General features: G+C 35.4%; 2 protein-coding genes and 2 pseudogenes across 2 annotated transcripts; 2 read left to right on the forward strand and 2 right to left on the reverse strand.

Annotated features, from left to right (window-relative positions):
• The first annotated feature begins 17,023 nt into the window (after positions 1-17,023).
• LOC131648093 (coumaroyl-CoA:anthocyanidin 3-O-glucoside-6''-O-coumaroyltransferase 1-like) lies at positions 17,024-19,174 on the forward strand (annotated as a pseudogene).
• Positions 18,713-20,691, reverse strand: LOC131648092 (coumaroyl-CoA:anthocyanidin 3-O-glucoside-6''-O-coumaroyltransferase 2-like). Its single transcript, XM_058917883.1, has one exon. It carries the CDS (start codon positions 20,673-20,675, stop codon positions 19,254-19,256), a length of 1,422 nt encoding a protein of 473 aa, XP_058773866.1. The 5' UTR covers positions 20,676-20,691; the 3' UTR covers positions 18,713-19,253.
• Positions 20,692-30,020: 9,329 nt separating this feature from the next.
• Positions 30,021-31,427, forward strand: LOC131651193 (phenolic glucoside malonyltransferase 1-like; annotated as a pseudogene).
• A 1,018-nt stretch (positions 31,428-32,445) lies between these two features.
• On the reverse strand, positions 32,446-39,955 carry LOC131651194 (coumaroyl-CoA:anthocyanidin 3-O-glucoside-6''-O-coumaroyltransferase 1-like). Its single transcript, XM_058920860.1, has 2 exons — positions 39,054-39,955; positions 32,446-33,327 (listed from the first exon to the last, which is right to left on the reverse strand). Exons 1-2 carry the CDS (start codon positions 39,810-39,812, stop codon positions 32,485-32,487), a joined length of 1,602 nt encoding a protein of 533 aa, XP_058776843.1. The 5' UTR covers positions 39,813-39,955; the 3' UTR covers positions 32,446-32,484.
• Between the last annotated feature and the right edge of the window lie 32,134 nt (positions 39,956-72,089).

Below are 72,089 nucleotides of genomic sequence, written 5' to 3' on the forward strand. Positions count from 1 at the left end.
ATGTTCTGAAGATCAAAGAAATTCAAGTTCTGAAGCTGTCCTAAATGGAAGCAGGAATCAGAAGCTGTGAGTGTTCTAGGGATCTAAAGAAATTCAAGTTCTGAAGCTGTCCAATGGAAGCAGAAGTCAGAAGCTATGAATTATCAGAAGACAGAAGCTTATGTGATCGTCTCTACCGAAATAATCAGGGAAGTCTTTTATTATTAAAGTTCTTCGAGTATTTGTTTCAGGGGGAGATTATTCATCTCAGGGGGAGATTGTTAATCTCAGGGGGAGACATATTCACATGCTTATGCTATAGCTGTGTAATTTGTCTTTAGCCGTCTGCTCTTTCTGATCGCAAATTCATATCATTTATATATGTTTTTGTCATCATCAAAAAGGGGGAGATTGTTAGAACAAGATTTGTTCTGATCAATATTCTTAGTTTTGATGATAACAAGGATATGAATTTTGTGTGAGATAATGTGGTACTCTAATACATTGCAATTTCCCTTTCAGGAAATATATAAAGAGTATGCACAAATCAGCGCTCAGAAGCTTTGTCTCAGAAGGTTCAGCATGCAACATCAGAACATGGTCTGGCAAGACATCAGAAGATGGTCAAGGTAGAATCAGAACATGGGTCTATGGAAGCATCAGAAGAACTTGAGGTCAGAAGCAGAAGCACTGAAGTTCTCATGGTATCACGCTCAGAAGCACTTCAAGGTCAGAAGACAAGAAGATGCTATGCACCAAGCTGTTTGACTCTGATGATATTCAAATATTTTATTCACAAACATCAGATCAGAAGAAAGTACAGGTGGCAGGCTACGCTGACTGACAAAAGGAACGTTGGAAGCTATTAAAGGCAACGTCAGTAGACACAGCGTGAACAAGGCTCGAGGTAGTTGACAAAAGCGTGAAACATTAAATGCAAAGCTGTACGGAACACGCAAAGCATTAAATGCTCCCAACGGGCATCTTCTCAAGTGCCTATAAATATGAAGTTCTGATGAGAAGCAAGGTTGACGATTTTGAAAGAACCAATTCTGAACGAAATTATTCTGAAAGACTTGCTGAAACGCTGTTCAAATTCAAAGCTCAGAAACTTCATCTTCATCAAAGCTCACTACATTGCTGTTGTAATATATTAGTGAGATTAAGCTTAAACGTTAAGAGAAATATCACTGTTGTGATTATAGCTCTTCAGAAGCATTGTACTACTCTTAGAATTGATTACATTAATTTGTAAGTAACTAGAGTGATCAAGTGTTGATCAGGATACTCTAGGAAGTCTTAGCTTGTGTCTAAGCAGTTGTAATTAGAGTGATCACGTGGTGGTCAGGATACTCTAAGAAAGTCTTAGCTTGTGTCTAAGCAGTTGTAATTAGAGTGATCACGTGGTGGTCAGGATACTCTAAGAAAGTCTTAGCTTGTGTCTAAGCATTTGTTCCTAGAGTGATCAGGTTGTGATCAGGATACTCTAGAAGACTTAGTCGTGGGCTAAGTGGAAAACCATTGTAATCTGTTGCGATTAGTGGATTAAATCCTCAGGTGAGGTAAATCACTCCGTGGGGGTGGACTGGAGTAGTTTAGTTAACAACGAACCAGGATAAAAATAACTGTGCATATTGTTTTTATCGTTCAAGTTTTTAGACTACACTTATTCAAACCCCCCCTTTCTAAGTGTTTTTCTATCCTTCAATATGAATTGCATTCATAATCGAATTAGAAGAGTCACTGTACCCCCAAAGCTAATATGTATATGCTTCCAAAAGAGAAAGCTCATATAAAGAAGATAAATAAGAGGTTCCCGAATAGCCTCAAGACGATGGTCCGCGCACACCGGATGGCCAATGTACTTGAAAGTGAGGGGTTGGTGATAACAGTTCAGAAAGTCACTAACTAGATCCAAAAAGGAAAGTTCTACATTAATGCTAATAAAACTTCTTTTAACAAAATTTACCCGGAGACCAAAAGCAATCTCAATCCCTTTAAGGATAACTTTAAAATTCTAAAGATTCCCATTTCATATATGATTTAAGTATCATCACCATATTGAAGGTGAGAGATAACTAAGTTTGAAGAATCTATCCTAAAACCAAAAAAAAAAAAATCCAAACTCAACCCATATGAGAAGACCATTTAGCCATTTTATAACCAAAATAAATAGAAAGAGAGCTAATGGGTCTAATCGTCTCAAACATGTTATATCTTAAAAATTCGAGGGTTTTTCAAAAACAATGAAGTTGCCATCAAAGTTTATTAAAATAAAGAAAATATTGATAAAACCTTTTTGAACGAAAAAAATGGTCCTTAAAACCAAATGTTAGGTTCGGGAATCGATTAAGCATAGTGAAAGTATTAGCACCTATGACATCTATTCGAAAATGGTTACCTCTAATTAATTGTGCAAAAGAATTATTCACTTTAAAAGTTTTATTTTTTCCTCATGATTAAATACAAATAAAAATTAAATACAAATAAAAATTAAATACAAAAAATAACTTATTAACAAAATAGAGAAGAATCATTTTTTATTAGTGTACATGACAAGAGTTTCATTTTGCTTCTACATATCTCCTAGTGCGATGACAATTCAAAACTACATATTTCTTGATAGAAAAATATTTGTTTGTTTATCAAATTTAAAAAAATATATATATATGTTTTTGTAAAGTACGAATAAAAAGAACTCTTGGGATTGGGCTAAGAATTCCTACTCTATTAAAGAAGCTTACAAAGTTATAGCAATGGTGTGGCAACACAAATGAAGAAAGTGGTAGGAAATTTGATATGCGATTGTAAGATAATATCTGTCCCTGGGAGACAACATTAGTTGATATAGCAAAGACAAAATAGAATGTCATTTGTTAAAAGTAGATTTTGAAAAAAAAATACCACTGTGCTGTGTGAATTTGAACTATTTAAGGTATATGATGAATAAATGGGGGTTTATGGATGGAGGATTTTATTTTTTCTAGTATTATGTCGGTATTGATCAACGGTAGCTCAGAAGAAGATTTTCTGGTGGGGCGGAGTCTGAGATAAGGAGATCCATTTTCACCGTTCTTATTTTAATTTGCAGCCTAAGGCTTGAATGAACTTGCACGAACGTTGCAGTTTTGAGTGTTTTAAAGAGTTTTTTCGAGTGGATGACTATAAGGCTATGTTTGCGAGTTTGAAGGAGAGGAGAGCGGAAGGCTTCCGAAAACAAAATTTAAAATCCTCCCCTCCCTTTTCCTCCAAACTCGCAAACAGAGCCTAAGAGTTTTTAAGAGTATAGCAGACATGCGGCGTTGGGAAGGCAATAGTTGTAGCTCGAGGTTTGAAATTGCAGAACCCAACTTGATTCCTGAGCTGCAAAACAAAGTATATGCAGAATTGAAGAAATTGTTAAAGGGTGTTATACCGGGCTGAATGGGAAAGGACAGGTATGAGTGAACACTGGACAAAGTTAATTGGTTCACAGTCAGGTCATGTTACACCGTACTGACCATAACAGGTAATCAGAATGAGGTAGAGAATGGTTTGAAGAAAGTAATTTTAAATATGTGGAATACAAATATGTTGTTGAAGTCCGAATTTTTGGTTCGAGATTGCTCTACTAAATCACATGCTAACACGAGACGAATTACATAAAAAAGGAGTTTTTCATTGAAATCATAATCTAGTCTTTGTTCTCTGTTGGAAGAATGTGGAAACAATACCACATTTACAATTTGAATTCCCCTTTGCAGCAATTGTTGCTATCTCGGACCTGAAAGGCTAACTGCTGATAGATCATAATCAGAAGAGGTGCCTCCTTCACTGGAGGAATTTGGTGATTTAGGAATAGTTGATATTAAAAGTTAGTATCATATAGATCATATCATATATACAAATTTTAAGATTTATCTATAACCATTTTCTTTATTATTAAGATGCATCATTCCGTTTGAATTTCAAACATTTGACTTAGAAATAGTGTTTAGTTTATGTTTTTGTGTGCATCATTCTGGTTGAATTTCAAGCATACTGTCAATTAAAGTAATTTTATGAACTTAGAGATGAATACCTCAAATATTCAAAGTGCACATTAAATGAAATGTACGCTTTATATTTTATAGGTTCGAACATGATATCAATTACTCCATTAATCTTGGTATTTGTGTTCATTCTATGATTCTTGATAGTAGTATAAGTCAGGGAGAGTTGGGAAGTTACTCTTAGAGTATTTGAATTATATTATTATTACTCAACTAACAACTTGGTTGAGGGAAACTTTTTTCCTATAACTAGTCAAAATTTGAATGGCTAGAATTATAATCAATGGGCGTGGTCCGTCAAGATCTACCTTCAAGGAAAAGGGAAGGAAAGTCATATCACAGATACTTTAAAGTCCAAAAAAAAGGATCACAAATTCAAGAAAAGATTATAGCAACAGCACGAAGGAATCCTATTTTGATGAAGACAACACATTTGCAATATTTGAAATCAAAAACATACTTTATTAATTGACGAAGAAATGGTGGAGAAAGATAGAGTTTACAAATTTCAATTGAGTTTGAACACATAACCTGATAAAGTTCAAGGGAGAATCCTTGGAACCAAACCTCCTTCGAAAATTCGGGAAACATTCTCGAAGGTAAGGAGGGAGAAGAGCATGAGAAATGCTTCAAAAATCCATTGCAGTCCCGTCTACTGAAAGCTCTACAATGAAAGCAAGGGGAAATGAGTCTCACTCCTTCTAGAAGAAAACTCGCCCCTGGTGTGACCACTGTAAGAAATTGGGTCACACCAAGAACACATGTTGGATCATTCATGGCAGGCCTTCTAAGAAAAAACATAGCAAAAATTGGAACTGTAAAGGACCTACAATATAGGTAAATTCTAACTCAACTCCATTGAGCAAGGATCAAATAGAAGCTTTACAAAAAAAAATCTTCAACAAACCATAGGTAGAGCTTCTGCAACACACAAAGGTAATATTTTGTATGCTCTAAATATTTAAAAAAAAAGGAAAACAAAATTCATGGATTATTAACTTCTAACCACATGATTAGCAAGTTAATTTTGTTTAATATTTATTCTCCGAGTCAAAATACTTTTACAATTCAAATGGCCGATAATACTTTATCTAATGTCATGGATAAAATTATCTCACAAAATATTACCCTAATTATGTGTTCATAAACTTCATTGTAGTTTGTTATCCATTAGCAAACTTACAAAAGATTTGAAGTGTGTTATTAGATTCTTCCCTAACTTGTGTAAATTTCAAATATTAGAGTCGAGGAGAACGAGAGTTGGTAAAATGGACTAATCCATATGGACCGGCCTGCCAGGCTCGAAAAATCATAGGGCTTGAGCCTTAAAATTAGAGCCCATATTTTTCAAGACCTTTTTAGCCCAACCTTGAAAATCCCGCTACCCATTAGGGCTAGCCCATATGGACTGTGGGTAGTCCATCAGGCCCGCATAATTATAAATTTAAAAAAAATATATATATTTATATTTATATTGTCTTACTCCAAAATAACACATTGATTTTTCTCACCTCACTAAATTTTTTCTCTATTTTATTCAATATTTGTCTTCTAAATATTATACATTAATATAATCAACATTCTTTTATCGTATTATATTAGTTTTCCTCTTAAGTTAAATATTCAAATATTATTTTGTACAATTTAGACATATATTGTATTTAGAAACACATTGTAACACGGTGGGAGAACTGACTTTTAAAAATATTGCGGATAGCAAGAGTCGCCACCGACTTTTATTTTATCCAATTGGAAAGGCTAAAAGAACAGAAAAAGACCTTCGGAAAGACTTTGAGTTCGGGGGGTAAGTTATACAAAGGGAAGGTGTAAGCACCCTTTGTATCCATGGTTATCCATGGGCTCTTAATTGCTTAGCTCACTTTTGAATTGTTTGATTTGTTTGAAAAGTGTAGTGTGTGTATAGAAAAGATTTGAACAAGAACCTTAACTTGTAAATAAGCGTAGTCTTTTTGAATTGATTTGAAAGAAGTGGGAAAAGATGTTTTTTGAATTTGAGAAGAGCACGCAATTAAAAGCAATTACCCTAAGTTAAATTTTCGGTTCTTTAAGATTTTAGTTGGAAAGGGCTATCCATACCATAAAGAGGGCAGGCAGTCCTTTCATTGAATTTGAAAAGGGTCATCGAGGCTTATCGTTCGCCATAAAACTGTCCCTACCATAAAGAGGGCAGGTAGTCTTTAGGGAAGGATATAATAGTCATTTTAGGAAACAAGTGAGGATACCTTAGCAATTGGGACAATCATCATTTAACCGAGACAACATTGAGGGACAAGATCATTTTTTTTGTTAAGGCAACATCGAAGGGACTATGATTTTATGATGATTTATGAACTAAGAGCGACATTTGCTTAGGTATCCTCGTATTCGAGGGACTTGACTATTTTTGAATCGAAAGGCAACAAGCAACAAAAAAGGTTACCCTAAAGGTGTGTGTGTGTGTGTGCAATCAATCATGTGGTTAATTCAGATATTTTATCTTGTAAGTTAGTGAAATAAATTCATTTTAACAAGGCTTGCACTCCCTAGGATTACTAACCACAGCAGAAAATAAAACAGAATTAAATATCCTACGTTATTACAATAAACACTTGTAAGGCAGAAAAATAAAGGCAGGAAAGTAAACCTAAATTATTACAAGGCTTTGGGGCATTTACAGAATAAGGATTGCAGAAAAGTAAACCTAAATACGATTGCATTCAAAAATAAAAACTCGAGTCGATACCAAGTCTTGATGAACCTGAAGGGCAACAAGGACAAAAAATAGGATTAGTGCGGGAAAGAACTTATTTATCAAGATTTTAAATAATTATTGGATTAATCCTAATTAATTAGTTGATTAAAATGAATATTGGTAATATTATGAAAAAGTCGAGTTTACGATTAAAAATAAATAATTATAAAAAAATAACATTATTAGTAAATATAAATTTTTAGAGAAAATAATTAATGAGAAAAAAGAAGAGAAAATAAATAAAGAAAAAGAATTATGTAATTAAAACAAAAAAAAATAAAAAAAAACTTAGCTCGGATCCTGTGTGGCGTGGTCCTGGGAGTCTATGGTGCTCTCGCGTCTCCAAGGCAGTTGGATCAACTGCTAGAGCTATCTGACGGTCCAGACATGGGATGCACCGTGCACGTAAATCAAAGAGAACGCACTAATCTTCATTCCTTCAGTATCGGTCAGAGTGGGCCCCAGAAGCATTGCTGGGCCAATGAGAAAAGAGGGACGGCGTAGACGTGCTGACCAGTGAACCAACAGCCAGCACGCGTTGGTCAAACGTTCAACGCTCTATGTCATCATCTTCTTCATTTTTCTTGCGGATTTGGCTGTGGATCTAGCTGCGGATTTTGTCACAAAAATCCTTCGAAGCTTGGAACCTACAAAAACGACATTAAACGAAACAGAGAAAAGCCAAGATCTACTAATTCGACTGCTACGAACTCGTTGATGAGGTCTGTTTGGTCTAAAAACATTCGTAACCATGAACCCGAGCTGCAAGGTATGGCATGCCCTAACAATGGCGTATCATGCTACGTACCTCAAAGCTCGCATGTGATGCGTTAGACCTGTTCTAAATCACATCCTGAACCTGAACAAATGCATCAAATATGTTAAATATGCATAGAATTTGAAATCAATTTCAAGAAATTTTACCAAACCGGTTGGACTTGGATGGCCCGATCTGGGATGCTTTGAGATCGTGCAAGGTCTGGGATTGATAGCTAGGAACCTCAAGAAGGTGATAGAATGCTCAAATCACCTTGAGAATGGCCTGAAAATTGAAACCGATGGTAAAAATTTTGTGAGAAAATTTGAGAGATTAGGGTTCTTTCTTGAGGCAAAGGCTTCGTCCTCCTCTGCATCAGGTTATATTATTCTTATATAGGAGTTGAATTTAGGTCAACAATAATGGATAAAAATCCAAAGATTTGTGTGATTGGAATTTGATTGAATATTGTATTAAATCTTTCTAAATTTGGCTCAATCTTATTCCAATTAAACCTCTTTGATTTGAATCAGCTTTCATGCCCAAGATTTTGTTAAAAAACGATCCCCATCATTCCTTTAGTATTTTCCATCATTTTATTAGATTTAATTTGAATTTTAAATAAATAAAAATCCAAAATAAATGGAATTAAAATGATAAAAATAAAAGACTGGAAACATGGGCCTTGTGCAAGCTTGTGATCACATTCAAAGTCCAAAACATAGGCCCATAAGTCAAAAAAATGCAAATTTATTCACATTGACTTTCATGCAACTTGTGCAAGTCATATCTTCCTCAATTTTGATCATATGAGGATATTCTTGGTCTCCTTGGAAAGATCAAGATTTCCTTTATAAGCCACTTTGGAACCTTTTTTTGCATTTGGAGATTTTATCTTGATGATATCGCTCTTGACAAAAAACTGCTTTTTGCGAGTTTCTAAAAGGACTTGTAATATTTTGGCTCATATCTCCCAAATGAAGCATTTTTGGCCTTGGCATTAGAGAGACAAAGTTGTAGAGAATTAAATTTCCTTCAAAATGATCTTTGGTTGGGAAATTTCTGATGTTCCATGTGAAAGTTATGGCTGTTCAAAGTTTAGTTGACTTTTAGGTCAAAAACCCTAATTTAGAAACTTTGAGTTTTTGTTGATTTCTGAGTTTTCCTTGATGAATCATGATCAACCCTTGATCAAATGATGAATGTTACTTCAAAATATTGATGTTGACAAAAAATCGGGAGTTTTGACTGTGATTTGACTATAGTTGACTTTTAGGTCAAACTAGTCGACTGTTGACTATTTGAGCTTTTGTCTGAATAAAATTGGGAATCAGAGCTTGAAACTTGGAATGAGTATGCTATGAGGCACATGAGAGGCCATGAAGTCCACTTGAAGTATCAGAAGTTGTTTTTACTTGGAGAGAAGTAAAACCCTAGTTTAGGAGCCTTTGATTAGGAGAGCATGTACTCAGTTGAGTCTTGAGCTTTTGGGGTATGGCACACATTATAGTATTTATAAGAGATAATATAGTACTTTAAAATGTATTATGTTTAAAATAATATAATTTTTAATTATAATTATAATAAATATTATGGAGTTTTTATTTTTATTTTTTAAATAAAAAAAATCCGTTTAGGGCGGGTAGTCCGAAGCCCATCTAGGGTCGGGCTCGGGTAGTAATTGTCGAGCCCATATTATACAGGGCCTTTATGGCCCAGCCTTAAAAAGCCCAGGGCCCGCCAGGACCGACCCATTTAGGGTCGGATAGCCCATTTTGACAGCTCTAAGGAGAACGATTGATAATGCTAAAGAATATGCAGGACTGTGAATCTTTCAAGCCAAAGCATCTAAAATAAAATTCATTGTCAACTCTTGCACAACACCTTTTACGGGTGGCAAAAATTGTGCAATGTTGTAGTACTATAGAATAGGCCATCCAAATTTTATGTATTTTGTGTTAACAATATTATTCAATAAATATCAAAGTTATTGCAATGTGAAATTTGCCAATTGCCAAATCATACACTCAACACTCATCCACTGCAACCATGTAAACCTTCCCAACCATTTTCTCTTATTTAAAGTGATGTATGAGGATCATCACATATCAACAATGTTACTGGATCAAGATGGATTGTTATCTTTATTAAAGACCACACGCAACTCAATTGGTTTTACCTTATGAAGGAAAAATCTAAAGTTGAAAGGTTATGTGCCTCTTTGTTTTAGCTTTAAAAAATGGATTTTTTCTTTGTAATTACAAAAAGAGGCTTGCTATATATACACCACTTTTTTCTACACCTACCTTACACGTATAAAGATAACAAAGAAAAATTGTTATGCACAAATCAAAGTAAAATAAATTATTAAAAAATAAAATTAGTATGCATAAGGTATAATGTTAGGGTGTAAGTGTCAAAAATAGTGTAAGAATATCTTTTTCCTTACAAAAAAGGATTTATAAATTTGTTTTTCAAAATATTATAGTTTTTTTTATATTTGATTTTTCTAAATTAAAAGACTAATTTTGACATCTTTTAATATAAACATACATTATTGAAGATCAAAACATAGTCAAAATCTAATTTTTTTTTCAAAAATGATTTTTATGAAAAACTTTTTGAAATAGCTTCAAAATTAAGGGATTTTTTAAAACTTTGATAGCTAATTTTTTTTTAATAAAATGATGAAATAACTAAAACAACATTTTAAGAATAACTATTCAAACCAAATTTTCATTTGAAGCTATTATAAACAGTTTTTTTTATAAATTTTTACAAAAAATTATGTAACACTATAAAAATTATTTAAATAAAAAACAAAACAAACGGGCTTTATATCTTACCAAAAAATAGTTGGAAAATTTCCATACTATGGTGCAAACACAATTTTTCATTCCTTTATCATACGCCATAGTTTATGTGTAGATACACCCGAGCGTCTGTATACTTAAAAAAATGCTTTTGAAAAATATCTGAATGTTTAGCCTTTGTTCACATCCTAGACCCTAACGCACCAAACTTGAGCCTAAATCTACCAAATGCATCTTCCAATTATCCTCCTCACTAAAGGGGATACTAATGCTACTCGCCTAAAAAATTTAAAATTTGACCACATCATATGACCTTTAGTGAGAATCAATCTTGGTACCCTAAAGTTGGCATTCAGGGGGACAAATCTATCCCACCAAAGCGTCAAAATACAAATTTTGGGATTTGAGATATCCGAGTTCACCCTAGCTGCAAAGGCAACAAAGTTTTGATCCAATTTAGAGGAAATGCAGTTAAAAATGAAAAAAAGGGAAATGAGAGATCTATTGTACAAAACACCCCATCAAAATATAGGTAACCTATGGTAAATTATCATAAAGTTAGAAGACATTTGTGGTAACTCTATACATCACAAATATTCCAAGAAGCATTCAGGAGGCATTCCAAAATTGTGAGTGGACAACAGCTGTAGTAGAAGAGGTTCATGCCTTGGTTAAAAATTACACTTGAGAGATTACTAACCAACCACGAGAAAAGAAAACTAGTTGGATGCAAGTGGATATTCTTTATAAAAATACAATGTAAATGGGAGTATAAATTGATACAAAGCTCGACTTGTGGAAAAGGGATTTACATAATCATATGGAGTGGACTATGAAGAGAACTTTGCACCTGTGGCCAAGCTAAATTTAGTTAGAGTTTTGTTCTCTCTAGATATAAATTTATATTGGTCACACCATCAACTTCTCATAAAGAACGCTTCCTGAAAAATGAGCTGGATGAGGAAGTTTATATGCAAATCCCTCTAGGACTTGAATCAACAAGTACCTCAAATATGGTGAAATGGTTCAGAAAATTCCTATATGGTCTCAAGCAATCTCCAAGGGCGTAGTTTGATAGATTAACTCGAGTTGCCAAGGAAGATGGGCTCAACCAATGCCAATCATATGACATTATGTTTCCCAAATGCTCAATAAAGGAAATATAGTTTTTTATTGTTTATGTTGATGATATCATAACCACACGAAATGATTATGATCAAATTAATTATCTAAAAGGAGTCTTGGCCAACGAATTCGAAGTCAAAGACTTTGGACAGCTCATGTACTTTTTAGGGATAAAAGTTAACCAACTAAAGAGTGGTATATATGTATCATAAAGGAAATCCACTATAGATTTAATTCAAACACTAGAATTTTTGGGTGCAAAGCAGCCAATACTCCCATAGAATCGGTGAAAATGAGTGACGATTAAAGTTTACCAAATGATAAAGATAAATGTCAAATCCTAGCTGAAAAACTAATCTTCCTAACTCATAGTAAGCCCGACATTACATTTTTAGTAAGTTTGGTTAGTCATTAACTACTACAAAAAGTGCTTTTAACCTCGGATGCGAAATGGATATAATCTTGGTTACACAGGCGAGGTAACAAAGGGCGACATGAAAAGTTTCCATTTATCACCTCGGTGATTTAAAAACCGAAGGGAAAAGTGGCACTGGTCATGGGTTCGATCCCAAGCAACTGCATTTTTTGAATTTCCAAAACTGCGTTACTTTTTACCTCGGTTTTTAACAATAACCGAGGGGTAAAGTCCTGTTTACAAAGTTTTAATTTTAACTTGTTTTTTTTCAATTTAATCTACAAAACACTAATTTTTTTAATCAATAGAATCCTTAAACATCAAATCTCACAACAAAAACAACAACAACAACAACAACAACAAAATCCATGGAATCTTTAAATGTTAAATCTCAACAACAACAACAACAATAAAAAATGAACAAAATCAATAGAATACTTAAACATTAAATCTCAAAACAGAAGTAACAATAACAACAACAACAACAACAACAAAATCCATGGAATCTTTAAATATTAAATCTCAACAACATTAACAACAATGACAAATAAGAAAAATCAATAGAATCGTTAAATACAAAATTTCTACAACAACAACAACAACAATATTAAACACTTTACTTGATACAACTACAACTAACATTAAACAATGTTAACAAGGAATTACTAGATAAAAGATTACATTAAGAAACTAACCTTGAAATATTTACCCGCTCTTGCTTTCGTTGTCATTGTTTTCAATATGTTAAGTTAAAATTTCAGCACTTTGCATCCAAGATGGATAGTTGTGGCATTTACGTTTTGATTGGCTAGAAAGAGTTTCACACGGATCACTAATGTTTTATGTGGATTGATGAGTTGGCAATGTCTTGACCATTGTTACTTTATAAATGGACGGCAAAGATTCGTTACTTAATTTTTTTTATCAAATTGGTCATAAATTTTTTTTTAAAAAAAATGCTACTTTACCCCTGGTTTTTAGCAAAATTGAGGTAATAGGTCATAAAAAAATTAAAAGATAATATTGGTAATGGATTCGATTCGCAGCAACTGCGTCTTTTTTTTTAAAAAAAAATTGTGCTACTGTTTATCTCGGTTTTTAACAAAAACTAAGGAGTAAAGTCCTGTTAAAAAAATTTAAAAAGTGATAAAGTGTAGTTGCTGGGATTCGAAGACATGTCTTCTAAATACTTTACCCATCGGTTTTCAGCAAAACTGAGGTAATAGGTTATTAAGAAATTTTTAAAATATTAAAAGGTGATAAAATATAGCCGTTGGGATTCAAAGATCCGTCCTCTAAAAACTTTTCCCCTCGGTTTCCAGCAAAACCAAAGGGATATATGGTATTTTTTTAAAAAAAAAATTAAAATGTGACGCGTCTATGGTTTACACTTCGGTTTTTTGGTGGGTGAGGTAAAATGTTCCGTTATGAAATGTATTATTTGTTGTAGTGACCACTTTACTTGAAGCGAATTTGAGGATTTCCTTTCCCACAGTAAAGCATCTAGTCCTCGGTAATACAAATGGGGAAACTACAGTCAAGTCCCATATGAATGTTTCCCTTCTGTCCACGCGCATACCCATATATCTAAGGATATTATGTTACTCTACCAGTGACATATGTTGGCATATCCCATCAATAAAAATAGTAAGAATAAAATCTTGAGCATGTGTTGCTTGCAAACTATCAAAAAAAATTTTTGTCTTGTGCTCATGTCAAATTTAACGTTCATGTCCTAAATAATTTTACTAAAAAGGAAACAGGTCAAAACAAGTTGTGCCTTAGGAGGGACATTGTCCTAGCTAATAAAACAGCAAAGGTCAAAAATCTTGAATCACAACACTAATACCATCCAAAGCTCTATCAAAATCGGAGTCCATACCATTATCTCATTGTTACTCAATATATGATATTCTAATACCAAAGATTGAGCCCTAAAAGCAACAAAAGTGTGTGAGGCAGCCTATACTACCTAGTACAAACCCAAATCCTTCAACTCTAATAGCTAAAGAAGCCACCCTCCAATGAAGGTTACCGAAGAAAGGACCATCACCAACCACAATGTCTTTAATCTCCCTTCACAACTCTTTACCAAACCAAATAGTTTTCTCCTCCATATGGTTAGGTTTCTTAGACCCAAAAAATAGTTTGGTGATACCCATGCATGATCGAAGTAGAATAAGCTCACTTTGAGGACCCCTTAGTTGTGGCATAAGATTCATTAACTCAACAGTCTAGACAACTCTTTTCATGGATAACCCCCTCGATAAAGCCTTCATCTAGACTAACAACCCCTCCAAGAAACTTCATCCCTAACATCATCCTCTCAATGTCTGAAGGGAACAACTTTCCACGAAGTTTACTACCATCACACGAAGGAGAAAATATCACAGTCTTACGAATATCCAATTTGAGACCAAAACATAGACTTGTCTACCAAATGATGTCAAGGGATTTATCCACCTCCATTGAATCCGTTATGATGGTCTCGCCAAAAGGCCAAAAGGTTCACACTGTCGCATTCCAGTAGGTGACATAATATCACTAACAAATAACGCTTTTTATGACGATGCTTGCACCACGTATAATAAAAAATCTTGGGTACATATGACCGTAACGCCTTTTTTTATTAAAAAAAATAATAATAAATCTGCTACCTCAGATTTAAATAAAACCGACATAAATATATGCTCAGGGTTTGAGGTTCGATTCTCAGCTCCTGCTATTTAATGTTTTATATGGAACCAAAAAAGCGCCTTTACTTTTTTTAGATTTTACGACGAATATGTTACCTCGGTTTTCTGTAAAACCGAGATAAAAATTCCCTAATTTTTTATTCTTTTTGAAACCAAAAAGACGCCTTTATTTTTTATAGATTTTACGTCGGCTATGTTACCTCGATTTTTTTAGATTAACTGTGATAAATACTATTTATATTTTTTATTCCCTTAGTGTCTACCTAATTCAATTTTTGAGCCCTAACGATAGAACACTACTTCTCTAGCCAACGAAAGAACAATTCTTCTCCAAGGAGCCATAGCAAACAAAAAAACTCTCTCACCATTAATCTAGAAACTCTTCTCCGATGTATGTTATTATTGTTCTTATTGTTATTTTTGTTCTCCATTACTGTTGTTGTTATTGTTGTTGTTCTCTATTATTGTTGTTCTTGTTCTCCATTACTATTGTTCTTGTTGTTGAAAAGCTTTATTTTTGTACTTTTTGTTACTTTATTTTCGAAAGCTTTATGTGATTATGAATCGTAGTTGGATGAAAGCCAATAGATTAAGTAAATAGTATGAGAATGGAGTGTTACAATTTCTTGATTTCGCAACAAAAAAAAACCTTCTTGACAATAATGAGATTTTTTGGTGTCCTTGTATGAAATGCTATAATACTAAAAAAACATCTAAGGGATGTTATATTCAATCATTGTGGTTGAAATGGAATTATTCAAAATTACACAAAATGGATATGGCATGGTGAAGGGGCAAAAAAGAGACCTCTGTCACATACAATTGAAGATGAAGATGATGAATTTATGACTGATAATCTAGAAGACATCATTCGTAATATTGGAGTAGATGCTTTCAAGAAAGCTAACATGGTAGATACTTTACGAAGAGACATGGAAGATTCGTTGTACCCGAGATGTAAAAGTTTTACAAGATTGTCAGCTGTGTTAAGACTATTTAATCTTAAGGCAAGAGACGAGTAGTTTAGGTTGATTTCAACTGAGTAGTAAGTTTAAGTATTTAACGGGTATGTGAGCTACAAATCTCGAGAGTCTCTATTGTCTAACTAATGAAATTAGTTTCCTGTTTATAATTTACTTTGCCGCACTTTACTTTAAAACTCATTTTAAAACCAAACTCATAAACGCGAGACTTGTCGAACGGCAATTCAATGCACTAATCCTAATGGAGACGATAATTTCCCGGATAGATATTTCCAAAACTTTTGTTGCTTGCTGCTTTACCGCTTCAACAGGATTCACAAGGGTTGATCTTTGAAAGGCAACTTATAAGAACGAACCATTCATCATAGCAAACCAAGAAAAAACAAGTTTTTCGTGTCACTGATCCATCTAACACTAGACGATAAAATCAATTATAAACAAAATTAAAGAAATTTACCGTGATTGAGAAAGCCACCCTAAAACCCAAAGAACTTAACGTATCAAAGAAGAGAAAAAAAAAGTGGCAGCAATTTGTACGACGGCGACAACAACAGCGACCAAAACGGTGGAGGAAAGGACCAGTACCGTTTGGAGAATAGAACCTCTAATAAAATAGGAATAGAACGTGAGATATATAATTTATTTGTTTTTTTAAATAAAAGAGAAAAGTTACTTGGAATTCTTTCAACCCTTTAATTGATCCAATGGCACATGATAGCTTAAATCCAACCATAGCCATCTCTCCCTCTCTTCCAATCATACTGACACCCTTTTTTTTATACTACCATTCACACAATCACATGACCATTCCAGCATCATCTCTCTATCATTCTAAGCCAATCCATCAAGTTTTGTAGCTTTTGGTTTGAGAGTTAATGTTGCTATTCCCAACCATGAATGACATTTGTACATTGTAATCTCTGGTTCACATGTGCAAACTTTTAAAATTGCAGCAGAGCGGAGCGGGTGGAATTTATTTTTACGGTGTGCTTAATTTTGGAAAATTGCAAAATCAGAAATTAAGAAAAATTGGAGTTGTAATTTCATAATTGAAAAAATTGTAAAATCAAAAAGAAAGAGACTATGAATGCCTCGATCAATACTTTGATCTAGAAAATGAAAGCACCTTTATAGAAGTATTCGTTATAAAACCTTCCACGAGATACACGTGACCATATTTAACATAAAAGTGAATTCTTATCTACCCAATTCAAAAAGTTGAATAAAGTTATCTTCAATGTAAAATTTCTTATAAATAACAAAAAATTATACTATTTTATAATTAATTAAATGTGTTAAAATTAAATAGAAGTTTGTGATTGATTGAAGGTACAATACTTAACTTTTTGTGATGGATAGAGAAATTGCTCCGTTAAAGAAAACAAACAAGCTGGACTAGCTGGCAACAAATTTTCAAATTAAATAGTCTTTCTTCATTTCTCCTTCTCTTTCTCATTCCACAACAACACAAACATATCTCAGCAGATCAAATTCAACCGCAATAATAGCAATGATGAAGATGATTGAACAGTGTCAAGTTTCACCACCACCCAATTCACTTCCATCGCCAACCACTCTCCCCCTCACTCTCTTCGACATTTCATGGTTTTACTGTCACCCAGTTCAACGCATCTTCTTCTACCACTTTCCTCATCCAACTCATCACTTCCTTCAAACAACACTTCCCATTCTCAAACATTCTCTTTCTCTCACTCTCCAACACTTCTTCCCCTTCTCCTCCAACCTCATTATCCCTCCTAATTCCGATAACCCTCCTTACATACGCTACCTCGACGGCAACTCTCTCTCCTTCACCGTCTCAGAATCCTCCGCAAACTTCAACCTCCTCATATCTGATTCACAAGATGCTCAAAACTGGCACCCTCTTGTTCCTAACTTACCTCCCCCTCGTACCGAACCTAACGGTACAACTGTCATCCCTTTAATGGCTATTCAACTCACTGTTCTACCAAGCTCCGGCTTCTCTATCTGCCTCACTTTCAAACACGTCGCTGCAGATGGAAAATCACTTCACCATTTCATGAAATATTGGGCCTCTCTTTCAAAAGCGATAGTGCACAACAGCATCAGTTTATCGCTACCTCTTGATCTTCCTTCCCATGAAAGAGAAAAAATACTTACACACCCAAATGCTCCTAAGCTCACATACTTACATGAAGATGCTTATAGTTATAGTTATGCTGACAAGGTACGAACTAGTTTAGTATTGAGACATGAACAAGTTCAGAAACTGAAGAAATGGGTTGCTGATAAATGTAAAGATACAACACAGCACATGTCAACTTTTGTTGTGACATGTTCCTTGATTTGGTTTTGTATGGTAAAATCAGTGAATATCACATGTGATGGTGATGTTGTTGATGATCTATGCAACTTCTAGTTTTATGCAGATTGTCGTGATCGTCCTGAGTATTCATTACCGAAAACTTATTTTGGAAATTGTCTTGCCTCTTATACCGTGGTTGTAAAGAGGGGTGAGTTGGTTGGAAAAGATGGTATTGTTGTGGCCGCAAATGCTATTGAAAGGAAGATACTAGATTTCAAGAGTGGTGATGTTTTGTTAGGAGCCGAAGAGTTGATGCCTGATTATAGGGAATTATCAAAACCAGGTATGTCTTTGCTAGTGGTTGCAGGGTCACCAAAACTTGCTACTTATGAGACTGATTTTGGGTGGGGGAAGCCTGTGAAATCTGATGCAGTGCATATTGATTTGTTTGATTCGATTTCTCTTTCTGATGGTAGAGATGGGGGAGGTGGAATTGAGGTTGGCTTGGCTCTTAAGAGGTCCCGAATGGCTAATTTCATCAACATTTTTCAACAACAACTTGATAATATTTCTAGCATGTGAGTGAAATAAAATGTATTAATTAGTTTTGGGTTTCAGCGACTTCAAATTGAAGACAAAGTGCAGTTCCTTTAAGTGTGTGTTTGGAATAAAGTCATCCACCACCACCTCAAGTTTAAGAGCTTCTCACCGTGATTTTCTGAAGCTACTATTGGTAGCTTCTCCAAACCGTGCGGTGATGCCGTGGTTTTTAAAGATTTCCAAACATAGACTAAGTATATCATTCTAACTCCGTGCATGATTTATTAATGTTGTAACTATAAAGTTTGTACTTTTTACTGATCCATTTTATCTACTTGAAATCAACGATTTTCTAAGTTATTATTGGAAGGAGCGCCCATCATTTGGTACTCATTTTTTATATCACTCGACCGACCTCTATGAAAACGTGGGGGTGATGTATCCTTATTACTTGCGGTGGGCCTGTTTAAAATTGCAAATCTCTTTATGGATATGACTCAACACAAAAATTGTTTCATCTAGTGGAATTCAAACCCGAAACTTTGAGAGCAATATACTCTCAAATACCTAAACTAAGTGGTTGCTTATGATTAAAATGAATAGTTGATGTTTCTACTTTGATGAGTTTGGTAGATTATTGTGTCTATTACATAGAAACCAATTCATTATCGTCAAACTACACGATAGAACTAAATACAGTTTATGACATGGTTCAAGTAGCACTATGCCTTGGAAATCATTGTGTGTGCACAATTTGATTGTCAATATTTCTATCTAAAGTCTCAACTCTCAACCATTAGATTAATTGAAAGACTATGATTTATACTGTTTGGAAATCTTACACAAAAACCAATTAAATGACAATGACAACATACTTAGAACTTAAAAGTTTCAAGTCCTTGTTCAATGACAGAACAAAAATATTCAAATTCTCCACTTTTAAACACCAATCCAACTTCAAGTCCACCTTCTTTATCTCCACTTTCAGCAATAGACATACATTTAAACGAATGCATCATCTCAACTTTAACAGGTTTTCCAAATCCAAAATCAATCTCATAAACATTAAACTTAGGTGATCCAGTTACCAACAACACACTTCCAAACTCATACATCTTCTTAAATGTCTCCCTCCATTCCGTCGCGTCTTTAAAAGGTTCGTTTTTCATCTCATTTACCGCCCTTTCGATTACCTTAACCGCATTCACAAAACCATCTTCTCCTTTTAGATCCTTTCTCTTCGCCGTTGCGTGACATAGTGTTAAACAATTTCCAAAATATCCTTTTGGTATTGTGTATCCAAGTCTATCTCTACAATCACCTGCAAAACGAAAATACTCTTCCTTTTCATCGTCATCGTTATCGTTTCTATACCTTGTTTTAACCAAACTAGACCATATAAATCCACAAGTGACAACGAATTTAGATAAAAATTGCGGCGGTTTAGTCTCATGATCATTTTCCTTCCATTGATTGAGTGCCCATCTTTTCATTCTTTCAATTTCTTCTTTTCCAAAATCAATAGTTGCTTTAAAATAATCTTGGTGTTTTTCTTCGGTAACTTGAGTTTGAGTTTTACCAATAAGTTTATTCTTCCATGTTTTTCTTTCTTCAAAGTAGTCTCTTAAGAAAACATTCTCAAGCCCTTTTGGATCCTTCAAAATATTTCTATCAAAACAAGGTGAGGACTTCAAGTCAACGACTTCACAATTTCCATGTATAAAAGACCATGTTTTCATGAAATGATTACAACAATTATCATCCATTACATGACAATATGTGATCGCGATGCAAAGACCGTGGTTAGGGAAAATCGAGGCTTGTAAAGTCAACAAAGGAAATATAAAGGTGTTATTTTCGATATCATTATGGTCAAGGGTTGTTTTGTGTGTTAATTTTTGAACAAGGTGATTAAAATCCTTGATATTTTTGGAGTGGTTATTGGCCGAAAGATGGTTGAAATTGCCTAAAGATTCGATGATAGTAAAGACGACAGAGTCCTTTTGCGTGCAAATGATATACGGTTTGTTGGGTGGTGGTGGAGAGATGAGGTTTCCCGCGAGGGGGGAGAAATATTGAAGAGTAAGAGAAAGAGAGTGTTTGAGAGATGGAAGTGTTGTTTTGTAAAAATAATCAGTTGTATGAGGAAAACGATAGAAAAATTGACGTTTAACGTAAATTGGACCTGCTAAAGGTAAATCAAGGAATGTGAGAGGAAGAGAAATTGATGTTGTTGATGATGGAATAATTAGAGTTTGCTCAATAAACTTATGATCAAGTTTTGTAGGATATGCCATTTGTGAAAATTGAATGATGATGATTGGTAAGTTATTGGGGTGAAGCAATGTGAGTATAAATATTGGTTCCAAAATGACCAAGTCAAATTTATCAATTTAATCAAATAAAAAAGTGTATAATTGAAATTTGGAAGTAATATTAAGGAAGTTGCTATAACTTAAAATAGGGTCAAAAGAATCATTGATTTGTAAACTTTATTTGTTAAATATTACATTTCCTTTCTTTTTTGTGGAGTACAAGTTCTTGGCAAGGGGGTGGGACCAAACTTGGAAATTTCGTAAAGATAATTGAATTAGTCAAGTCGTGGGATTACTGTACTCTTTCATTTTTTATTGTTGAAAAAGTCATGGGGTTTGTCTATTAGCTTTGTGATCTGACTGAGTTTGATACATTGGTTAAGACATGCAAGGGACATTATTTATATTTTTATTATTTTAGGCAAGGGTGGCAGTTACATGGAAGGGAATATTGTGATGATACTAACTAATTTAAATGAGTTTTTTATTTTGGGATTTTAAGTTGAGTTGTACTCCTTCATAGTTCTCTTTTGTTTACTTTGCAAGCCTCGGTTTATATCTTAAAGAAATATAGCAATACAATGTAGGAACCGAGGTGCTCACCTCAGCTTAACAAGAACATACAAATTGGTAATTTACTCATTCCTAACAACCAAAGTTCTTACTAATCAATGCATACTTTAGTGGAAATAACATGCATATGGTGTCACCTACTTGGAAATAATATGAATATGTTCTGTAGGACATACTAAAAGACTAACCAAACATTATTTAGTCACCACAGTGGTAAGTCAAGCTTCATGTTGGAGAGTTTGAAGAGCGAAACCTCTGAATTGTCAATGGATTAAATGTTTAGGATCCAAGAGATTTTGACATCACATACATACTCAAAATTTTAAGGCATTAAGAGTATGTCTCACTTCTCTTATAAAATCAACATTTTCTTTATTTCACTTCATTGGACGAATCAAACTATTAAAATCAAAATTACTAGAATTACATATGCATACATCCGAATTGTTGAAAAAGTCATTGTTTTCTTATTATTTGGATAATCATTGTTTTCTTATTATTTAGAAGTAAATGGAAGATGTTCCTACTTTATAGGAACCGTATGGGTTACGGATGATGCATCCAATGCATTGGCTATATAAGATGTCAAAGCCAAAACAACATTTCAATAACTAGAGAAATACACCAGTGAGAAAAACTCTGAGTGAGAGAAATTCCTAAATACAATGTGTATTTTATCTTTCTAGTAAATAAAAAGTCTGCAGCAGCCCGCATCAATTTATGTGTGTTATTATTCCACATTTATATCGCTATTCCACAAATCTGGCTATGAGGAAATGTTATGTAGTTTCCTAACAATTGGCATCAAAGTTGGTTGGTTCTTTCCGTTTCAAAAGCGATCTAGAGGAGTTAGACTCAAGTGGGAGCGACGACAACAGACAAAGAAAAGGTGAAAATTGTGAAGTTCGATGGTGCGGACTTCAGCTTTTGGAAGATGCAGATAGATGATTATTTGTATCAGAAAGGTATGCATGAATCTCTCACAGGCACGAAACCAACAACAATGAGGACAGTGCCTGGACCCTTCTCAATAGAAAAACTCTTAGAGTCATTCGATTGACGTTATCCCGTAATGTTGCTTTCAACACTACAAAAGAAAAGACTACAGTTGGTCTTATGAATGCTCTTTCCAGCATGTACAAAAAGTCGTCGGCCTCAAACAAATTTCATTTGATGAGGCAGTTGTTCAACTTACGGATGACAGAAGGTGTGTCAACGGCGCAACATCTAAACGAACTTAACACTATTACAACCCAATTGAGTTCAGTTGGAATCGACTTTGATGATGAAGTGGGGACTTTGGTACTCTTGTCTTCCATGCCAAAAAGTTGTAATGCTACATTCAGAGCCGTGATTTGATGATGTTCGTGATTTGGTTCTCAATGAAGAGATCTGACGAACAGAGTCAAGTGAATCATCAACCTTTTTTGTATTGCATACAGAGTCAAGAGATAGAAGTTCAACAAGAGGAAGTGAACGCATCAAATCAAAGGTGAGATGATCAAAGTCCAGAAATCATCATAGTTCTAACTACTCAAAGACTATCGAGTTGCGGGATGAATGAACACAATAAAAACCAGTGCAGGAATGAACCGAAGAATCAAGAGGCAGAAGATAAGGTAAACACTGCTTCTACCTCAAGAGGAGGTGATACGTTGATATGTTCTCTAGAGAGCAAGGAAGAGTCTTGGGTGTTAGACTCTGGAGCATCCTTTCACGCAACTTCACATAAACAGTTCTTCAAAAATTATGTCCTCGGGAACCTCGTTAAAGTTTACCTTAGTAATGAACAATCTTGTGAGATTGTGAAAAAAGGTGTAGTGAAGATCAAGTTGAACGGGTCTGTTTGGGAGCTGAAGAATGTCAGACACATTCCTGACCTAACGAAGAACTTAATCTCAGTAGGTCAGTTGGCTAGTGATGGCTAGACAACAATCTTCCATGGAATTCATTGGAAGATTTCAAAATGTGCTATGATAATTGCCCGCGGTAAAAAGAGTGGTACTCTTTTTATAAGACAACTGGAGCATGTCATTTAATTGTAGTTATAGCGAATGAAAGTCCCAATATATGGCACCAAAGACTAGGCCATATGAGTCATAAATGGATGAAGCTCATGCACTTAAAATGAAAACTATCGGGTCTTCAGTCAATAGAAATTAACATGTGGGAAGACTGTATACTTGGAAAGCTGAAGCGAGTTAGCTTTCAAACAAGTGGGAGAACCCCAAAGAAGGAAAGACTCGAGCTTGTCCACTAAGATGTTCAGGGTCCAACTACCGTCTCATCTATTGGTGGAAAGAAACACTTTGTGACTTTTATTAATGATCACTCTAGAAAGGTATGGGTATAATTTCTAAAATGTAAGTCTGAAGTATTTGAGGCTTTCAAAATATGGAAACCCATGGTAGAAAATGAGATAGGATTGAAGATAAAAAAACTCTGAACAGACAATAGTGGTGAATATGAAGACACTAGATTTAAGAAGTTATGCTATGAGCATGAAATCAAAATGGAGAGGACCGTTCCAGGTACGCCTCAACATAATGGTGTAGCTAAGCGTATGAAGCGAATATTGACTAAAAGATCCAGAAGCTTATGTGTGTATTCAGGCTTACCGAAGCAGTTCTGGGCAGAGGCACTTAACACACCAACTTAATCAAATCCATCGGTACCATTGGAGCATAGAATTCTCACATCTTAGAGTTTTTGGATATGTAACATATGTACACATTAATGATCATGGTAGGAATAAGCTTGATTCCAAATCAAAGAAGTGAACTTTCCTCGGTTATGGTGAGGATGAGTTTGGCTCTCGCCTATGGGATGATGAAAACAAAAAGATGATTTACAGTACATATGTGATCTTCAATGAAAGAGTGATGTACAAGGACAAACATAATACATGTTCCAACAACTTAGATTCGAGTGTTCCAGTTTATGAAGAGGTGGACGATGTCCTAGAAAGTCTTATAGTTCATGATCCTCGGCTAGAGGAAACAACTGACCAAGGCAATGAGCAGCAGCCTGACATATTAGAGCCTCCGATTCCAACTCCCGTCTTGGGAAGGTCTTCTAGAACTCGTGTTCCTAACAGGAGATACATGGACTACATGTTATTAACAGATGAAGAGGATCTTGAAGATTATGTAGAAGCATGTCAAATCGCAGATGCTAGCAAGTGAGAGCTTGCTATGAAAGAAGAGATGAAGTCTTTGATCTCCAATCAAGCATGGGATCTTGCTAATTTACCTATGGGACAAAGGGCACTTCACAACAAATGGGTGTATCGGGTGAAGGAGGACCATGATGGCTCCATCCCAGAGATACAAGGCTCGACTAGTTGTGAAAGGATTTCAGCAAAAAGAAAGAGTTGACAACACTAAATTCTTTACTCTGGTTGTGAAGCTCAATACTATCATGATTGTTTTAAGTATCGTTGCTAATGAAAAGCTCTACCTAGAGCAATAGGATGTAAAGACTGTGTTTCTTCAGGGAGACTTAGATTAGGAGATCTACATGCATCGAAATGACCACATCTATGACAATTATAACACTTCGCATTACTCTTGTCGATTCTCTTTGTGTTGTTGCCTTGACCACTACCTTTGGAGCTGCTCTCACCTCTTTCTCCCATCGAAACCTTCGAATTTTGTGAATCTTTTCGACATAAATTTTGGAAATTTGACTTCCCTCTCGAAGCCCATCTTCCTTTCGATCGTTTACTCTTCTCATTGAGTCGTGCTTGCAACGCAATCTCCACTTTAGATTTTTCATTTCCCCTTTCATCCATCCTTTGTTCATGAGCCTCAAGAGAGCTTTGAAACTCCTATTTGCTCAATGTTGAAAGGTCCTTCGATTCTTCGAATTCCACTAGAATGTTGTCTAATTTTGACGTTAAATAACGCAAGATTTTCGACACAACATTCTGCTCCAAAACAGTTTATATGCACGACTTGATTTGATTCACCAAACGCGTAATGTGTGTTACATTTTTGTTGATTGTCTCCTTATCTTCCATTTGAACCAACTAGAACTGTTGATTATGAGTTTGTAACCTCGCCACCTTTGCTTTATCATCCCCTTCATAAGCTTTCTTCAAGATCTCCCAAGCTTGCTCCGCCGAATCGCAATCGCCAACTTTTCAAAGTTGTCACCATCAACACAAGAATAAATCAAGAAAAGTGCCTTGTAACCTTTCTTCTTTTTTCCTTGTGTGTAGCATTATGCTTCTGCCCAAAGTGGAGTAATTTCATTGTTAACCACTTCAAGAACATCTTGATAGCCAAATAATACATTCATTTGTTTGAACCATTTATCATAGTTCTTCGAATCAAGGGTTGGAAGATTAGTGGGAACTCAATCGTTAGATATGGAAATCATCTTTGCAGCGAATTATATATCAGAACCAGGACCTTGATGCCAAATGTTGGAACATACACAAAGTATTTTGGTGAATTAGTGAAGAAAAAATGGTAATTAGAGAAGATGATGTGAGAAAATAATAGAGAGAGTAATAAAGATGAGATGTGAATTAGGTATTAACAACAACTGTTATAATTGAGGGATATTTATACAAGCTATCTAAAACAAGTTGAATACAAAATCACTTAAAAAATAAGCTAAACAGCCCAAACCCGAGCTCGTAAGTGGCTATGCCAAATGATGAAAAAGGTTACGCCTACTAAAACAAAAATCGAGAAATTGAAAACACCTGCTGTAACCGGTTATGTTATTTCCTGTAACTAGTTACGGCCTTGATAAACCGATTTCCAGCTTCCTGAAGTGCTTATTTGATAAGCTGTTCACACCAGTTTTCATCCAGAAGCTTATACAATGCATTTAAATTATTATGCACATCCAATATCGCAAAACCTTTTTTTTTCTTCTTATAGTGTATATCCATCTGAATTGTGAGATCTAAGATATGTGTTCGAAATGCAGTTAAAAGCCTCTTCAATCTCGTGTTGGCTTCACAAAGTGATTCATTCCACTTTTTTGTCTAAAAGTAGCAATGTCATACTACTTCGAAACAAAAATAGAAATGTGGAAAGTATTTCCGAATATATACATTCTCCATTTGAACCCAAGTGGTAATCCTATCTAGCGCCAGTTGACCATACCATTCTTTTGCATCATCTATTAGAGTAAAAAGAAACAATCTTTATCATTTACTATCTTCTTTAGTATATCCTTAAAAAAAATTTACCCAAAATTATTCTTGTCATAAACTCTTACATTCACGCATTCACGCGTAGCTGACAATATCTTAGATCATCTCGTATATCTGTACTTGTGAATGGAAGTCCTACAAAAGACTTTAAGGTGGGAAGGGGTTTACGACAAGGCGACCCTTTATCACCAATTTTGTTTCTATTGGCAGCAGAAGAGTTGATGTTATGATGTCAAAAAAGTAGAATTAAACTTATTTGAGGGATACCAAAAGGGAGAAGGTGGAACAAAGATTTCTCACCTACAATATGCTGACGACACGCTAATTGTAGGAAAGAAATGTTGGAAAAATAATTGGACGATCAAAGCAATTATGCAGTTGTTTGAAACTGTATCCGGGTTGAAGGTGAACTTCCACAAAAGTCTCTTGGTCGTAATCAACATACATAATACTTGGTTGATTGAAGTGGAAGGGGTGTTAAACTGTAAGATTGGAGACGTGCCATTCAAGTACCTAAGATTTCCGATTGGATGGAATCATCATAGAGAGGGGTTATAGAAACCTGTATTGGATGCAGTGCATATTAGATTATCAAAGTGGAACAACAGACATATTTATATTGGTGGTAGAATTGTTCTCCTAAAGTCAGTCTTGTATGTTATACCAGTCTCTTTTCTTTCATTCTTCAAGGCACCGTCAAGTATAATTTCTAAACTCAAATCTTTCTTTAAAAAAAATTGTGGGGGTGTGGAATAGAGAATAGGAAAATTAATTGGGTGAAATATGATAAGATTTGCAAAGAAAGGGAGGATGGGGGTTGGAAATCAAGAACTTAAAGGCTTTTAACTTAGCTCTACTGGAAAAATAGAAATGGAGAATTATGATGGAAAAAATAGCTTGTGGGCAAAGGTGTTGGCTAATAAATGTGGCACATCAGTAGGTAGAATAATAGGGGATAGAAGTCACGAATCTGCTTTGTGGAAAGATATCAACAACATTGAAAGAGGGAATTGGGGATTCAATATTAACTGGTTTTCACAAAAATTAACAAGACATATAAGGAATGTAGGGGACATTATATTATGGATGGATAATTGGGAAATGGGGAGTAATCTGAAAGATAAATATCCAGGTTTGTATGTTTTGGCTGAAGATAAGGAAAGTACGGTAAGACATGTGATTCATGGGGTTGGATAAAAGTCATAAACCAACATCGGAAACTTAAATGGAGGAGAACACTAAATGAGGATGAAAAGAGCTTAGGCCTTAGAGGAGGAAATTTTAAGGAAAACACAAAGAATAGAACTTAAAGAAGAGGAGAGAGATTCTTAGTCATGGTTGAGAAACTTATACTCGCCAAAGAAGCGTACAATTTACTGCTAGACGATCAGAGGAATAAGGGCTCAAGACATCTCAAAATTGCATGGAATGATTTAGTATCGTTAAAGGTGTCGACGTTAGTATGGAGAATGCTACAAAACAAAATCTCAACTTTAGACAACCTAATCAAAAGAAACATTATACTGGAATCACATAATTTATGCGCCTTTGGTTGTGGAAAGTTTCCACAGAAAGTATACAACACATTTTTTTCGATTACAAAATAGCAACTGAAGTTTGGCGACCGGTGTTAAAATAGTTGCATATCAGCTCTGCTCTCCATAATTCAGTACTGGACAACTACTTCCAATTCTTGGAACTCATGGCTAATGGAAGGGTGAGAATTGAGCGTTTTAGGGTAATTTGGTTTGCCGGAATATGGGTACTGTGGAAAGCTAGAAACAAAAAAACATTTCGAGATAAAGTTGGTTCGGTCGAAGCCAAAGTAGAGGAAGTAAAATGGTAGTCGTGGAAATGGCTTAAGACCAAGGTGAAAGGATTTAGTTATGCTTTTAACCAATAGAATCTAAATCCTCTCGACTGTTTGGGTATTATGTTGGAAGATTAAATTGCGGCATAATTGCAGGATACCGCCAATGACTTGCAGTGTCAGGCACAATATCAGAGAATAATTGCTTATAATAGGAGATTCTTTTCCTTCTTGTTTCTTCAGGTCAGGTGTGCTTTGCTTTGAGGTGTCGCGATTTGATGATAGTTAAGGCGCATAATGTTGAGGGAGTTAATCTTGGATGCACCAACGATATATCGTCAAGGCAAGTGGATATGTGATTAAATTTTTCTTTAAACATTTTGTGTAACCGGAGTAGGATTGTGTATACTGTGAATTCCATGACCTGTTTCCACTGAGGTGATGTGTTTTCACTGGATGATCGGGCAAGAACTGATATTAGAGTTGCAACAATTATTTTGAACATGCTGTTGTGAGATATATGCATATCCTGAGCATGGTAGTATTATATCATGTAGAAACTGGTGGTTGACAATTTAGATTTATAGAGGTGATCATTTAATTGTATTGCTTTGGTGGTATGGTTAGGCTGTTAGTGTTAAGTTTTAATTTTTTTTGCCCGTTTTTATGGAGTGGAGTTTGTAACGGACAAGATGTACTTTTCGGTGTTACTTATGTCTTGTTTTAATCTATTAATCTACAGAAAATGCTAACTAGTGCCTTAACAAGACCCTTAATCTTTTGTCACTTTAAAAAAAAAACACAATTGTAATTTAAAATTGGCAATTTTAAGAAAATTAAATGGGACATTCAAGATCAATGCGGGATCCTATGTAGCTGAGCAAATATAGGATAGGATCGAGTTTGTATTTTTTTTTTATTACCCAACTCAAAAAGTTGGGTAAAGTTACATTCAATGTAAAATTTTTTGAAAACAACAAAAAATTATACTATTTTATAATTAATTAAATGTGATAGAATTAGATGAAACTTTGTGATTGGTTGAAGGTACATTATCCAACTTTTTGTGATGGGTAGAGAAGTTGTCTCTTTCCTCTATTTGACACTTTACAGCTAGCACATCGTATTATATTTCATTTAGCATTACTATTTGTACACTCAAAATGATACACCTTATGCCTACACCATGATATTAGAAAAAGTAAAATAATAATTATTATATATTAAGAAAACAAAACCGTATCATATACGGTGTAGTTGTCACATTGAATTGTAGAAATATCATTTCTCTATTTCATTTACTTACTCTTAACAGCTAGCACCACATGAATGCAAATTTTTTATATTCTCTCCACGAATCCAACATGTGAATGAATGCTTACTAAGATCATTGCTTAATATCCGCTAGAACTTATAAGTTTTAGAACTTATATTTTTAATTTGAGCTGATACACGTGACGTTTCCGTTGCTTAAATATTTGTGTAAGTTGCTTCATGAAAAAATTTAAAAAGTGTGTTGCTCATTAACAAATAATATTTTTTTGACAAATCATCAAATAATATTAATCTTGATATTTTGTGGGATCAGATATACATTGATTGGATAACATATAGATTGTTTATTGAAATCACCATTTAAGTAAAATTGGTTTAAATTACTTAGATATTACTTAAATGCAATGTGACAATTTAGTCTCACACAAATAACTCAAGCAATCGAAATAATTTGAAATTATAATTTGAAAGTATATAAACTGCTTCAGCTCATTATCTTTCTTTCAAATTTTACAAATGGAACAACTTATAGAGCAAACACTTGTTTTTCCAGCAAAACCAAGAACAACAACTACTTCTCTTCCTCTCACATTCTTAGACTATCCTTTTGCTAATCCAATCAATATTGAACGCTTATTTTTCTATCAATTTCCTTATTCAACAAAAGAGTTTTGCAAAACAACACTGTTATCTCTCAAACACTCTCTTTCTCTCACTCTTCAACATTTCTTTCCTCTTGCTGGAAACTACCACTCTCCTCCACCACCTCACAAACCCTTCATTCTCTCCACTCAAAATGACTCTGTCAATGTCACCGTCATTGAATCCTCCGCAGACTTCAAACATCTCTCAACCTTTAACCACCCTCAAAACAACAAAGACTTTGATCACCTTTTTCCAAAATTAACATACAAAACAGTTTCCTATGATAATGACAGTGAAGATGACACAATTTTCATCTTTCCATTATTGGCTTTGCAAGTCACGGTTTTCCCCGATCATGGTCTTTGCATTGGCATCACATATTATCACTTGATGGATGGTAATAGTTGCACTCATTTTATGAAGTTTTGGTCGCTTATCCATCGAAGAGGCGATGAAGTCGAACTGAAGCCACTACCTTGTTTCGATAGAGATATTTTGAAGGATCCAAAGAGACTTGAGGATGTTTTCTCGAGCGATTATTTCGAATGTAGGAAAACATGGAAAGATAAATCCATTGTTGGAACTAAAGCTTCAGAAGACTATGTAAAGGCAACTGCTGTTTTCGAAAAAGAATATTATATTGAGAAGATGAAAACATGGATATTAAGTCAGTGGACAAAAGACGATGAAGAAATCACAGCACCGCGATTTCTATCGAAATTTGTTGTGACTTGTGGTTTTGTTTGGGCTGCAATGATCAAAACAATGTATAGAAATGATGATAATGATGATGAAACAATTGAGATTTTTTTTTTCACAGGTGACTGTAGAGAGAAACTTGAGTATAAAATACCAGAAGGGTATTTCGGGAACGCTTCATCATGCATCATTGAAGAGAAGGGAAATGAAGGGAGAAGATGGTTTTTTGAATGCTGTTAAAGTAATAGAGAAGGCAGCAAGTGAGATGAAAAATGAACCTTTTAAAGATGCAGTGGAATGGATGGTTAAGTATAGTAAAATGTTTGAGGTTGGAAATATATTCTCAATAAGAGGGTCTCCAAAATTTAATGTTTATGAGATTGATTTTGGATTTGGAAAAGCTGTTAAAGTTGAGATTATGCATTCGGTTAAATGTATGTCTATTGCTGAAAGTGGAGATAAAGAAGGTGGACTTGAAGTTGGATTGGTGTTTAAAAGTGGAGAATTTGAATATTTTTGTTCGGTCGTTGAACAAGGACTAGCAACTTTTACCATCTAAGAAAGGTGCTACCATTGTTATTGTTTAATAGGTTTTTGAATATTTTTTTCCACCTACTCCCTCCATAGGAATTAAGTTGATGTTTTTTTCTTTGTGTTTTATATCTGCCTTTTATCTGTTTATTTTAAAAGCATATAAATATTAAATACATCATAATTTGTGGGAAACTAATTTGCCTATATGATTTCTCAATTCTCATATTTTGAAAATATTTAATAATTTTTTCACATTTTAATTTGTGGGAAACTAACTTCTCTTGATTGAGAAAGACTATTTTATAAATAATATCTCATATCTTTATTATGTATATTACATGGATGATGATATCAAAGTTTGATACTAAACAATGATTCTATGAAGTTTTTCTAATTTTTTTCATGAGTGGAACCAATTTTAAGCTTCTTAGAATCAATGATTTCTTTTGTAATTTTATTTTTAATTTTTTCTCCATAGTTAAGTGTTAAAAATTAAAATAATAAAAAAAATACAATTATAAAAAAGCTCATATTATAAAAATTATATACAAATACAATAATTTCAAACAAATATGGTTTAAAAAAACTACATATTTTAATGATGAAATATTTTTTAACTCAATTAACTAACAAAGTAATAATATAAGACCACAAATTCTAATAAAACTTTTGACTTATAGGGCTTACACTAACATGAAGTTTGTTCAAGTTTTGAAATTCAGATTTTAATAAGATATATCTGAAGATTGAAATCCTGACTAATTTTTTACAAAATAAAAATGTCTCTGATGAAGTGATTTTATTGTATAATACATGCGTATGGATTCCAATTTTCAAATGCTACGAAAGGTATTTTTGGGATTTCAATTCAACCTGCACATGATTCATATGTTCCTAGAGACATCATATTGTATAACCTTTTTACATCATATGATATTATATACCCGTTAAGTAAACAACTTTAATTACTTGAATGATATAATAAACTTAGAAAATTGTTGATTTCAAGTAGACAAACTTTATCAGTAAAAAAAGTACAATAATAATAATAATAAAGCATGCACTAAAGTACATTCATATACTTAAAGGAATTGGATGCTACAAATACTATCAAGTTGTTCTTGGAAGATGCTGACGAAATTAGCCATTCGATTCCTCTCAAGAGCCAAACCAACCTCAATTCCACCTCCACCATCTCTACAATCCGAAAGAGAAATCGAACCAAACAAATCAATATGCACTGCATCAGATTTCACAGGCTTCCCCCACCCAAAATCAGTCTCATAAACACCAAGTTTTGGTGACCCTGCAACCACCACAAAAGACATACCTTGTTTCCATAATTGCCTATAATCAGGCATCAACACTTCAGCTCCCAACAAAGCATCACTCTTGAAATCTCTTATCTTCCTTTCAATACCATTTGCTGCCACAACAATACCATCTTTTCCAACCAACTCTCCTCTCTTCACAACCACACTATAAGAGGCAAGACAGTTTCCAAAATAGGTTTTCGGTAATGAATATTCGGGACGATCGCGACAATCTGCAAGAAACAAGAAGTTGCATAGATCATCAACCACAAAATCATCCCCACCTGTGTTTTTCTCTGATTTCACCATGCAAAACCAAACCAAGGAACATGTTACAACAAAAGTTGATATATGTTTTGTTGTGTCTTTACAATTATCAACAAACCATTTTCTTCCAAGAAACAAGATTCTCAATCTCCATGAGAGAGAAACAGGAGAGAGAAGGTATGAGAGAAGTGGTGAGAGAAAATGAGCCTTGGAAGGTTGTGTCAAACAGAAAAAGGAATATCGGAGGACATCAAGGAGCGGCAAACAATAGCCGCTGGGATCTTCAAAGGGGGAAGGGCAATATGGAAGGGGAGGAGATAACCAGTTTTTTCTTCTCGGAATTCCCTGAGGAGTTTGGAGCAAAAGAAATGTTCAATATCTTTATTGATTTTGGCCTGGTGGCGGAAGTCGTAATACCTCCTAAAAGGGACGTTAGGGGAAGACGCTATGGTTTTGTCAGGTTCAGAAAGGTGAAGGATGTGAGAATGCTGGAGTTGGAACTGGACAACATCTTCATAAGGGGGAGGAAAATCCATGCTAATGTACCGAAATTTCAGAAAACTGTTAGAATGGAAAAACAGACTGTGAGGATGTTTGGTAGGGGCAAGGAGGACGCTGAGGGTGGTAGAAGAAAAGGGATTGAACAGAAATACCAGAATATCACAAAGGGAGACGTTTCTTATGCTCAAGTGGTGAAACATGGGGTGGCAAGCGTGGGACTTCAGGATAGGAGACCTACTGACAGGGAATGGAACAGTCGAAAACCAAAGTTTGCACATTTGCAATTTGATGTGGGAAAAGAAGAGGTTAAAAGATTCGAAGAAGCATATGTTGGTGTTATGGAGGAACCGGGTATGACTTATAATGTGCAGAAGGCCCTGCATGCCGAAGGATTCTTCAGGATAAAAGCAACTCCTATGGGGGCCAACTTATGTCTGCTCGAGGAACTGGAGAAAGGGGAGATCAAGTCGTTGGTGAAAGAGGAAGCAAGGTGGGTGGAAAAGTGGTTTTCAGATATACACCCATGGTCTCCGGCGGATGTGGACAACGAAAGACTTACGTGGATGCGTTGTTTTGGTTTACCATGCCATGTTTGGAAGAAACAGTTCTTTGAGTTTATTTCCAAAACTGTGGGAGAGTTTGTCTGCATGGATAAGGAAACAAGCGAACTTGCTAAGTTGGATGTTGCAAGGTTTTTGATAAGAACCAAGTACTCCATGACCTTAAATGAAAGCATTAATATTGAAGTTAATGAGAACATTTATAGCATCAAGCTGGTAGAGGAGATGCATGGCCCAAAGAGATTGGTGGTCCCTAAAGAAATGAAATCTGATCAAGAAGGAAACTCATCGGAACTTGGTGAAAGGGAATCGGAGGCAAGCGGCGACGAAGTTGGGGAAGAAAGCGGTGATGAGGGTACAGGGAGCAGTTCGGAAAGTGTGTCAGAAGAAGACGTTACTTCAAATCATAGGTTGGCGGCGGAAGAGGTGCAGAGATCCTGTGAAGAGAAAGTGGGGATTCTGGAGAATTTACTGTGTTATTCAGAGGATACATCTGAAAAGGCTTTGGAGGACATTCAGGTGGTAAGGTCAACATTTAATGCTGATGTGGACGTTGCAGTGCACGAGGGTCAAAAGGAAAGGCGTTGGGGGGTTGATGGTAAGAGAGCATTAAATGCTCAACAAGGTGGGGCCTTAGGGAAGTCAAAGGAAAATAATAATCAGTATAGGGATTACGACGCTGTGGGCCAGGGTGTGTGTGGTAATGTGGCGACGTGTTTGGCCCAACAAGAATCTGATCCAATTTCTTCTCAGTCGGGTGGGCCGAAGGAAATTGTCAAGCCCAAAAAGAGGAAACCAATTGTTGAAGTTTATGAGAATACTAAAATACCGTTCGAACCTTCGTATTTTTCAGCTCTCTTGCAATCTCAAGGGAACCCTAATCTACATCTTATACAAAATTCAACAGAAATTCTGAAAGGGGATAATTCTAGGTGCTCAATTGGAACGGTTCCTGGTGGGGATTCTGTAGCAGATTCAGGGATCAATCAAGGAAACAATAGAGTGTGGAAGAGCATAGAAAGATTACCGGCCAAAGTGTGGAGATCAATTAAAGCTCTGGGAATTGAAGGCGAAGAAGATGATGAAGTTTTTGAAAGAATAGTCCGAGATATTGAAGATAGGGAACGTGGTTGTTTTGAAGCAGGGAAGGAAACAAAATTTTGTGCACCATGAATCTAGTTTCCTTTAATATAAGAGGGGGTGGAAACTCTTTGAAGAGAAGAAGAGTTTGCCAGGTTATTTCAAGGGAGAAGCCCGATATCTGCTTTATCCAGGAAACAAAATTGAAAGGGATGGAAGATGGGATAGTGCGAAGTCTGTGGGGACCAGATGAATGTGAGTGGTCTGCGGCTAATTCGGAGGGTCAATCGGGAGGTATGGTTACTATTTGGAGAAAGGGGAGTCTTAGTCCTGTGTTCAGTTTCAGTGCCAAAGGGATCTTGGGTGTCAATGCAGAGTGGGCAGGTGTAAATTGCTATTTCATAAACGTGTATTCTCCGTGCAATATTGTGGAGAAGAGAATTCTGTGGAAACAACTTTTAGACTGGAAACACAGTATGCCAGGAGGGGAGTGGGTTATAGGGGGGGACTTTAATGCCATTAAATTAAGGGAGGAACGAAAGGGGAAGTGTCAGGTAAACAGAATTGAATTGGAGGAGTTTTCAAAGTTTATTGAGCTGATGGAGTTAGTGGATCTACCACTATTGGGGAACAAATTCACTTGGATCAACTCTAGTGGCAAAGCAAGAAGCAGAATCGATAGATTTTTATTGTCAGAGGGGATCATTGAATTGTGGAATGCAGTGGCTCAAGTGGCAGGGAACAGAGATATTTCTGACCATAGACCTATCTCGATTAAAACCAGTAAATTAGACTGGGGCCCCAAACCTTTTAAGGTTTTTCGGTGCTGGTTTGATCATGAAGATTTCCTTAGTTTTGTAAAGAGAGAATGGAACTCTATGGAAGTGAAGGGAACTAGTGCTTTTATCCTAAAAGAAAAGTTCAAAAGATTGAGAGATAGATTGAGGTGGTGGAACCATAATGTATTTGGCGTACTGGATTTGAGGTTGGAAGAAGAAGTGGAGGAGCTTAATAGAATAGAAGATGAGGAGGCAGCAGATGTTTCTCTCCATTCTCAACATAGTGAAGACATTGCTGCTAGCAGAAAACAAATACAAGCCAACATATGGAATAAGCTGTATCAGAAAGAAAGTATGTTAAAACAAAAATCTAGAGCAAAATGGATCAAGGAAGGAGATAGTAATTCTAGATATTTCCACTCAATGATGAAAGAAAGAACTAGAAGAAATTCTGTGGTGGGGATCAGAACTGAGCAAGGTTTTCTGGAAGGAGTTGTAGAGGTAAAAGCGAAGGTCAAGGAATTTTTTGAGAAGAGTTTTCAGGCGAATTCAATTCCGAGGCCGACGCTTGGCGGAATAGAATTCAACAATCTGTCCTATGAAGAATGTAGTGACCTTGAGGAAGTATTTACAGTGGAAGAGATAAAAGAGGTGATTTTTAGTTGCGAAGACGATAGAAGCCCAGGGCCGGATGGTTTTAACTTGGAATTCATAAAACGCTGTTGGGATGTGGTTGGGGAAGACATTATCCAGTGCATACAAGACTTTTACCATAAAGGAACCTTACCGAGAGCAATGACGTCGGCATTTATAGCAATTATACCGAAGGTTCAGAACCCTCAATGCCTGGAGGAATACAGACCTATATGCCTAATAGGTTGCATCTACAAAATAATAGCAAAACTGTTAGCAACAAGATTGGGGAGAGTTATTGGAAAGCTGATTTCTAAATCCCAAACAGCTTTTGTACCTGGAAGGCAGATACTGGATGGCGTTCTAGTTACCAACGAACTTCTCGACCTAGCAAAAAGAACGAATAGGAGTTGTTTAATGTTTAAAGTTGATTTTGCCAAAGCATATGACTGTGTGGATTGGGCTTTTTTGAAAGAGATGATGATAAAAATGGGTTTTGGTAGGAGGTGGATGAAGTGGATGGAGGCTGGGGTTTTCAACAGCAACTTGTCTATCTTGGTAAATGGAAGCCCGACCGAAGAATTCAAAGCTTGTAGAGGATTGAGGCAAGGGGACCCCCTATCCCCTTTCCTATTCTCAATTGTGGCTGAAGGTTTTGCTGGGTTGATGCGTCAAGCTACTTCGAGCGGATTATTCAAAGGATTCAACATTAATGAGGAATTGTCTTACGACCTGTTACAATTTGTCGATGATACAATTCTAGTAGGGGAGGGATCATGGAGTAATCTGTGGGCAATCAAAGTAATGCTACGAGGCTTTGAAATGGTGTCGGGCTTGCGGGTCAATATGTGGAAGAGTAAGCTTTACGGTATAGGCATAGAAGACTATTTTCTCCAAGCAGCCTGTCAATTCTTATGTTGCAAACTGGACAAAATCCCTTTTAAGTTCCTAGGCATTACTGTTGGAGGCAATCATAGAAGGGCTGTTTTCTGGAATCCGATCCTCGTCAAAATGAGAGCGAAACTTTCGCCCTGGATAGGTAGATTATTGTCAATTGGAGGGAGGCTCACCCTTTTAAATTCGGTTATTGTCAATCTCCCTGTCTACTTCTTGTCTTTTTTCAAGCTTCCAAGTAAGGTGAAGGCAGAGATGATTAAAATACAGAGGAGATTCCTATGGCATAACGCGGTTGAGAAGAAAGGGATCGATTGGATAGGGTGGAACCAAATCTGTCTACCAAAGAGAGAGGGAGGGTTAGGGGTAAAGGAGATGGGGGTTTTTAACAGGGCCCTTCTCTCTAAATGGCTTTGGCGTTTTTTAACTGATGAGAATGCTATATGGAAAGGAATTATGGAGGAACGTTATGGTAGATTTTCTGACAGGATTCTTTTCAAAAGAAACAAGAGAAGAAAATCATTAGAATCTCTATGGTGGAGAGATATAATGAAGCTTGGTGATGACAATGAAGATGCAGGTTTTTCCCAGACTTTGGCAATTAAACTGGGAGATGGAGCGCGTGTACCTTTTTGGACGAAAAGATGGTTGGGGAGCAGGCCGTTCTGTTTATTATTTCCTTTTCTTTTTCAGGTTATGGAGGGCAACGAAGTCCCTGTGAAATCAATGGGGAGGTGGGACAACAATAGGTGGGTTTGGAACCTTGTAGATATGGAATTAGAGTTAAGCTTGGAGGCAAGTGTGGAACTGGAAGAATTAAAGGATATACTGTTGGGGACTGAGCCAAGGAAAAATGAGCTTGATAGCTTTGCTTGGCCTTTAAATGTAGATGGTGTGTTCAATGTCTCTTCATGCTATAAGAAGTTGATGCAAGGGCGGGCTGATAGATTTGCGGAAACACGGAGGTTGGAAGCTAGAAGCCTAGAAGCGGTGCAAATCCTTTGGGAATTAAGGATGCCATCAAAAGTTAAAATTTTTGGGTGGAGATTAATTCATGACAGACTGGCCACTAAATCTCAACTGATCAAAAGAGGGATTCTAGAACAAAATGATGCAGCCTGCTGTGTTTTTGGTTGTAGTCAAATTGAAGACATCCAACATCTCTTTTCTAATTGTGCTGTTGTAAGGAAACTGTGGGGAAGCATATATGACTGGTTAGGAGTTGCATACCCAGTTGGATCCGACTGCATCTCTAATTTTCTGCACATGCTGAATTCATTGAGGTCCAAGTGTTCTAGGAAAAGAGTGGGATGCATATGGATGGCTACTTGCTGGATAATCTGGAAGCAGCGAAACGACATAATTTTCAACAATGCGGTGGCGGACATGGCGGAAATTCTGCACAGTGTGAAAATGTTATCGTGGTGGTGGCTGGAGATTGGAGATAATCGGAAGGTTTTGTGTAATTTCTATGAATGGTGTCATAATCCTATAGGTTATATGTAATATAAGTATTTTGGGGGTATAGACCTGTGGAATTGGTGGCTGTAACCTGTGACTGAATTGTTTAGGGGCATGTTTTGTGCTCTGTTAATATACTTTCATTGCTTATCAAAAAAAAAACAAACCATTTCTTCAGTTTCTGAACTTGTTCATGACTCAATACTAAACTAGTTCGTACCTTGTCAACATAACTAGAACGATAAGCATCTTTATATAAGTATGTGAGCTTAGGGGCATTTGGGAATGTAAGTATTTTGTCTCTTTCATGGGAAGGAAGATCAAGAGATAAACTATTGTTGTTGTTGTTTGCTATGGCTTTTGAAAGAGAAGCCCAATATTTCATGAAATGGTGAAGTGATTTTCCGTCTGCAGCGACGTGTTTGAAAGTGAGGCAGATTGAGAAGCCGGAGTTTGGTAGAACGGTGACTTGAATAGCCATTAAAGGGACGACAGTTGTACCGTTAGGTTCGGTGCGAGGTGGAGGTAGGTTAGGAACAAGAGGGTGCCAGTTTTGGGCGTCTTGTGAATCAGATATGAGGAGGTTGAAGTCTGCGGAGGATTCAGAGACAGTGAAGGAGAGAGAGTCGCCGTCGAGGTAGCGTATGTAAGGAGGGTTATCAGAATTAGGAAGGATGATGAGGTTGGAGGAGAAGGGGAAGAAGTGTTGGAGAGTGAGAGAAAGAGAGTGTTTGAGAATGGGAAGTGTTGTTTGAAGGAAGTGATGAGTTGGATGAGGAAAGTGGTAGAAGAAGATGCGTTGAACTGGGGGTATGATGAAGAACCATGAGATATCGAACAAGGTTAGGGGGAGAGTGGTTGGTGATGGAAGTGAATTGGGTGGTGGTGAAACTTGACTCTCTTCTATCACCTTCATCATCATTGATCAGTGATCGATGAGTTTGTGTTGTTTAATGGTGTAATATGTTGTTGAATTAGTAGGAGAAGTGGAGAATCACTCATCAAATTGGAATTGGCTTTCTTTTGGTTGGAATGTGATTCGCCAATGGTTCAAATTTTCAATCCGCCATACAAAGTTCTTTGACAGATTCTTAATAGATAGGTAAGTTGTGTCAATCTAACTTCTAGAAGTCTTTTGTTGTTTCTCATTAGTTCTTACTTGTGCTGATTAGATTCGCTGTCCTTGTGTTTCAAATGATTAGATTCGCTGTCCTTGTGTTTGAAAGCATATTTTGTAAAGAGGTGAATTCTTATTTACCCAACTCAAAAAGTTGGGTAAAGTTACCTCCAATGTAAAATGTCTTGGAAACAACAAATAATTGTATTATTTTATAATTAATTAAATGAGTCAATATTAATTGTAACCTTGTCATTGGTTGAAGGTACACTACCCAACTTTTTATGATAGGTATTGTAAAGAATATATTAGATTTTTCTTTCTTTAGATTTTTGAGGGTTTTGTTCTTGTCAACCTTTTTTTTTTATTCTCTCTTTACTTTATATATATATATATATATATATATATATATATATATATATATATATATATATATATATATATATATATATATATATATATATATATATATATATATATATATATATATATATATATATATATATATATATAAGCGATCAAATTACACCCGAAGAGTTACACCACGGGTTACACTCGTTCAATCACTTCATTTCGAATAAATATTTTTAAAATGAACAGTTGAAGATTATATGATATTATAAGAATGAATTTGAACCATTAGATTTTTTATAGCACGGATTTATATAGCATATTTGATTCGATTCTCATAAATAATGTTAGTATTTTCGTTTAATTAAATTACTTTATTTTAGTATTATGATGATATTTCTATTGTTTCAGGTATTTTGTTCATGCAATAATTGATTTAAAAATGAAGAAATAATTGATTTAAAAAGCAAAAGAGTTCAAGGGGGAGGTGAAATAGCAAGTGGAGGTGCAAGAGTGAAAGAGAGAAAATAGAATGATTCGAAGCCCAATTCCCCTCCTTAGGAATGGAGGCGCCCGCCTCCAAATTGGCAAAGGGCTTGCGGCGCCCGCCCCCAGCCAAAGTGGGCCAGCCCACTACCTCTCAAGACGCCCATCTCCAATCAAGACGCCTCCAAGCTTTTTGGCCCAAGACCCACGTCTCCAACTAACATGCCACGTCTTGGGAGAATTGGAAACGTCCGTCTCAAGACTCCCTCAAGCCACGTCCCCTATTTTCTTGCTTCCACCAAGTCAAATAAATGCACTATATTTGAGGAACGGAACAACTGAAGACGTGGGAGAGATTTTTTTTGGGAAAAGAAGTTATCAACCATTCTCACTATATAAAGAACAAAATATTCATCTAAAAAGGGTTGGACCATGCTTTGTCCCAGCCATAGTTTTTAAGCATTATTTTCTTCATTCCAGCATTTAATTTTTAGCACTTGCTTTCTATTTCCGTTCGTCTTTTCTCAAAACAATTTATACACCGGAAATTGTTGTGAACCCTTAACCGGTCTAACCTTACGTTAGATTCAAGTCTTTTATTCCTTGTTTTTATTTTCTGTTGAATAATTAATCAAAGAGCAATCCAACCGACCTGTGGTGGAAAGTTCCTGTACTCGAAGATTCAAGTTTAAATTCAGTATTTCAGGTTTCTTATTTATAGCTTTTAATTTATATTCTGACTATTGCATGATCTTCATCGTATGCCAATGAATATGCCTGAAATTATAAATCTAAATCGTTTATGCATGTTTAATTTAAAAAGTATGTCTGGCTAAATAACCTAGATATAGGTATGTAAATTAATCTAACCAAAGGGATCCGAAATAAATTGGCCTAAATAATATTTAATTAAAAATCACCTTTTTCTGCTTTTAGTGTCTAATGGAATGTATTAAAGTTTATAAAATCAACAGAGCGGAAGTTTGAGATTTTAAAACCGGACTAAGGTTAGAAATCAACAAAGCGAGAGTTTGAGATATTTAACTGGATAGTAGACATTGGACATTAGTTTTAAGGACAGCGAGAGCGTATTTGAACTAATTAGATATTTATTTATTTTCAAAAAGTGTTTTTAAACTCGGCAGGACAGCGAGAGCGTACGTTAGGGAATATTAGCATAATCTAAGTCAATAGAGCGAGAGTTTGAGACAAGGGTTTTTAAGTAAATAACATTTACATGAAAAGGGCATTTTATTAATTCTGTTGTTTTCAAAAAGCGTTTCGAAATCCGATGGGACAGCGAGAGCGTACATTATGAGCTAGGATCGTAGTCTAAATCAAAAGAGCTAGAGTTTGAGAGGAGGGCTTTTAAACTGACATAGTCAATAAAAGATTTTTTATTTGATTAAAAACCTGGCCAGTGGAACTTCGGATTTTCTAAGTTAGACGAATTACATACTGGTATCTGTTTATTAATATTTTATCTAGATTTAGTATTATTTTCCCCCTAAAAAAAAATTAAAATATCGCTAGCCTTAGCTTTCCAAAGCAACGATAAAATACAGTAGGTTGACATTGGTCCCAGTGGATTCAATATCTTTTAAAACTACATGTCACGAATGTGCACTTGCAGTCTCCCGATTAATAGACACGTAAAATCGCGATCAATTTTTTGGCACCGTTGCCGGGGACCAAAAGTCAATATTGTTATTCTGTTGTTGCACCGTATAGACTAGGGCATTCTATTTTCAACTACTATGTATCACCCAAATTTTATCTACAACCCCCACTCCTAGTACTTGGAAGAATCACCTGGATCCTATAAATCCGACCTCGAAATACTATTGGAGAATTTCAATGCTGCGTTACCAATTCATTCTTACCTAAATTACCTCTGCAACTCCCAATCTCAACATTTTGAGGAACCACAAGGATCCTATAATCCCAACCTCGAAACATTAACTAGGGATTACAATTCGACACTAACTTATCCTCAACCGAATTTCCTCTACAATCACCTCGCCCAATATTCTGAGAAGTCGCAAGAACCCCAAAATTCCACTCTCGAAACATTAATGGAGGATATGAATGCGACACTAAATCGCTTTAGGCTAGAAACGATGATGATGGAGCGCTCTGTGGAAACACAAAATGCGACGCTAACATACTTTGAGGAACCACAAGAATCCTATAATTTCAACTTCGAAGCATCAATGGAGGATTTCGACGAAGCGCTAACTCACTCTAGGTTAGAATCTATGATGGAGCACGTTGTAGAGGCACAAACTGTCCTAAATGAAGAGTTCAGCAAACAAAGTATCCATTTTAATGAAACCCTTAGGCAGATGACTACTATGGTCGAGTCTCTAGCGACTCACAACATGGCATTAGAAACCCAAATCTCCTTGCTTGAACAAAAACCTTTAGGACCTTTCCTTGAGGAGCATATGGATGCAACCAGTAGTGAACAACGAAGTGAAAATCCTAAGGAGAGTGATGATGAGTTTGAGGAGAGTGATAATGAGTTCGAGGAGAGTTCCAGTGAGAAAAGAGTAGAGATTCAGGAATATCCACCGACACCACCCAAAAGAGAGATTGTCGAAGAGGTAGAGAATGAAGCACCTATTGTTGTTCCTCCTCCCTATACCCCCACTGATTCCTTTCCCGCATAGGTTTGTGGAAGCCAAGGTAGAATCCCAATCCAAAACATATGTGGAGGTATTGGAAAATATCCACACCAATGACCCCTTGTCTGAAGTCTTGCATAAAAAGAGAAAGTTAGAGGACCATAAAACTAGGGATATCATTACTGTTAAGAGGGTAAGGTTAACCTTTGAGGTGGCGGATGAAATCACTAAGCCCAAATTTGAAAAGTTGATACTTAGGATAGATCTAGAACCACCACCACAAGTTCAAAAGAATGAACCAGCCCACAGAAGAAAGAAAACAAAAGGTGGGGGAAATGTGAGATGGCTCGATAAGTGGCCATGGAAAACGATGATTACTAAAAGTTCAACCGAGGAGTCATTCTGGAGAGAACCACCTTGAGTGCTTGTACTCTTAAGTCGTCGAGCTATCGACGTTAAACAAAGCGCTGCGTGGGAGGCAACCCACGAGTTTTCAGTTTAATGTTTTCCTTTTATTGTTTGAACTTGCAGAAAATAAAGATATGGATCGCTTGTCACGTCTCGACCATATCTAGGTAAAAAAATCTATAGATGATCATCTCAAAAATGAGCACGTGCCCACGCATATTTCTACAAATGTTGCTGGTGGTGGTGACACTGTTGATGAGCATGATAGGAGAAGGTATTTCCTCCAGAAGTGGAGCGGATTTGGTTGTGATATCCCGCCAATAGCATCCATACAGGTTTTGTCTTTCCTTTATCCACCTTATATCAAAACATTGAGGACAATGTTTGATTTAAGTGTGGGGGAGGAAGCTTTACTACTTTCTAAGTAGCTTTATATTACCGTCAATTTCCCTTCAAATAAACATTTATGTAACATTAAGTCTTATATGCAAAAAATTTCGTGTTTATTCAAATTCTTCTATTTTCTTGAGCCATAACAAAATTTTTGAGTGATTAGATGCATAGCTCTACACGTTCGAAAGTATGAGGTTACTTATTTATAAGAAATGTTAGAAACTTGAGTGAAATTGGGACAATACTGTTACCGTCTTGACACTCTAAAACCCCTGAGTATGCATCACCGATTTGAGTACCTATTATACCAAAACCATAAATTTTAGTTTTAAAGTAACCCTGAGTAGTTTATCTAGCAGACGGCACCGTCTTAAACACAAACTATGTAGAGAGTCGATGAATATAAGTGAATGATCCACATAAAAATTATTATATAAGAATCCTTGTGCTTTACTGTTATTGGGAATGTACCAACTAAGTTAGGTGACCCTCACCTGGCCATTTAACCCAACGGTTACAGAACTTAAGATATTTAATAAAAGGAACTCATTGTTGGATGGTTCTGAAGTTATCTAGTACTGAACATGAAAGAGAGAACTACGGTTTGATCCCCACGGCCTACGATAGAGTGTATAAAAGGAGTATACCACAAAAATTGTGCCAGAACTCCATTAAGGATCATAATCACTAATCAGCTGCTCTACTATGTGCGTGAAAAGATAATGGGCTTAATGTGATTACGCGTGAATGAAATGGGTAAAACAAAGTGACAAGAATAAGGTTAAGCTATAATGGCATGATTCGAATTGGTATGCATATGGGGAGTTCTCTAGTGTCGTTACTGTATTTTTAAGTGTTAAGATCAATCTCATAGAGTTCTAACAAAAACACTCCGTAGCCAAGTACAAATCGAGCGATGTAATGAGCCTGTACTTAATTTTTATTGTCCAACTATTTTATCTGATTATTTGCTTGAGGATAAGCAAAGATTCAAGTGTGGGAGATTTTGATAACATGAACTTATATAGCATATTTTATTCGATTCTCATAAATAATGTTAGTATTTTCGTTTAATTAAATTACTTTATTTTAGTATTATGCTGGTATTTCTATTGTTTCAGGTATTTTGTTCATGCAAAAAGTATTTGGCAAAAGAAGAAGAAATGGAGAAATAATTGATTTAAAAAGCAAAAGAATTCAAGGGGAGGTGAAATAGCAAGTGGAGGTGCAAGAGTGAAAGAGAGAAAATAGAATGATACGAAGCCCAATTACCCTCCTTAGGAATGGAGGCGCCCGCCTCCAAATTGGCAAAGGGCTTGAGGCGCCCGCCCCCAGCCAAAGTGGGCCAGCCCACTACCTCTCAAGACGCCTGTCTCCAATCAAGACGCCTCCAAGCTTTTTGGCCGAGGACCCACGTCATCAACTAAATGCCACGTCTTGGGAGAAATGGAAACGTCCGTCTCAAGACTCGCTCAAGCCACGTCCCCTATTTTCTTGCTTCCACCAAGTCAAATAAATGCACTATATTTGAGGAACGGAACAACTGAAGACGTGGGAGAGATTTTTTTTGGGAAATGAAGTTATCAACCATTTGATCGCGACAATGGGGTATGTCTGTGATTATGACTGCAAGTGCACAGTCTATCGCGTAGTTTTAAAAGATATTGAACCCACAGGGACTAAGAATCGACCTAGTGTAGTTAATCGTTACTACGTAAATCTAAGGCTAATATCTGATTTGATTATTGATCAGACGGGGAATTAAAAAGAAGTATTATTGAATTAAATAAGCGGGAATGATATCGGTATGTAACGGTCGGACGTCGGGGATCTGGTAAACTATCGACGCGAATCGTAATTTAAAATATTCTTTCTGTAGAAATCACTTGTTTAAAAACCTTCCTCTCACACTCTCGTGTTTATTGATTACGATCTCATTATTAAACCTAAGTGAGCGCTCTCGCTGTTTCAAATAAAGTTTAAAGATGATTTTTGAAAACCGATGAAGTCTAATTAACCTTAAAGCGCTCTCGCTGTATTTAAAGTTAATGTTTAATTTCTACTGTCCAGTTAAAATCTCAAACTCTCATTTTTATTGATCCTAACTTCTATTGTATTTAACTCTCGTTACAAAACAGTCAAATTAAGCATTAGAAAGTAATACCAGATAAATAAATTTAATTAATAAAATACGTCGACTGTGTTACTCAATTCCCTCGGTTATGTGACCTTACATACCGATAAAAAGTATTTAGCCGGACATTGTTCTAATAAACAGAACAGAATAGATATAGCAGGTAAATAATATTCCGGTCATAATTCTATAAACTAACATAAACAGACAATAATAATTAAATGCTAATAAATAAACCTGAATTAAATTTGCAGACTGAATATTAAAAATAGAGCAGCACTGGTTCTTGAATTCGGTACTGAAATTGAGTTCCAAAAATTAATTCTGATGCTAAAAACTAAATCTGAGGCTGACAAAGAAAACTAAATTGCAATAGATTTTCCGGTGTGGAAATCTATTGCCGGAAGTGGATGGAAAAATAAGAACAGAACTGGAAAAAGAAAGCAGAAGAACTAATTGACGGCAGTAGGGTAAAAAATGTGTGTAACCCTCTCAATGATTCTTGAGGGGTATTTATAGAGTTGCAGATTCTTGGTGTGGAGTTTGTTTCTGTCTGTTGCTGTTCTTTCGGGGGAGAAAATGGCGGAGAGTTGGAAAGTTGCGTCTTCTGGGCCTGGGTGTGTGACTAACGTCACACACTAATATTCAAGGGGGTGCCGAATAGCAGAGAGGGCCTTGCGCCGACCGACAGGTGCCTTAGTGTGCCTTCCGTCACGTGTTGGGCTCAGTCTTGCGCGTTGGGCCTCTTTCTTCTGGGCCTGCTTCTTCTTGTTATTTGCACCTCCTTACTTAAATGTTCTTTTAAGCAATTCTTCTCCATTTTAAGTCCTTTTTCCGACTATTTCTTTTGCGAGCTCCGATTAAATAAATTCCTGAAAACAAATAGAAATACCGGCATAATACAAAATAAAATAATAAAATCGAAATAAAATAGAATAATAATGCATGTAAATTAAGCTAAAAATACGATACGTTTTTGTGTTATCACCATTCTCACTATATAAAGAACAAAATATTCATCTAAAAAGGGTTGGACCATGCTTTGTCCCAGCCATAGTTTTTAAGCATTATTTTCTTCATTCCAGCATTTAATTTTTAGCACTTGCTTTCTATTTCCGTTCGTCTTTTCTCAAAACAATTTATACACTGGAAATTGTTGTGAACCCTTAAACGGTCTAACCTTACGTTAGATTCAAGTCTTTTATTCCTTGTTTTTATTTTCTGTTGAATAATTAATCAAAGAGCAATCCAACCGACCTGTGGTGGAAAGTTCCTGTACTCGAAGATTCAAGTTTAAATTCAGTATTTCAGGTTTCTTATTTATAGCTTTTAATTTATATTATGACTATTGCATGATCTTCATCGTATGCCAATGAATATGCCTGAAATTATAAATCTAAATCGTTTATGCATGTTTAGTTTAAAAAGTATGTCTGGCTAAATAACCTAGATATAGGTATGTAAATTAATCTAACCAAAGGGATCCGAAATAAATTGGCCTAAATAATATTTAATTAAAAATCACCTTTTTCTGCTTTTAGTGTCTAATTGAATGTATTAAAGTTTATAAAATCAATAGAGCGGAAGTTTGAGATTTTAAAACTCGACTAAGGTTAGAAATCAACAGAGCGAGAGTTTGAGATATTTAACCGGATAGTAAACACTGGACATTAGTTTTAAGGACAGCAAGAGCGTATTAGAACTAATTAGATATTTATTTATTTTCACAAAGTGATTTTAAACTCGGCGGGACAGTGAGAGCGTACGTTAGGGAATATTAGCATAATCTAAGTCAATAGAGCAAGAGTTTGAGACAAAGGTTTTTAATTAAATAATATTTACATGAAAAGGGCATTTTATTAATTCTGTTGTTTTCAAAAAGCGTTTCTAAATTCGATGGGACACCGAGAGCGTACATTATGAGTTAGGATCGTAGTCTAAATCAATAGAGCGAGAGTTTGAGAGGAGAGCTTTTAAATTGACATAGTTAATAAAGGGTTTTTTATTTGATTAAAAACCTGGCCAGTGGAACTTCTGATTTTCTGAGTTAAACGAATTACATGCTGGTATCCGTTTATTAATATTGTATCTAGATTTAGTATTATTTTTCCCCTAAAACAAAATTAAAATATCGCTAGCCTTAGATTTACAAAGCAACGATAGAATACAGTAGGTTGACATTGGTCCCTGTGGATTCGATATCTTTTAAAACTACACGTCACGACTGTGCACTTGCAGTCTCCCGATTAATAGACACGTAAAGACGCGATCAATTTTAAAATAAATTATGGAGATGATGTGTCATTCTTTTTTCTCTCTCCTCCATCATATATATATAAAGTTTATATGTATAGATCATACATATAAAGTTTGAGATTAATCTATAGTGATTTACTATACCATCAAGATATCCAAAGATTAACGTCAAAATAAATTTTCATATAACGTTAATTTTTATGTAATTCAATGACATAGTAAATTATTATAAATTAATCTCAAAATTTATAGATATGATCTATATGATAGTATGTTTCAATCCAACGGTTGATTTTAAAAATTATTTATTCAAAATGAAATTATTGAGCAGGTGTAACTTGTGGTATAAATCTTTGAGTGTAATTTGGTCCTTCCTTATATATATATATATATATATATATATATATATATATATATATATATATATATATATATATATATATATATATATATATATATATATATATATATATATATATATATATATATATATATATATATATATATATATATATAATTCTTTTATTTATTTATTACTTTTAATTTCAGCATGTTCATGAATAAAGCTATGGAATCAGAAAATTCTTGGGATTCAATTTTGAATTATGGGACTCTTTGTTAGAAATTATTAATATCTAATAATATTTAATCACCATAGGTGTGTTCCAAAATGACAAGAAAATATCTATGTGAAGTTTGTATTTTGAATATGAAAATAGGCAACACTTCGTGAAGTGTTGCAATAGGCTGTTTGTAGTTTGAATCAGAAATAGGCAACACTTCGTGAAGTGTTGCATAATGAAAACATGTAACTCCTGGTAAATGTTGCAATAGGCCAAGCATTGTAACTTTTGGAAAAGGAATTGTTTCGCGAAGGGTCGCTACCTTATGAAACAATACTAAAGTGGCCTATAAAAACCTCATTCTTGATTCAGAAATAATAACAAAAATGTACATTTGATAAGCCTATCATCTTCACTAAAATTCCAGACACTCTTCGCTGCATCCGAGTTTTCGTCGGTCTTACGCAAACTCGATAAAAGGCTGAATTATCCTGGGTATTCCTGCGTTCCAACTCTAAGACATATTGAGAGTGCTTGAAATACTTATAAGGAAAGTGATTCCGTTCACGATTTAGCCTCGAACCATTTGACGATTGAAATTGATTTTTCTAACAATCTTATAAGTATTTTGTATTATGGCGATCGAGGCTTCTCTTTCAAGCATCAAAAAACAAACTTATACGTCGTAGACAGATTCTAAACACAAGAATAATTTATATAATAAACTCGGGTACGTTTTATTGTTTATCATAGAAATTAAAAAAAAAATTATAATATCAATATCCAAATTGAAAATTTATCTATCAGATTGGCAACAGAACAAAGATATTGACATTATGATTTTCTAGTATATTATTAATTAATTGATATGCAGCATAGTTAATAAGAAGCAATTTGATTATTTATGATCACAAGTTTTAATGATTATATGTTAGTAAGTAATCAATTAATATACTTTCTGTTATTCATATGATTTTTAATTTTAAAAAAAAAAAATTGCATTACTGTACTTCGTGATTTAACACTATTACTATACTACCAATATTTAAATTATTCTCTATTGCTATTGTAACACCAGATTATATATAATTGAAATAAGATTTATATATGTATTCTAGTGGTAGTGTTTCAAATAGTAATTAATATATATTTGTATCATGCTAAAATGTTTTATACTTGCATGTTTAAAAGCATCACTTTAAAGGCAGTAATTCATTGTTTCATAAATATTTGTATATACAACAAGTGCACTTTTACGTACATAAATTGCACTATTATGTATATAAATTTCACTGTATGAGATTTGTGTTATACTAGATATATATTCTAATTGCCTGGAAGTTTAAACAGACTAGCAGTAAATTTGTCTATTGATCTATTTAACTTTCATATTATGTATATAATTGAAAAACATTAATACATAAGCATATGTAATTTGTGTTACCTATATGTTCATATATTTCAAAGTTTGTGTAACAGTGGTAGACATACAGCTTCAATAATGCATAATTATTAATTTATTTATTCTTTAAATATATTTTATAATTTTTAAATGATTATATTAGAAATTTATTATTCCTTAAAGTGTGAGGGTGTGTGACTTATTATAAGAACATTGACCCTAAAAGGAACAAGTTGGATCCTCGAGGGATCAATTATATTTTTGTCGGCTATACACCTAACATTAAATGATATAGACTTTTGAATTTAGAGTCTAATGTAACTATTAAATTCTGAGAAGTTGAATTTTGAGAATCTTATCGCGGAGGATAAGGAATTTGAGATTTTCACAAATTAAGAACCTCGTGAGGAAGGTTCTCTGCGGATTGTTGAAACACAAACCGAAAGTTCGTCAATGATTGTTAAAAAACAAATCGAACTTAAAATAAGCATAAAGTTTAAAAAGCTAAGGATCTAGAACCGAACAAAATCGATTGTCGGCATATTTCTTGTATCCCGTAGAAGAAAAATGTGGTAATTTTGTTCGTAAGATTCCTATTATTCTTCAAGCGGAAGATGATCCTAAAGAGTTACAATGAAGATGTAATTTCAAGGGACTTCTCTTGGAATGATGTTATCCAAGATGAAATGAATTCAATAATGTCAAACAACACTTGGGAACTTGCCACTCTACCTAAAGGATAAAAATCCATTGGATGAAAATGGATGTTAAGAAGGAAGTATCATACTGATGATACACTAGACAGCTACAATGATAAATTAGTGGCCAAGGGTTTTATACAAAAGAAATGTGTTGATTATTTCGACACATATGCACTAGAAGCAATCACAACGAAAATTAGAGTTTCCTTTGCACTAGTTTCTTGTATGATCCTTTAGTTCATCAATTAGATGACAAAATGACATTCCTAAAATGTAGAACTCAATGAGGACAATTACATGGAGAAACCAGAAGGTTATATGTCTTCAGGTAATTAATAAAAGGTGTGTAAGTTTGTCAAATCCTTGTGTGGATTAAAATATGCACCAAAACAATGGCACCAAAAGTTTGATTCTATCATCATAAGATTCACAAATTAAAAGGGAGACACACAACTTAGGGGGGGGGACTTTTCAATCTTATCAAAACAAGAATTCAAAGAGTTTGTCATCATCAAAAAGGAGGAGATTGTGAAGAATAAATCTTATATCTAGTTTTGATGAAGAAAAAGACTATCAAAGAAGAAAAGGATCAAAAGTTTCATGCACATCAATGATGAAGTTGATCAAGAAGATTGAACATAGAAGTTCAAGAGAAGATTTGAAATAAGTGAACGTAACTAAGGTACTCATTGTAATTTATACTATACTACTTTAAATTGCTCATAATTTTAACTCTCACTTCATCTAAAAACCTTCTTGCATCATCATGCATGATTATCTAAAAACATTCTTCATCTAATTCTTGTGATAAGTGTTTGTACACAAAGTTGTGCAAGAATATTGTGACATTCCTTTGTCTCTCTATGTTGATTACATGTTGATAATTATCAAAGAGATGAATGGAATCTTAGAAACAAAGAGGTTTCTAACTTCCACAACCAAGATGAAAATCTTGAAATAATGGACACTCTTTTCGATCAAAGTAAAGCGAAAGAGTGGGGGTTTAAAACATAGTCAAACACATTATATTGAGAAAACTTCCACATTCAAGATGAAATATCTTGGACTAATTGACACTCTTTTTGGGGATCAAAGTAATGCGAAAAATAGTGGGGGTTATGAACTTAGTCAAATACACTTTGTTGAGAAAGTTCTTGGTAAGTTCAAATTGTCACGTTTCAAAAAGTGAATATTCAATTTGATCTTAGTGTCAAAATGATGATGGAAGAGTTATGGCTATATTAGAATACACAAGTGAAATTGGTTTCCAAAATGCAATGTACTATATGCAATATAGCAGTTGCAAATAGTAAATGAGTAGATTTACTAGAAATCTAAATGGTGAGCATTCGAAGGACATCACAAGGATTTTGACTATCTTTTAAAACCAAATATTGACCTCCATTATGGTAGGTTTCCTGCCATAGTAGAAGGATATACCAATATGAGTTGGATATCGAGTGTTGGAGATCATAAATTTATAACTGAGTTGATATTTACACTAGTTGGAGGTGAGATTTCTTGGAAGAGCAAGAAACAAACATGCATCACTCTCTTGACCATGGAGCCATGGTGTGTGGATCTCGCTTCCACTGGTCAAAGAAGTTAAATGGTTGAGGGACCTTCTGTCAGAAATTCCATTGGCTAAACACAGTGTTTCAAAGGTGTTAACACACTGTGTTAGTCAAGCCAATTTAACAAGAGAATTCAGATAAGTGTAAAATGGAAAGTCTGGGCACTGAGGCCTTAGACATTCGTGAGAAAATTGATTAAAGATGTAATCATTTACTCGCATATATATGATCGATCTATAATTTGGGAAATTCATTTACTAAGCCACTGGCCAGAGACATAGTAAAAACAACCTCGAGAGGTATGAGGTTGAAACTCCTTGAGTAAGAGTTCCGACAGCGGCGGCAACCCAATCTTACGTTAACAGAACATTAACCTCAAGATTTTCAATGGGTAACAACAAGTCGTTGATTTGGATAATTGTCAAACATTTCGTGATAATGTTGACCGTAAAAATGAGGGTTGAGTTTTCTTTTAAACTCTTAATGAAGCTCAATACCGAGGGTACGTGTCTCATGGAAAATGACACAATATGAACTTCACCTACGTGAATTTTGAGATGGTGTCGTCTCAAAGTGAGAGTTGGAGTTTCTCTCATGAAAAATTCATGAAACAGGATAGCATATGGCCATAAATAAGTGCTAGGAGAGAAATGTAGGCGAAGAACCCTTAAAGAATGTGTGTAACGTAATGCCGGTATAATCATACGGATTAATGGTTTAAAAGCATTGCTACCTAATATTCCGATTAGACTTTGCATTATGCTTACTAAGATTAAGTTTAAAATCGAAAAATACTTAATTGTATTAACATTCTTTGTTTCCCTTTTTTCTGGAATTGATCTTGTCATTATTAGAACATGTGGGGGATTGTTGGAAATTATTAATATCTAATAATATTTAATCACCATAGGTGTGTTCCCAAATGACAAGAAAATATCTATGTGAAGTTTGTATTTTGAATATGAAAATAGGCAACACTTCGTGAAGTGTTGCAATAGGCTGTTTGTAGTTTGAATCAGAAATAGGCAACACTTCGTGAAGTGTTGCATAATGAAAACATGCAACTCTTGGTAAATGTTACAATAGGCCAAGCATTGTAACTTTTGGAAAAGGAATTGTTTCACGAAGGGTCGCTACCTTATGAAACAATACTAAAGTGGCCTATAAAAACCTCATTCTTGATTCAGAAATAATAACAAAAGTGTACATTTGATAAGCCTATCATCTTCACTAAAATTCCAGACACTCTTCGCTACATCCGAGTTTTTGTCGGTCTTACGCAAACTCGATAAAAGGCTGAATTATCCTGGGTATTCTTGCGTTCCAACACTAAGACATATTGAGAGTGCTTGAAATACTTATAAGGAAAGTGATTCCGTTCACAATTTAGCCTCGAACCATTTGACGATAGAAATTGATTTTTCTAACACTCTCATATTTCACACCTTTAATATGCCGATCACACACTATTAATAGGCAAGAAGAATTGGGCAAACTTTAGGATAATAAAGGAAAACCTATCGTTGTTTGAGATGATGTTGGAACTAAAGATAAACTATCAAAATATTTCAGTGGTGGGCGTTAACGTAAATCAAAGATGACTCACAAGAGGCATAGAGAGTGTTAAATTGCAGCATTTGATCCCCACTATTTAAATATATAGGCTTACCAATTAGAGTCGATCTAAAAAGGATTGACACGTGCAAACACGTTGTGGACATTGTAAGATCTAGACTATCGAGAAGGAGGAACAAACAATTGTTTATTGGAGGTCGAATAGTCATGGTATAATCATTCTTGTCTATTGTGCCAATATATTCTCTCTCCTTCTACAATGTTGCAGCATGTATTATCCTAAAACATGAACCTATGTTTAAACTATAGGAAAGGGCGAGGATGAGAGAAAAATTTGTTAGTTCCATGGTCAAAGGTTGGCAACAATTTTGCTAAATCATGATTCTTAACATATGCTGAGCAACATGTCGCAACATCTTGATTATACTGATACAACAGAGTTTGATCTTATATTGAAGACAAATGTTCTAACATATGTCATGACATTCTGAACCAAAACATCAATACAGGTTATTTTAAATCTTGACAGATTTGATTTGGTTTTGTGATATTTATTTCAGATATATCTCAATAATATTCGCATGTCAAGAAGATTCAATATGATACTAGAGAATCAAATCAAGTCAGCATTAAAGTTTCTCAAATTGGGTGATTGTAAAATTTAGGAAACTTGAAGATTTGTTCCAAAATATAAAAGATTTCTCTACAGACTTGTTGCAATTCTCAGTGCATGCATCAAGTAATATTTGGGTAGAAGTTTTGAAGCCCATGGACTGCTAAAGACTATTTAAAGAGAACCCTAACCTAATGTAATGTAACTTTCATAATTGTAAAATTAGGGGAAGTCTTAGGTCTTCAGTTTTGAGAGTCTCTTGTGTGTGTGTGCAAGTCACCCTTGTATCTTTTGACACTTGTGGTAGGCATTATGTTCTCACTCAGAAGCCTTAAGGTAATGAGCTGAGTATTGTTCTCACTCTTAAGTTTTTAAACATAGAGTTAAGTGATGTTCTTGATCAAAGCGTTTAAGCAAGATCAAGTTATGTTCTTAGTTGAAGCTATGAAGCAACACTAATTATATTTTACTGGAAGTGTAGTCTTCCTTTGTCACTAGTTTGTGACAGGTTTTGTCACTAAGATTGTGACTTGTTTTGATACTTGTTGTTGTGATTATAACAAGTTATTAGTACAGTTACTGGATTGTAACTATCTTTTGTCACTGTGGTGATTGGTTGTGGGATATCGACTTTCTAGGTCTAGATGTCGACTTCTAGGCAGAAGTTGCATTGGGTAGTGATTAGGCGAGAACTTGTAAACTGGGACTGTTTAGGCTTTGAACTAATACTGCTAATAGTGGATTTCCTTCCTGGCTTGGTAGCCCCCAGATTAGGTGTTGTTGCACTGAACTGGGTTAACAATTCCTCCGTTTTATTTATCATTCTACAATTGTTTTCTGCATATCCTTCAGTTTGATAAAAATGTGTTCTGTCAGCAGATGATGTCAAGACATCTTTGCTTCTATTTTTTAAGTCCTTCAAACTTTTTAACAACACTAAAATATGTTTCTTCTTTCTTCTAAGTCATACCAACAATCCCTCTAAATTACATACCTTTTGTTGAAAATATGTTGAGTGCAAGTATGACTAGTTAAAGTCTCTCATCTTTTATGAATGAGTGAAATATTGAATTTACAAAAGATGAGACTCATTTTTCTAAAGTCTTACAATTTTGGATGGAGATATGGCGTCTTCATCTCTTAATATCCAAGTGTTGGGTTCTTGATTGGGAAATGAATGAAATTAAGAGAAGGAGCGGTGAATTAAAGGTATGCAAAAGAGAAATTGGAAAAGGATAGAATTTGATTAATGATTTTTTAAAACTGTCAATGGGTGACAGTTTATTTGTGTTGCAATTCACTTACTTGCAACATACTAAAATTGGAGCTATAACTTAATTACAATGTCAATGCTCCTCCTAATTTATATCAACTCATATTATCATTCTCATCACTCCTTTGAGGCCTTCAATTGCTTGGTTAGAATATCTACAATTTGAAGCTCGGTCTTGTAATGTTCAATCATCAACTTCTCCTTGACAACTTGGTCTCTTAGGAACTGCTATTTTCTTTTTATATGCTTTCTCTTTCCATGGTTCATGGATGATTTTATAGGTCAATTGATGATTTGTTATCAATTAACAACTTGATCTTCATAACTTCACTACACTCAACTCTTCCAAAATTATTAGGCTTAAACTTCTGAAGTTCAGATGGTCATATCTTTGATGTCAAATCCAGTTTTGATCCTAAATTATGGTTCATGCATGGCATTGATAGTCAATCATATTGATCATATTGATCAAGCACCATCAGCTTCGTGTCTTCTAATCTCATGGTATATTTCCAGTCAACCCATTTTCCCAAGCCTATCAGGTTACTTGACAATGAAGGAACATATATCACATCACCTATGATTTCTTCTTGTCTATCCTTCCTCTTCATAAGAATGTTTCATATACCTTTAGATGTAAATATGCTATTATATGCAAATATAATATCCATTCTCATTGTATTAATCTTAATAAGCTAGTCTCAATTCCATATCATGTGATTACTAAAGCCTGTGTCAAGGTACCATATATTGACTTTATCTTGTGCCAAATATGTATTGGCATTTATTATGACCTCCTTATAATCATTATTTCCTTCATGTGAAAATTGTGCTAGATTTTTCGCACTTCCCTTGAATTCTTAATTGAAATAGTAGTCTTTTGCATAATGACTAGACTTTTGCAGTAATAACACTGCATTTCCTTCATATCCACCTTCTTCTTGGATTTCTTGTTGTGAGAAGCTCCATTCTTACTCGAATCTCCTTGAATATTTGAAATAATATCATCATTATACTTTTTTCCATTTTTATTTCCCTTTATTGATCTTTGAAGCATCTTATCTGATCTTCTTGAAGAACTTGTCTTGTGAAGCTTGTTCTGTGACCTTCTAAGAATTCCCATGCTTAAGCCTTAACTCACGAGCCTCCTATGATGTTAGCAACTCCTGGAAATTTGTATTTGAGAGGTCTTTTGATTCTTAAATTTCCACAACATAGTGATAGAATTTTGCAATTAGAGACCTCGACACTTTCTCAATTTTCTGCAGTTTAGTTATCTTCTCACCGCAAGACTTCATTTGATTAGTCATCAACACTAATCTTGAAAATAATTCTGTAACTTCCTCGCCATCATTCATATGTGTATTTGAGTATTGTTTCCCCAAAGATTACAATTTGATCTTATTCAACTTCGCATCACCTCCATACAACTTCTTGAGTGTATCTGACACACCATTAGTCATTTCTTCCTTAATTATTTTCTAAAAAATGTTGAAATTCACACACTGATGGATCAAAAATAATTCCTTTCCAGCATTATTGCTCAAATTTATATGAGAACTCTTATGCGCTTATGTTGTATTAGCTTCCAATGTTGAAAAGCCATTATTAACTATTTTAAGAACATCTTGAAATAAGAATATGTTTTCCATTCGCGCGCACCATCCGTCATAGTTTTCTCTCTTGAAAAATGATAGATTTGTTGGGATTTAATTGGAGGTTGTACTTCCTGAAGGATAGAAAAACACTTAGAAAGGGGGGGTTTGAATAATTGTAGTCTAAAAACTTGAACGATAAAAACAATTTGCACAGTTATTTTTATCCTGGTTCATTGTTAACTAAACTACTCCAGTCCACCCCCACGGAGTGATTTACCTCACCTGAGGATTTAATCCACTAATCGCAACAGATTATAATGGTTTTCCACTTAGCCCACGACTAAGTCTTCTAGAGTATCCTGATCACAACCTGATCACTCCAGGAACAAATTCTTAGACACAAGCTAAGACTTTCTTAGAGTATCTTGACCACCACGTGATCACTCTAATTACAACTGCTTAGGCACAAGCTAAGACTTCCTAGAGTATCCTGATCAACACTTGATCACTCTAGTTACTTACAAATTAATGTAATCAAATAAGAGTTTTACAATGCTTCTGAAAAGCTATAATCACAGCAGTGATATTTCTCTTAAAGTTTAAGCTTAATCTCACTAATATATTACAACAGCAATGTAGTGAGCTTTGATGAAGATGAAGTTTCTGAGCTTTGAGTTGAACAGCGTTTCAGCAAGTTTTTCAGAATAAGTTCGTTCAGGATTGGTAACCTTGCTTCTCATCAGAACTTCATACTTATAGGCACTTGAGAAGATGACCGTTGGGAGCATTTAATGCTTTGCGTATTCCGTACAGCATTGCATTTAATGTTTCACGCTTTTGTCAACTACCTCGAGCCTTGTTCACGCTGTGTCTACTGACGTTGCCTTTAATAGCTTCCAACGTTCCTTTTGTCAGTCAGCGTAGCCTTCCACCTGTACTTTCTTCTGATCTGATGTTTGTGTATACAACGTTTGAATATCATCAGAGTCAAACAGCTTGGTGCATAGCATCTACTTGTCGTTTGACCTTGAAGTGCTTCTGAGCGTGATACCATGAGAACTTCAGTGCTTCTGCTTCTGAACTCAAGTTCTTCTGATGCTTTCATAGACCCATGTTCTGATTCTGCCTTGACCATCTTCTGATGTCTTGCCAGACCATGTTCTGATGTTGCATGCTGAACCTTCTGAGTCAAAGCTTCTGAGCGCTGATTTGTGCATACTCTTTATATATTTCCTGAAAGGGAAATTGCAATGTATTAGAGTACCACATTATCTCACACAAAATTCATATCCTTGTTATCATCAAAACTAAGAATATTGATCAGAATAAATCTTGTTCTAACAATCTCCCCCTTTTTTATGATGACAAAAACATATATAAATGATATGAATTTGCGATCAGAAAGAGCAGACAGCTAAAGACAATTACACAGCTATAGCATAAGCATGTGAATATGTCTCCCCCTGAGATTAACAATCTCCCCCTGAAATTAATACTAGAAGAATTTTATAAATAAAAGACTTCCCTGAGTATTTCAGTAGAGACGTTCACATATGCTTGATCTTCAGAACATTCATGACTTCTGATTTCTGCTTCCATAGGACAGCTTCAGAACATTGAATTTCTTTAGATCCTCAGAACATTCACAGCTTCTGATTCCTGCTTCCATCGGACAGCTTCAGAACTTGAATTTCTTTGATCTTCAGAACATTCACAGCTTCTGACTTCTGCTTCCATCGGACAGCTTCAGAACTTGAATTTCTTTGATCTTCAGGACATTCACAGCTTCTGATTCCTGCTTCCATTGGGACAGCTTCAGAGCTTGAATTTCTTCTTACATCACTTCATGCTAGATTGTATCAGAACATTATTGAATGTACCAGAACAACACTAAACGACAAAAGTCAGCATGAATGAGTCAGAACATAGAATATGTTTCAGAACACATAATATGTATCAGAGCCATATAGAATGTATCAGAACAAATAGACATAATGTTTCAGAGCATATTCTACATTAGAATATCTGAACATTCTTCCTTCTTGCTTCTGATTCTGAAGCTTCATAGCACTCAGCTTGCTTCAAGAATCCAAGAACTTGATTCATCTTGTTGCTTCTTATGTTGATCTTGAATCTTCAATTCCTGTAACAACACAACTTAAAGCATAGAACTTTGCAAGTTCTGTTAGAAATGTGGGGCCTTTTTACCCGGTAACTGATAATATTAATCAGATCATTTATCATATATTTTCTCCCCCTTTTTGTCATAACATCAAAAAGAATATAAAAGATTCAGATGTAGAAAACGACAAAGGAAAGAAACAGAATAATTTTTCATTGATTAATCAGACAGGATTACAAAAAATGTATGCAGAATAAGCAGATGCAATCAAACAAAGAAAACTACAAGGACTTAACGACTACAACCCTAGCTTAGACATAATCTTAGCTAACATATCATGAATCCCTGCGGTGTTCTCAGTTTGTCTAGCCATGAAAGCTTGAAACTCTCCATGCCTGTCCAGACGAGAACCTCCACTGGAAGAGAATACATGAATCCAAGGAGGAAGTGAGAGACAGTTCACAGGAAGAGAGCTAATGTCTCAAACGGGGCTTTCCCTTAACATAGAAGTCAAGAACATGATGCTTAACTTCATCCAATATCTCAAGAAAGTCTTCTTCCTTTGGATAAATGTTGATAACAGCATCATAGAAGAGATCTGACTTGAGACATCTTGGAATCTTGAGAGATCCGTCTTGAAATCAATGTCAGCGATCCCCGAGATTTGTTTCTCAACCTGGAACCAGACAACCCTTCCAACCGTTCTATTCAAATAGATCGACCACCCTTGAGCCTTCGTCTTCGTTTCTGGTTTGAAACCATAAGCACCCAAGTCATTAGAGTCCACAGAAGATTTACACAAAATTTCCATTTCTGATGGAGGAATGGAGCAAGTTTTCAGTGGAGAAACCTCTTGTCTGTTGAATGCTTGTTGGAAGGAACTTGAAAAAAGATTCATGGTGAATGCTAGGTTGAAGATGAATAAACTAGGGTTTATGCAAAATGCAGATAAAGAGAGAGAGAGAGAGAGAGAGAGAGAGAGAAATAGAGGGAAAAGAAACGTTTGAAGAATATAAAAGAAAAAGAAATAAAAGGAAATGATGGATATCATTTAATGTTACGTGACGTGAGGAGAGATAATAATGACAAAAGAAGTGATTAGCACAGTTACCTAAGTAGGCGTCCCCTCAACTGCACGCATGCTTGTCCAGAAATAGTGAACACGTGTTTACCATCTGGATAGCCAGTTACAGCTGTTTTACTTTTAAAGAGATTCTGAGTCAACTTAGACAATGAAACGTTAGTAATAACAGAATCACTACTTCTAATTGATTACAATCAGAACTTCTTATAAAAAATCCAATCACATTTCAGAAGATACTCATACATAAGATCTTCTCATCTTATCATTCTGGGCATAAATCCATACCGATATTCTTCAGAATGAACTTAAACCTATCTTCAGCAAGGGGTTTTGTAAAGATATCTGCCCATTGATGGTCTGTATCCACAAAGTTTAAAGATATAACACCCTTCTGAACATAGTCCCTTATGAAATGATGTTTAATCTCAATATGTTTAGCTTTTGAATGTAAAATAGGATTCTTAGATAAACATATAGCAGAAGTATTATCACAGAAAATAGGAATGTACTCTCATATATCTGATAATCTTCTAGCTGACTTCTCATCCAGAGCATTTGTGTGCTACAACCAGCAGCAGCAACATATTCTGCTTCTGTTGTTGAGAGGGCAATTGTAGCTTGCTTCTTGCTGTACCATGAGATCAGATGACTTCCAAGAAATTGACAACTTCCAGAAGTGCTCTTTCTTTCTATTCTATCTCCAGCATAGTCAGCATCACAGAATCCTACTAAGTTGTAATCTTTGGATCTTCTGTAAACTAAACCAACATTAGTAGTACCTTTCAGATACCTCAGAATTCTCTTAACCGCAGTTAAATGAGATTCTCTCGGATCTGATTGGAATCTAGCACACAAACAAACACTGAAGAGAATGTCAGGTCTAGAAGCAGTTAGGTATAGAAGAGATCCAATCATACCTCTGTACAACTTCTGATCTACCTTCTTACTTACCTCATCCTTACCTAGGACACATGTTGGATGCATAGGAGTTTTGGCTTCTTTGCTTTCAGAAAGATTAAACTTCTTCAGAAGTTCTTTCACATACTTCGTTTGATGAACATAGGTTCCGTCAGAAGTTTGGTTGATTTGAATCCCAAGGAAATACTTGAGTTCTCCCATCATGCTCATTTCAAATTCAGCCTGCATAGACTCAGCAAACTCCTTTCCAAGTGTAGCATTAGATGTTCCAAAGATGATATCATCAACATATATTTGACATATTAAAATATCATTTTTAAAGGTTTTACAAAAGAGAGTAGTGTGGTGGTCGTTTTCTTTACCTCCCCGTTTCACTTGGGAGGACGGCACGCTAAACCCTTCACGCGAATTTTGGAAGGAGAATGCGCCCGTGGTGGGATGAATTTTATTTCAGTTCTTCCTACGATATCACACGAACTTTCTTATTTATCCTACGAGTAGGAAAGGGAAAAAAGATCTCAACTAAACCCTAGGAGTTTGCTAAGTGTGGGGATTTCACCTAGACTATAAATTCTGGAGTCCGGGGGGTCGGTTATACATAGGGAAGTGTTTAAACACCCTACATACCTGTAGTACTCTACAGGAACCTTCTCTGTGTCATTGTGATTGTGTTTGCTGCTAATGATTGGGAAAGTTTCTCCTTTGTGTTAGGAGAAGGAATTGAATTGATTTAAAGAAAGACAGACAGACAGACAAACTATTTTTGGTATTTTATTAGCTCGCTGAGATTCCTTGTGAACCTCATGCCTACATATCCCTAGTGGAAGTCAGAGCTTAATGTAGTTCGGGGAACTAACTAGGGAAATTACTTATTTTTGGTGCCTTGCTTGAAGCTCAAGGTTGAAACTTGAATTAAATCTCTGTTTACAGTAAAGAGACATGAAATCATCTTTACAGAGAGGTATTTGTACTATTCTACCACAAACATTTAAAGGAGTGACAGAATAACTGAATTCATTTCATTCAAGAGGGGGACCTTACTTGTGTATGTGCAAGTATACCAGTCAAATGCCTCTTAAATGAAAGAAAGATGCTCATCCAAATTAGGGAAAGTTACCACATGTCTGGGTTTTACTGCCAGCTCATGCCTTTCAAAATCCTAAATGGGAGACTTGATTAAAATTGAAATGAAATGTTTGTTTGTTTGAATGTGGTAGAGTAGTAAAAATATCTCTCTATAGAGATAAGCTATGTCTATCTACTGTATAAAAGATTTGACTTTAGCTGGCTTGTATGAGGCCCAAGCTTGAGGCTTTTTGATTGATTAATTAATATTATTGACTCTGGGAGATGACTCCACTGGGGATTAATTACAGGGTATTTTTGTGTTCTGTACAAAGCCCAGAATTGAGGCTGACTCTACTTAGGGAGACTCTATTTATGTGCCTTGTACAAAGCCCAAGGTTGTGGCTAATTGTTGAGGATAATTGAATGAATGACTCTATTTTATGTGCCTTGTACAAAGCCCAAGGTTGTGGCTAACTCTAGCTAGGGAAAACATTATTTTCTGCCTTGTACAAAGCCCAAGGTTGTGGCAGACTCTTAAATAAACTGAGTATGGATGACTCTATGGGGAAAAGATCCTAGGTGTTAGGAATCTTTGACACATGAAAATATAGTTTATCTGCCTTGTACAAAGCCCAAGGTTGTGGCTACTGAATGATGAAGAACTCACTGGGGAGACTCTATTATCTGCCTTGTACAATGCCCAAGGTTGAGGCTGACTCTTGACAGGGGAGTTTTATTGTTTGGGTGCCTTGTATGAAGCCCAAGGTTGAGGCTAACTGTTTTTGTTGGTTTTGACTCTACTGAGGAGATTTTATTTATTAAAAGACTGTTTTTCTTTGGAAGCTAACCCTTTCCAGGGATTTTGACTCAGCTGGAGAAATTATTTGGTAAAAGACTGACTTTATCATGTTTTTTGGAGGCTGACCCTTTCCAGGGGTTTTGACTCTTTTGGGGAAATTATATCCTAAGAGAAATGAATCTTTATTTTTTGACATTTTTATTAATTGGCTTTGGAGGCTAATCCTTTCCAGGGAATTTATTAACATGAAGGAATGTGTGGAAGCTAACCCTTTCCAGGGATTTATTAACATGAAGGAATGTGTGGAAGCTAACCCTTTCCAGGGGATTCTATTAAAAATGAAAGAATGTGTGGAAGCTAACCCTTTCCAGGGAATTTTATTGAAATGAATGGCAGAAAGATTATCTAGTGGAGACTTCTTGTTTAAAGCCCAAGATGAAGGCTGACACATGCTGAGGAGAAAATAAACATAGATCCTAGACTCTGCTAAGGAAGATTGATGATGATAAGGGTGACAGAGACTGTCCATGTCTCTCATTCCAAAAATGTACTCAATGTAGAATTGAGACAAACTTAGCTTGTTTAAAGTCTGGTTTAAATTGGAAGAAACTCACCAGGGTAGGCTAAAAGGTGACTAAAGACCTGTTCCTATGTTTATAAGAAACCTGATGGGTCCTTGTATACAAGCTCAAGAGGAAGCTGGAAATGCTTTTAAGAAGCCTGTGGGTCCTTGTACAAAGCCCAAGAGGAGGCTAATCGAGGGTCCTTGTTATAGCACAAGAGAAAGCTATGTAGTTTTGAACTTATTTTGGCTCTAAGCAAATGGGTAAGAGGTTTCACCGGGAATAATTCCTCTTTGGGTGGATGTGTCCTATTATTTGGATTCTAAGGTTTTTACCAAGATGTTTCACCGGGAATAATTCATCTTGGGGGTTTGAACTACAGATCTCTAATTAGGAAAGAGCCTTCACCGGGAAGACATTCTCAATCCTAGGCCATATTCCTATAATATATATATATATAGTTTAACTGTCCTAAGGTTTATACTCAAACGTAGTTCTAAACTAATATATGCACAGTTTATATTTGACAGTAATTTAAATAAAGACTGTAAATTGAAAGCTTGTAAAGCCTAACCTGGATGGAGTGGAGGCCTTTGAAGAAGTATGTACAGAGCCTCAACAGTAATTTTGTTGTTTTGTTGATAACAGTTGAATATATATATGATAAACAGTTAATGGTTTTTGAAAACAAAAGAAGTGAAGATGGACAAAGGTCACATAGGTATCTGAAGAGTTTCACCGGGAATAATGCCCTTCAAATACCAGAAGAATGTTTTGAAAACAGAAAGGAGATTTTGAAAATACAGTTTTGAAAACAAGCTAAGAAGAGAAGGTTTTTGGGACTTACACTCTATTAGAGGCCCAGTACTTTACAGTACTAGTTATGGGAGCAATTTGAAAATGATTTTGAATGATACAAGGTTTTGTTGTTTGAAAACCCTAATCATTTGATTTATTCGGAGATTGAAAACAGTTTTGAAAATTGACAAAAGTTAACTTAATTAAGGTAAAAATAAAGACTTTTAACTAATTAAGACCTAAACAATTAGGGTTTTATCATAAAATTATTTACAAAGTGATTAGGTTAAAATAAAGTGACAATATATATTTAAAGTATTTAAGAAAACACTTAAAAACATACTATTTTAAACCTAATTAAAATTCATGAAATAAATAATATTTTTATGATTTTTTTGACTATTCACAAAATAGATATATTAAATAATAGGTGTATGAAAAATGAAGTGAAAATGATTTAATTTGATAGGTGAATTAATTGTGTGAAGTTGTGAAGAAAATAGGTGTGACAAGTGATAAAAAAATTAGGAATGTCTCCACCAAGGCTTGAACTCACGCCCTTTAGGTCACATCCAAAACCAAACCACTGGGCCAGCGCGCGCATGGTGATAGTGATACACATCCAACACATTATATTTTCAGATAAACGTGTAAATCATGAAAAAAAATAAAAGGAATAAAAAGTCTGGGGCGAGGGGGATTCGAACCCCAGACTTGAGGCATGAGGAGACTAAGAGCGCATGTGAGGCCACTAGGGCAAACGATGTATTCGTTTAAAACACGCTTTCAGTTAAATATATTTTAAACCCTCCCCTGAGAATTCAAAAATGGCGCCACCCACCATCTTCATCTTCAACCTCAAGCTCTTCAAAATTTGAATTTCTGAACTTACTCGTTTCTCAACCAAACGTGATGATGTAAAGATGAATTTCACTCCAAATTTCCTCACGAATCTAAATATGCAACTAATATCTATTTATATTAACTACATCTAACTAATTTACCAGAAATCGTGAAGAACCCTAAATTTTAAAAATCAAATTAAATGACTCTACTGAAAGATAAATGAATGATGATAGAGGGTTTTCAATCCTCTGATGATGCTGAACAAGATAGAATCGAGCTTTATCACAAAGAGTGCTTAAATTAAAGAGGTGAGGTTCAGAAACTTACCTCTGAAAATGGAGGTCGTGAGGATGATAGAGAGCACCTGGGCTTGAATGAATGATCTCAATAGCTTCCCTGAGACTCAATGATGCTAACTGAATGCTTATTGGAGCTTGAATCCTCCTGAATTGCTCTATGGACCTCCCTCGATTTCAGCTTCAAGTGAACATGGGGGTTGTTGAATTTGGAGTTACAGATGAGCTGCAGCCATCTGGTTAGCTTCACTATGACCTGAGGAGTGTGCCTGGATGATTGGCTTGGCTTGAAACCTCCTGAATTACTCTATGGACCTCCAACTGCAAGTGCTCCAAATGAGAGGTGGAGATGATGATTCTCCATGCCCAGCAGTGTTCCAGAGGTTTGGATCACCTCCAAATGCCTCCCTCAATGTGTTTGAATACTTATTTTCAAAGAGAGAGCTTTGGTTTGAAGAATCCGAGTCTTCTTGCCAAAGGACCTTTGAAAAAACTAAGTATGAAGAAAGAAAAGAGAAAGCAAGAATTCTGTTGCTTTGGTGTGTTTTTTGAATGAGAATGATGCCTCTATTTATTGGCAATTGGTTCAGTACTGATTGAGAGAGTGAGCTTGCTTAGTGGGAGAGTTTTGGTTTCTTAGCCATGAAGAAATTCAAAGAATATCCCAAGTGCAATGATTAGAATTTTGATTCCATTTGATCAATCCCCTAGCCCTCGATTTTGCTTGATCTTAGGGGACAATTCTGAGCCAGAAATAAGCTCTAATTGGTTGGTGAGAAGATTCCTTGGGTGATTCATCAATTTGCCATAAATTCACAAATGTAATCATTACATAATCACATGTCCTTGTTTTTTAGAATCTTCTTCAATCCTTATGGCATGGTGAAAATGAATGCATGGCATTGTTTCAGATATGTTATGGGTCGTGTAGCATCCATAATTGAGGTCATGTGCACAAAATTTCAAAGTTCAAAAATGATGCATGACCTATAATTTTACTTCATGAGGCCAACTTTGAACAAGCATAACTCTTAGCTCAAATTGAATTTGGAGAAGGTTGAACACAATTTGGAAAGCCCTAAACATCTACTTCAAATCATTAGTTTATGTCTTCTTCAGAATCATTTGGGAAATTTGTGAAAAATGAGCCCAAAGTTGGATGAAAACTAGGTTAAAACACTTAGAAAATTTTCTAAGTGTTTATGACCTAAAACTTCAAAATTTTCAAAACCCTTAAATGGTTGATCTTTTGAAAAAAGTTCTTATGTGAGATGTTGTTTTATTTTGCAAGATCTACAACTTTCATGTTGGAAGTTTTTTGAGTTGTGTAGGTGAAATTTTGAGTTCTCACCATGCCCTCAAAAACCCTAATTCCCGACTTTTTGCTCCTTGATGAATTTCTTTGAATTTCCTTGGTCAAATGACTTTGACATCCATATATTGATGATATTGATCTTTGAAAGTCATTTTTTGACCAAAAACCTTAAAAGTCAATGATGATCCCACACAGTTGACTTTTCCTGACAAAGTGAATTTTTGGGCTTTTGTGTAGAAACAAGATCTTTTCCTCAAATGAATGATGTAAATGGATTATATTGAGGTAGTGGAGATTCTTGAATCATGTCTTGAGTTTTGGATCCATGCCCTGATTAAAAGTCAACTATCTTGGTGAATTAGGTCAAAAACCCTAATTGTCGACCAGAGGACAATGATGAGTGTAGACTTTGAATTGAGGTGTAATGTCCAGTGGATCTTGTCATAAGAGTTATTTGAAGATGATTAATGTCTTTGAATGGTTTCCTGGGGCTTTTTAGGGTTTCCCAAAGGTGATCCCTGATTTTAGTCCTTGATAGGCTCCAAACCCTAGTCTGTTGATCTGAGTAATCCTGTACTTAGATGACTGGGTGTCTTAATCAATCATAGGTGTAATAATGAGGCTTTTGAGTCTCATGATTGTGTTAGAGACTAATCCTCCTATTGATTGATCCTTTGCCTGAGTTTTCTTGTCTTTGAACACCCTCGATTGAATGTCAGGCTGTTCTGGGTACTTGCTTTGACTTGATGAAAAATCCTGAAGATATGTCATCTCAGGGGGGTCAAAAATTAGGGTATGACAAGTAGTGTCCACTTTTCCTCTAGTGAAACCATTTTCTAGAAGGAAAGAACTTAAACGTTCATACCAAGCTCTAGGAGCTTGCTTCAATCCGTATAATGATTTCTTTAATTTAAAAACATGATTTGGAGACTTAGAGTCTTCAAAACCAGGAGGTTGATGGACATAAACTTCTTCATCTATATAACCATTTAAGAAGGCACTCTTGACATCCATCTGATAAAGAGTGATGTTATGTTGAGTGGCAAAAGAAATTAATAGACGAATTGATTCTAACCTGGCCACTGGTGCAATGGTTTCTGTGTAGTCAATCCCTTCTTGCTGACTATAACCTTGAGCAACCAGTCTGGCTTTGTTTCTTACCACTTCTCCCTTCTCGCTTAGCTTGTTTCTGAACACCCACTTAGTGCCGATGATGTTAAATCCTTTTGGTCAAGGAACCAAGTCCCATACATCATTCCTTGTAAACTGATTTATTTCTTCTTGCATGGCAATTATCCAGTCTGGATCTTCTAGAGCTTGATCAACAGAAGTTGGCTCGATCAATGAAACAAGACCTAATTGACATTATGCATTGTTCTTAAGGAATGCCCTTGTTCTGATGGGATCATCTTTCTTTCCAAGGATCACATCTTCTGAATGAGCTGAAGCAAGTCTAGGTGATCTTCTGACTGTTGGCTCTTCAGAAATCCTGAGATTCTCTAAGGATGCAGCAACTTGATCTTCTGATCCATTGCTTCTGAGACTCTCAGCTTCTGCAGCTTTGCTTCTTGGTTCTACTGCTTCTGATATATCAATATCAAAATCTGCAAAATTCTCAAACTGCTCTGGTTTTTCAAGACCAAGCATATCATCAAACCTGATATTGATTGATTCTTCTACAATCAATGTTTCAGTATTGTATACTCTGTAGCCTTTAGAGCGTTCAGAATATCCAAGAAGGAAACACTTTTGTGCTTTAGAATCAAACTTACCAAGATGATCTTTAGTATTCAGAATAAAATATACACATCCAAAAGGATGAAAATATGAAATGTTGGGCTTTCTGTTCTTCCACAATTCATAAGGAGTCTTATTTAGAATAGGTCTGATAGAGATTCTATTCTGAATATAACACGCAGTGTTTATTGCTTCTGCCCAGAAATGCTTAGCCATATTGGTTTCATTGATCATGGTTCTAGCCATTTCTTGTAGAGTCCTATTCTTTCGCTCTACAACTCCATTTTGTTGTGGAGTTCTAGGGCAAGAGAAATCATGGGCAATACCATTTTCTTTGAAGAACTTCTCAAAGAATCTGTTCTCAAATTCGCCACCATGATCACTTTTGACCTTTATGATCTTGCACTCCTTCTCAGATTGGATCTGAGTGCAGAATTCAAAGAACACTGAATGAGACTCATCCTTGTGTTTCAAGAACTTTACCCATGTCCAGCGGCTATAATCATCTACGATGACTAATCCATATTTCTTCCCTCTGACAGATGCTGTTTTGACTGGGCCAAACAGATCAATGTGCAAGAGTTCTAACGGCCTTGAGGAAGAAACAACATTCTTAGACTTGAATGCAGGTCTGGAGAACTTGCCCTTCTGACATGCTTCACAAAGAGCATCTAATTTGTATTTCAGATTTGGGAGTCCTCTGACCAGATTTAGTTTGTTAATCTGAGAAATCTTTCTCAAACTAGCATGTCCTAATCTTCTGTGCCAGACCCATTGCTCTTCAGAAACAGACATAAGGCAAGTCACCTTCTGCTTCTCAAGATCTGAAAGATCAATCTTATAAATGTTGTTCTTTCTCTTGCCTGTAAATAAAATTGAGCCATCCTTCTGACTTACAGCCTTGTAAGACTTTTGATTGAAGATTATATCATAACCATTGTCACTTAATTAACTTATGGACAATAAGTTATGCGTCAATCCTTCTACAAGAAGTACATTAGATATGGAAGGAGAGTTACCAAGACTTATGGTTCCAGAGCCAATGATTTTGCCCTTCTGATCTCCTCCAAACTTGACTTCTCCACCTGGTTTAAGCACCAGGTCTTGGAATGTAGACCTTCTTCCCGTCATGTGTCGCGAGCACCCAGAGTCCAGGTACCATGACATTTTGCTTTTTGTCCTCTTTGCCGCCAAGGATATCTGCAACAGAAATTATCTTCTCCTTAGGTACCAACAATTTCTTGGGTCCTTTCTTGTTAGTTCTCCTCAAGTTCTGATTGAACTTGGGTTTAGCAAAATATTTAACAGGAGGAACAACATGATATTCTTTAGGTTTGTCAGCATGATATTTCTTAGGATGTGTCACATGCTTCTTGGTGTGAATAGTGTTAAACTTCTGTGCATGTGAAGTGAGCCTAATATCATGTGCATGGCCATATTTGAACTGATCATACAATGGCTTGTATGTGATCTTCAGATCATCAACAGGTTCAAATTTATGTGAGGTATCACCCTCAAAGCCAAAACCAAACCTTCTGTTTCCAGAAACACCATATATCATAGAAGCAAGATGACTTCTGCCAATACTTCTAGATAAGAACTTTCTGAAGCTCGAGTCATATTCTTTCAGAATATGATTGAGACTTGGAATGGATTTTTCTGTTTCAGAAGGAGATCCACTATCTTTGGATAGATTTAAAACTTTTTCCTTCAGTTCAGAATTTTCCACTTCCAGCTTCTTAGTTTCAAATTCAAACTGCTTCTTCAGCTTTTTGTATTTGATACTAAGATGAGCCTTGAGTTCCAGAAGTTCTGTTAAACTGGAAACTAACTCTTCTCTAGATAGTTCAGAAAATACCTCTTCAGAATCTGATTCTGATGTAGATTCTGATCCATCATCTTCTGTAGCCATCAGCGCGAAGTTGGCTTGTTCTCCTTCAGAGTCTGATTCTGATTCTGATTCAGAATCATCCCATGTTGCCATAAGACCTTTCTTCTTATGAAACTTCTTCTTGGGATTCTCCTTCTAAAGTTTTGGACACTCATTCTTGTAATGTCCAGGCTCATTGCACTCATAGCAGACAGCCTTCTTCTTGTCAGATCTTCTGTCACCAGAAGATTCTCCTCGTTCAAATTTCTTTGAACTTCTGAAGCTTCTGAACTTCCTTTGCTTGCTCTTCCAGAGTTGGTTTACCCTTCTAGAGATCATGGACAGTTCATCTTCTTCTTCAGATTCTGATTCTTCAGGATCTTCTTCTCTAGCCTGAAAAGCGTTAGTGCATTTTTTAACATTAGATTTTAATGCAATAGACTTACCTTTCTTCTGAGGCTCGTTTGCATCCAGCTCTATTTCATGGCTTCTCAAGGCACTGATAAGCTCTTCCAAAGAAACTTCATTCAGATTCTTGGCAATCTTGAATGCAGTCACCATTGGACCCCATCTTCTGGGTAAGCTTCTGATAATCTTCTTTACATGATCAGCCTTGGTGTAGCCTTTATCTAGAACTCTTAATCCAGCAGTTAGCGTTTGAAATCTTGAAAACATCTTCTAAATATCTTCATCATCCTCCATCTTGAAGGCT

This window comes from Vicia villosa, linkage group LG2, assembly GCF_029867415.1.
Source record: "Vicia villosa cultivar HV-30 ecotype Madison, WI linkage group LG2, Vvil1.0, whole genome shotgun sequence".
In the NCBI taxonomy this organism is placed as follows: domain Eukaryota; kingdom Viridiplantae; phylum Streptophyta; class Magnoliopsida; order Fabales; family Fabaceae; genus Vicia; species Vicia villosa.

What these genes read in the sequence shown, in the direction of transcription:
- LOC131648092 (XM_058917883.1), bottom strand. Translation starts at nt 20,675, where the DNA reads ATGGCATATCCTACAAAACTTGATCATAAGTTTATTGAGCAAACTCTA.
- LOC131651194 (XM_058920860.1), bottom strand. Translation starts at nt 39,812, where the DNA reads ATGATGATGAAGGTGATAGAAGAGAGTCAAGTTTCACCACCACCCAAT. An exon ending in AGAAACTGAAGAAATGGTTT is followed by an intron (nt 33,328 to 39,053) that starts GTTTTTTTTTTG and finishes CAAACTCCTCAG; the next exon opens with GGAATTCCGAGAAGAAAAAA.